At 42.2% G+C, this 72089-nt stretch overlaps 1 protein-coding gene across 3 annotated transcripts; it reads right to left on the reverse strand.

The window, feature by feature from the left end:
• Nucleotides 1–1854: 1854 nt before the first annotated feature.
• slc9a1a (solute carrier family 9 member A1a) lies at nucleotides 1855–51240 on the reverse strand. Of its 3 annotated transcripts, none has more exons than XM_010901047.4 (14): nucleotides 50936–51240; nucleotides 50077–50346; nucleotides 30405–30868; nucleotides 29571–29821; nucleotides 27836–28053; nucleotides 26825–27027; nucleotides 23011–23100; nucleotides 20833–20903; nucleotides 18655–18831; nucleotides 18214–18337; nucleotides 17807–17908; nucleotides 16580–16661; nucleotides 9090–9134; nucleotides 1855–8112 (listed from the first exon to the last, which is right to left on the reverse strand). In XM_010901047.4, exons 1-14 carry the CDS (start codon nucleotides 50949–50951, stop codon nucleotides 7790–7792), a joined length of 2436 nt encoding a protein of 811 aa, XP_010899349.2. In that variant the 5' UTR covers nucleotides 50952–51240; the 3' UTR covers nucleotides 1855–7789. The 3 variants fall into 3 exon arrangements, with proteins under 3 accessions (XP_010899349.2, XP_010899348.2, XP_010899350.2); XM_010901046.4 differs by having other exon boundaries at nucleotides 50932–51240; XM_010901048.5 differs by lacking the exon at nucleotides 9090–9134 and having other exon boundaries at nucleotides 50932–51240.
• Between the last annotated feature and the right edge of the window lie 20849 nt (nucleotides 51241–72089).

Raw genomic sequence — 72089 nt, forward strand, 5'->3', positions numbered from 1 at the left:
TCTAAGACGTAAGTTTTATATATTATCATTACGTTTTGCGTTCTTAAGGACCACAAATGGTTAAGCATGCGTTTTGCCGATCATTTTTAAAGTCCTTCAAAAAATGTTTGGCTAACCATCTCTGGAAACAAACTTAACATGGTTTACCAGATGCTCTTATCCAGGGCGACTTACACAAGGAAGATGGGTTTAGTGCCATAATTAAGGGCACAACAACACATTTTAAACCAGTGACCTTCCAGAAACAGGCCTAATGCTATATCTACTAGAATCATCAATGGCCCCAGAACAACTGGTTGTTTCAGTCCATTCTGCTACTAAACATCAAGAGGGTCGGTTTTTTATCTTTTGTCTTTATTTCAATTAACAACTTTGATAAAAGGGATGGTGCGTCTTCTTTCAGTACATGTATTTAAAAGATAGATTGGGAGATTCTGAATCCCACTCTTCACTCGTGTAGTTTGTGTGATAATTGCCTAATTGTCTTTAATCCACAGCAGTCAATAACCATTGACATTGCAGGAGATCCCTCCAGTTCAGTTAATTAAATGATACTGTTGGAACAGTGTTGTTTTCCATCATGTGTCTTCACTCCGTCTTTATTTAGAATGGAAAACCTATGACATCTTCACAGCTCTTACGCCCGAGGCACAGCTACCGAAGACAGACAGACGCAAGGCGATAATGTGTTTGAGCGATGTGTTTTGACCAACGGCGTAGAACCACCTACAGGACTTCCAGAACTCTCTCATGTCAAGTCATTGAGTCTTCCTATTGGAAAAGAAGCATTTACAGGTCCATTTTGCGCCTTCAGAATTGTGAGGGGTACTCCCAGAACCACCCTAATGCAAAATGTACGCTCACATTAATAAGTTGCTTCAGATAAGTCTGCAAAACTGCATATTTTACATAATTATTATTAATATAATACTGATTTTATTTAACACACATTACTTACTGCAGAAAAATATATATAAATTTTGCATCCTTGGTTCAATCCAAAACATTATTTTCTAGGAACATCAAAAAAGCAATGGCTTTCTTCTTATGCCTAAACTACAATAAAACACAGGCCTACATTAGAGGGTACATGGACCATGGAAAATAAACAGACAAACCATTAAGCTGATTGAATTTGAACACTGCAAAACTATTCCCTCTCAAGTAGTGATTTAATGGTAGCTAGATAGTCATAAAAATAAAATGACTGTCAATAGAATACATTTGAAATGTAAAGCCTGGCCATCAGCAATATTAGGCTTGATTTTGGTTCCACAGCACCATCTTCTGGCTGTTTCTGCCTGATAAGCATTGCTTTTCCTTGGCAGTTCTGCTAAATGTAACAAAACAAACAAACATAGTATGACTTACAAGTTATTGACTTAATGGTCTGGCATATTTAGCAGTCTCAGTGCATTCAAATTGGCTGCAGTGCCAGAAAATGTAATTAAAATCTTGGCAGGGCATTCAATTCAATATGTTTCGCCATTGTATTTTGAGTGTCAAAAACAAATAGGGCACATTAGCTTAGAGTAGGCTGAGTGTCCACAGTGGTATGTTATGCTCCAAAAGTAAAAAAAGACATTACGCTATTTTAACAGATGAAAAAACCCTGAAGAGAAAAGCATCAAAATACACTGTTGACTTTGTCTGATATTATTAGAGGACACATTCAAATAATATTTTAATAGAGAAAAGGGAATTTCACAGAAGTCAGACCAAGCATAAAACAATGCATTTTAAGGTCAACTCGTTTTGGATTTAGTTTCAGCTATACTGTATCTGTAGTATAAACACATTTAAGGCTGATAGCTTCATTCAGACTAAGCCTTTACAGTAATGCAGAGAGTAACATATTGTACATTGCATTTATTATAAATTCAACTTTAATTTGGTAGTTTCATTTCATCATTAGGCATACTGCATCAGTTTTCTAATTACAAGGATGGAATGCTTAAGCTTGGTTAACCAACAAATACAGTGCAATAGTGTTCTTTTCAATATATTTTTGTACAGTAACATGGTTTTGTATAACATCTTATCTATATTTTATTCACTTGTATCGAAAATAACATTTGTATTATTGCAAATTATACATTTGCAAGTTGCTGAAGAACAATTGGCTGACAAATGCAAAAACAAATAGAAATCCATACAACAACAGAGACGGATGGCGGGTAGGCAATACAATCGCCCCGCTGTAGAGAACAGTCTGCTGTGGAGCAACGGAATTCATGAAGAAAATACGTTGTCCTTGTCTGCTTTAAGCCAAAAGTCGCCTGCATCCCTGCTTCTCTGTTTTAATGTGGCACTGGCAGATCCACAGTGGCACCTAACCTGACCGACTTGCTATGTTAACCCATTATGCCACAACCATGCGTCCAGTGTTACACTTGCCCATGAAGAGCATGTGACTAAAATAAACACACGCTTTGCTCTGGCTATAACATAGTTTATTTGTGTTTAAGGTGTCACTTAAAGGTATTGTTTAAAGTGCTTCATCATTATGGTGTGGCAAACACTAGGCTTTAGCCTCAGAGAAGTAGGGACTGGCCATCTACAGGGTGAAAGGCGAAAAGCAAAATGAAGATACACCTCTCTGTTGTGTTCACCATTTCATAATGTACCAGGCTATAGTATGTTACATTAAGATGATGGGGGATATTCTAATCAGGCCTGGGTTCAAAGACATTTGGAAATGTCAACATATATTTTCACATACAAGTACTGTATATATTCACATGTATGTGTTTGGAAATACTCATACATGTTCTATCATACCCTGCATTTGAAATATATTAGTATAATAATAATAATAATACCCCTGGAAAATAGTAAATAATCAAAAGGAATTGTTTTAGGCTTTGTATTTCAAATAAAATGAATAGTTTTAAGCTTCTTATTTCAAATTCTAAGGATTTTTTGTTTTCACTATCATATAAAATAAATATTTGAACCCATGTCTGATTTTGTTTTTACATACATTTCAAGAATGATTTTATTATTTAGACAAGCAAACCTCTTTGAACATAGACATACTTACACTGTATGCAAATGATAAGCACGACTGTGAGAGGGAGTATAAACTGCTGATTCGTTCTCAGCAAGAGAATCGGGAACAAGAAAGCCGTTTTACAGTACAGTATATGGGCTGCCAATAAAATCCATAATGAGCTTTAACCCTTTAACCCTCTGACATTGCCACTGAAGTCCTCTTAAGATTGTTTTTAAATCCTTGGCTACTTCAGACTAGCTGGATAACAATAGCTGTGCAACAACGCTAGTTTGTGGTTTCTTTTTTTCTTTTTTTTTTTTAAGTGATTGGTATTTAATGTTTGTCTGGTTTCAATCCAGTAAGGTAACTATGATATGGATATTTAGAGTGACCAATGTAAAGCACATGAAGCAATAATATACAATTAAATATCTCTTACAAATATAAAGCAGGAAACCAAATAAAGCATGAAAACCAAATGTAAAGTACAATAACCCAATATAAAGCACATCAACCCAAATAAAACACATTCAATTATTAGAACACATTAAGAAATATAAAGCAAATGAACCTAAATAAAGCACTTGAATAGAACATAAATCTTATGAAACTATAGAATATTTGGAGTGGCTGCAATTCTGACTCCTTGTTCTCCAGACTAAAGATCTCCATGTGTACATGTTGATTCTCAACAATCTTTTTATGTTTCTGAGAAACAGGTTATTCTGGCAAAAATAGATCATTAAATAAAGTAATATTATAGCTAACTCAAAGGCTGTAATATAAGTGATAGTATTTTACATAACAGAATATTGTGTTTACTGTAAGGCAAAACCACAATCTGATGTCTCATGTGGTCAAAACTCTACACTAGATGAAACACATGCATGGAGGCTTCAATAGTAAAGCTTCCTGTTTTACATTTATATGCAAGTATAGGAGCCCAGAGACATGCTCCGAGGTAATCACACACAGAACTCAGACTCAGCCACCTGTGTGGGGTTTTGGGAACATTAGTCCGGGAAAAATAAGTCAGAAAAGAAAATCAATCTTCAGCCATAGCCTACAGTATACATGTTTGTAAACAGAAATAAACACATGAACCAATTTAAAGCACATACAAAGCAATTAGTACCACACATTTGCAAGGTTGAATTTGTCCAACAAATCTCTCTCCTTTTCCTTAAAAGTCTGCAAAGACACTTTCAAATGAGACCAGAGAATATGCAATGACATACCTTCGACAATCCTTTCAGATGTGGATCCTTCTGATTGAAAAAGGAAACACGACTAAACTTTCAAAGATATTAGCGCCACTGAAAATGTAAACCTTCATCTGCTTTGAGCAGGACGTCTCCATGCCGGCAAATATTCAGCAAAGGCAGCTGGAATGTGACAACAATAACACTGTCACACACCAATTCACTTCAGAGTTACTAGACACTTTGTACGACTTGAGATGGAAACAAAAACTGGTGGCAAGAGATTCAAGCACGATTGATCTACTAACCACGGTTTGCTTACAGGCAAAAACATTTGTTTCAGAAATGGATGCACGTGTGGTTTCTAACAAACCGTCCGCACTGCATTTGAGTAAATATAATAGTAGTTCCTCAGATACAGCAGAAAACCATTAACGGTACCTAAGTGATGGTCAATGGAAAGACAAATGGAAAAACTCTGAAGTGGCCACTTTCTCCCCCCAGGACCACCGTATAAAGCTAAAATAAAAAACATCATTCTTGGGCTAGCTTCCCATGAAGCCTGTAAGTGTCATGTTTATACTGAATTCAATTCCAGTCCTTTAAAAAACAAATGAAAAACAAGAGAAAATACACCTGCAAAGCAGGAAATGTCAATCTTTCAGTTAAACCCTTATCTGGTCAAGATGGATTTATCCTTGTCTACTCTCACAGCCGACACTGCCTGTTAATCACAACAAGCTCGGACATTTCAGTGCCTAATTCAATTTGGTTTAACCGAGGTGGTGAGACGCTTTATCTATTTCTATATCCTGGCATCAACCTTCAACTACCCTCTACCGGCCATTTGAAATGACGTGGACTTAACAAGGAGACCTAGCGAAAAAAAGAGAAATGTGGTTGAGGACTGGGTGCGTTTCTTGTCACGGTTTCTTAGTGTCATGGCGTTACATGGGGACCCTGTCCTCATGTTACCCTCTGGAGTCAAACCACTGTGACCTCCCTGCTGACAATCAACATTAGGCTTATTTAATTGCACTGAGAGAACACAACAGGTAAACAGACTAAGCCAGTCATCCTTACCTCGGGACTTCTGTCTGTCTCTCTCTCTAACCCCCTGTCACAACACCCCTCTTTGGGTGTAAAGTGATATCCCAGCGGTGTTAGGGGGACATTTTGCACCGAGGTGACAACTGGCAAACTAGGCCAAGGTCGCCTTCAGTTGAGAAAGCTCAAGACTCCAGCCATATCTGTCAATCACGCTCCACATCTAAAATGGTTACACACAGCGGGGTTGAGGGGCTGCTATGCCATTCAATCAATGTTCGGTGCAGTGCACGTTAGTGTGTATCTATCAATTGAATACAAACTGATTGAACGTCACCTTTGAGACATTCAGTTCAATGAGCAACAGTAATCATCACATTGACAAGCTGGCAGCTTACTCTAGTATTATTCCTACTGATATTAAGGCGTTGTGCAGAAAAGACAAGCAATGCACAATATACATCAAATACAACCATATAGAGTACACGTCCAAGTTCTCAGAGTCTTATACATTATTAACTGAACTAGACTAGGCCTACGTTGTTTAACAAATACAAAATGTGCTGGCTCTTGCTTACAGATGTCAGTTAGCGTACGACTAGTTAGCCGGCGGTTGTCATTAGCAACTGGCTACACACAGTGATAGACAAAATGTGCGTACAGACACAGGCAATAACGCAGGACATGACAGAATTTGAATATCTTACAATTTGCTGTTGGATGGTTGCTTACCTTGAAAGTAGTCTATGGGCCACGAGAAACTGTACTACATGCTTCAATACATGCTTCAGTTCTCTTTAATCAGGCATTACAAACTTCAGCTGACTTTAGCCACTGCTATCTAAAAATCAATGGTAGTAATGCGAGCGTGAGGATTTTAGTGCTTTTGTTTTGATGGTCAAATCACCTTTAGGTAACATTAAATATGTATAGAGTTGAATTTGGGGTGATTCAGAGATTTTTCGTACGTTACTGGTAGCTCGTGATTATCCCGCTGGAGACCCCTGAGCTAGTGTAATGCCCGTGTGGGTTATAGTTAGCAAACGAGCTATTACATCTGACTGCACTGAAAACACTACAGCGAAACATTTGCTTTAAAGGGACTCATTAAGTTAAACATCATATTCAATATATTGCTATACACATTTCACACATATAATGCATAGAATTGCTAGTTTGGTCATCATGCCTGTTCTTGGCCTTTGAGATGGAAAGAACATTATGTCGCTATGATGTCTTCACCCAGACATCATAGCGATGCCTAAAACACCAAATTGTTATGGAATATTGTATAATTGTATAAATGTGAGCACTAAAATCCTATGGGGAACACACCATTGGCAACAAGGTATTTTAAGAGTCCAAACACTTGATGTGAATGAGGTGCAACAGAGTTAAAGGGCAGTAGAGAACTATAATATGCGAGGACATAACAGTATATGGAGAAAACTCCATGATAAGGAACCTCCTGAATTTTCTGTGATAGTTTTAACCTGGTTTACATAACGGAGTTCAGTGTGTTCAAGATAATATACTCTTCTAAATAAATAATGAGCATGGATAAACTATGAAACTGGCACAATTACCAGGTAACCCTGTAATGGACATAATGTGGGTGACGACGTGTGAGTGTGAGAAGACAAAAGGAAAAGTGTAAAAACAGATTTGTATATTATTTTAAGACATTTCTTCTGCCCCCTCTCCTGCATGTCCAGTCAAATATATAGGATTTCAATATATTGGGAAATGCTGCCGCTACAGGGAGGGGCCTCGTTTTCTACAACACTCCCTCGTCACGCATTGTCGCTGAAACGGACAGTCAGTTCAGTCCATGAAAGTCACCTAGTCGATGCAGTATGCACATCGCAGCAACGACGCAGACTTCCTGCGTTCGCCAGGCTGATGTCTCTGAACGTGTGCCCTTGACACATACTCCAGCCTTCTGGTCTCCATAGGCCTGGTTTTGCAGAAAGTAGTCTATTGAGTTCAGCACAGTGAAATATTTCTGACCGGGAGTTTACGGAACGGAATGACAAACGCAGATAAAAGGTGAAGAAAAAGAACAGTGGCATTAACCCTGAAATTAAAAAGCTCAAAAGTTGGTACGACTGTCATATTGCACCCGAGTGAAAATGGCCGTACTCTAGCTAAAGTGTCTGACACAGAAATAAGGCAAACTTTCTAGACCATAGACTGACAATAAAACATTTAAACACAACAGGAACATTACCAAAACAAAATGCAGAACATAGTGACTAAAACAGTCCAAAACTTTGGTAATGCATAGTTCTGTTCTTATGTCGTTTAGGCCAGTTCCCCCTGAACCCTACATCCCACGAATAGCAGACTGCTTTCCTATCAATAAAAAAACAGGGGAAAAAAAGAGCAATGAAGACTATTTAAAAAAATGGCTATTATGTCTCCTCCAACACATCCTTTTGGTTCATAACAGACAACTTTCCCCTGTAGTGACCCTACCAGCGGGATGCGCTGCCGTGACCAGGCCCCTCCCTGTTTATGCACAAAGGGAGGAGCTAGCAGCTTTTCAGGGAAGAAACGGTTCATCCTCCTCGTCCTCATTACTGGGGCCGGGGTCACTGAGACACCTCAGCAATCCCGGGTTTTTGTTCTCCCCCTCCTCCTCCTCCTCCTCCTCTTCTCCCTTTCCCCCTTTCCCCGCTGATGGAGGCTTCATCATCCGCCCCTGCTCCTCCTTCCGGTCATCCGTGTTCTTCTGGCTCGACCCTCCCTTCTTGGAGAACTCGTCCACCAGGTTGACGGAGTCCGGGGACTGGGGAGAGGCTAGCTCCACCTGGATAGTGGGGACGTTGCCTGGCGGTGCCTTGATGGTGTAGAAGGCGTTAGGGTCTGCCACGGGCACACAAGGAAAGGGTTACGGTAGATTACGTCAAAGGGGAGGCCAACCCAAATACACGTTCAGTAGGCAAACGTGGAACCGTGCAGATAGAAAAGTCATTAAAAGGGCTACCTTGAGGCCCACACACAAAGTTCATGTTGGTTGTAGATAATATATTCCCATCTGAACATTCCACAATGTTACAGCCTCCTAAACATGGCTCGGGTGAGATGTGTCGTTTTTATCATCCTGTTTAGTAAAACTACTTGTTAGTGCTCAGCTGGCCGAGAACAACAGCTCTCAAAATGTGACTCCACGACTAGGGTTGGCCAACCCTAAATGAACCAAACATTGGAAAACAAATATAGAATATGCAATGAAAAAGCCCCACCAACACATTCACAACATCTGCACATAAATTCAAGCGCGCATTGGATGACGACTATGCAAAAAAATCAAGCATAATGTAAATGTAAGCAAGCAGCTTTTAAAGGCCGACGTTTGGAAATAGATGAAAAACCGATGCATTAAACTGTATGATGAATGCTCACAGCTGATCGAAGAGTCACCATACTATATCATTAACATTTATCAATGAGAAATGTATCTAGAGAAGTCTACTTTGATGAACACTTCAGCATCCTCGCAAAAAATTACTGAAAGAACATTGTAATATCCCCTACTCTGGATACTATAGTGGCATCTGGCGAGGGGAAGTCATTTCTCAATGCAATCACTGAACCTCCAAATGTACACCTGTTATGCGATTACAAATTTAGGAATCAGAATAAACGCATTTGTTTGTGTCGGCCTTTAAAGCATTACGTAAGGACGGTTTTCCAGACACAGATTCAGCCCTAGACCTGGACTAGAAAGGGGTTTCTAGCACAGGACTAATCTGAGTCTGGGAGACTGGCCATAAGTACAGACCAATCACGCAGCTGTGATCATTGGCCACCATAGCCCATCACCTCTCTATACTACATACCTGAACTGACTTTAGCCCCTTTGTTCTCAGCTTTGAAATCACAGCCTAAAACAGAACCAAGTGCAATATGCTCTCTTAAAAAAATGCAAACATATTTCCACTGGCAATGTGAATAACAAAAAGCAGAACAGTGTTAATCAGGGGTAGGGAACTTCAGTCCTGCAGGGTTACGACACTGAGAAATGACACCCACCATGTGTCCCACGTCTGGACTATTCCCTGATTAGGAGAGGATTATGAAACCAGGAGTGTTTAGGCCCTCCAAGATAAGAGTTGAATAGCCCTAAACTACACGCAAAAAACATTAAACTATTCAGGATGTTCAGCTTTCCCGTTCAAGGCACATATCTAGTCTCCAAAACGATAGAGAAAGTGATAGTGAAGTTTGAAAAGATTCAGTGCTTGTTTTAATGAGAGGATTGCACAAACATTTGTCGCATGATTGAACATTAATTGGCCCATTATAAATAATTAAGCTCATGATCTGGGCCTCTGCGATGGATCTAAAGGTGAATGGTGCCAAAACATTTGTGATATGCATCTTAAGAAATTTAGTGTAACTAAAATCTAAAATCTTCAATACATCAATACAAAACCTCAATAAGAATTCCACTGTCAAAAATGACTAGTGTTATTACAACAATTTTGGTCTTGAATCTGCATCAAAATGGATTTGGTTTGGTTTTGATTTTGTCCATTTGCCCACTTAACATGAGATAACATTTGCAGGAAATTAATGTCAAAACACTCAAAGGTTATGTACATGCAGAAACTTGAACAACTGGCCAGTTTTAACTATGTTTTAATTGGGCAAATAGATGTGGGATTATAAAGGGAACGTGCATTTCACAATCCGACATGATGGTATGTACTGGGGATTAAAATGTGATTTTAATGGAAACGTGCATTTCACAATCAGACATGATGGTATGTACTGGGGATTAAAATGTGATTTTAATGGAAACGTGCATTTCACAATCAGACATGATGGTATGTACTGGGGATTCAAATGTGATTTTGGAGTCATTTTTGCTCACCAAAACTTAAAAGATTAAAAGACTTAATCCTATAAACATCTTTAATGTCCTGAGTATGAACTTTTGAGCACCATTTGAAATGTATTTTAGGCTATGGATGAGAATGTCCAACCTGCAATTAAATTATTAGTTTAGTTCAAAATAAAAATCAATTTCTTTACTGCTGCATTTTAACGCTGTTTTGTATTGCTCAGAAGCTAAATACAAAAACAAAATGCAGCAGATACAGGTGGGATAAAATTTACCGATGTGGTGATTTGCTCTCAGGTACATACAGTAATGATGAAAATTACAAAGCCTACCACAAAAACAAATGCTGTCTGAATACAGCATTTAATATGAATTGGTGCCTTCTCCATCCCCAGGACATTACATGCATAAATATGCATGAAAAGTATTGGTTTAATACATAATATTATCAAACAAAGTGTCCTGCACTTTGTCCTAATTGCAATTTGAAGATACATCATGTAAAACCTTAATAAAACCTACCCAGAATACTGAACAAATAGGATTTTAGCCCATCCCCACTCTCTAACACTACACTCCACCAGGAAATATAATGATTTGAAACCTTCAGAAATCTTATTTTTGTATTAGTGTGACTATATCCAATTTAGACAAAAAATTATCATAATTGGAAATTCATCATATGTCAGCTAAAATAAAAACAATTGTCATGGCCCCAGGCTCTGTCATGGCCCCAGGCTCTGTCATGGCCCCAGGCTCTGTCATGGCCCCAGGCTCTGTCATGGCCCCAGGCTCTGTCATGGCCCCAGGCTCTGTCATGGCCCCAGGCTCTGTCATGGCCCCAGGCTCTGTCATGTTCCCAGGCTCTGTCATGGCCCCAGGCTCTGTCATGGCCCCAGGCTCTGTCATGGCCCCAGGCTCTGTCATGTCCCCAGGCTCTGTCATGTCCCCAGGCTCTGTCATGTCCCCAGGCTCTGTCATGTTCCCAGGCTCTGTCATGTCCCCAGGCTCTGTCATGTCCCCAGGCTCTGTCATGGCCCCAGGCTCTGTCATGTCCCCAGGCTCTGTCATGTCCCCAGGCTCTGTCATGTCCCCAGGCTCTGTCATGTCCCCAGGCTCTGTCATGTCCCCAGGCTCTGTCATGTCCCCAGGCTCTGTCATGTCCCCAGGCTCTGTCATGTCCCCAGGCTCTGTCATGTTCCCAGGCTCTGTCATGTTCCCAGGCTTGCACTCTGTTTTATAAAAATCGGGGACATTCCACAAGTCGCATGAGCAACAGCAAGTAGAGTCTTCTGGAGGCCATGGGAAGATCAAAAGTTGGTTCTCACACTTCTTTTCTGTATTTTATTATTACAATATAAGTATGACTGAGAATGTCAATCTCAACGTTCAGTCAATTTCTTTCATAAAGGTTATTATGTTTTCTTTTAAAAGATAGTTTTGGTAAACCACTTGAAGGTACTAAGTGTTCTAATGATACCATCATTGATGCCATGTGGCTACATTTCATGTATTTGCAAATGTTATGCTAAAAACTCTGTCCTGTTACTTTCATCCCTATTATATACGGGGGGGGGGGACAAGTATTTGATACACCGCCAATCTTGCAGGTTTTCCTACTTACAAAGCATGTAGAGGTCTGTAATTTTTATCATAGGTACTCTTCAACTGTGAGAGACGGAATCTAAAATCCAGAAAATCACATTGTATAATTTTTAAATAATTAATTTGCATTTTATTGCATGACATAAGTATTTGATCACCTATCAACCAGTAAGAATTCCAGCTCTCACAGACCGTTTAGTTTTTCTTTAAGAAGCCCTCCTGTTCTCCACTCATTACCTGTATTAACTGCACCTGTTTGAACTTGTTACCTGTGTAAAAAACACCTGTCCACACATTCAATCAAACAGACTTCAAGTTCTCCACAATGGCCAAGACCAGAGAGCTGTGTAAGGACATCAGGGATAAAATTGTAGACCTGGACAAGGCTGGGATGGGCTATAGGACAATAGGCAAGCAGCTTGGTTAGAAGGCAACAACTGTTGGCGCAATTATTAGAAAATGGAAGAAGTTCAAGATCACGGTCAATCTCCCTCGGTCTGGGGCTCCATGCAAGATCTCACCTCGCATCAATAATCATGAGGAAGTTGAGGGATCAGCCCAGAACTACACGGCAGGACCTGGTCAATGACCTGAAGAGAGCTGGGACCACAGTCTCAAAGAAAACCATTAGTAACACACTACGCCCTCATGGATTAAAATCCTGCAGCGCACGCAAGGTCCCCCTGCTCAAGCCAGCGCATGTCCAGGCCTGTCTGAAGTTTGCCAATGACCATCTGGATGATCCAGAGGAGGAATGGGAGAAGGTCATGTGGTTTGATGGGAGAAGGTCATGTGGTTTGATGAGACAAAAATACAACCGCAATAACAGCATCCCAACCGTGAAGCATGGAGGTGGAAACATCATTCTTTGGGGATGTTTTTCTGCAAAGGGGACAGGACGACTGCACCGTATTGAGGGGAGGATGGATGGGGCCATGTATTGCGAGATCTTGGCCAACAACCTCCTTCCCTTAGTAAGAGCATTGAAGATGGGTCGTGGCTGGGTCTTCCAGCATGACAACGACCTGAAACACACAGCCAGGGCAACTAAGGAGTGGCTCTGTAAGAAGCATCTCAAGGTCCTGGAGTGGCCTAGCCAGTATCCAGACCTGAACCCAATAGAAAATCTTTGGAGGGAGCTGAAAGTCTGTATTGCCCAGCAACAGCCCAGAAACCTGAAGGATCTGGAGAAGGTCTGTATGGAGGAGTGGGCCAAAATCACTGCAGTGTGTGCAAACCTGGTCAAGAACTACAGGAAACGTATGATATCTGTAATTAAGAAATATATAAAGCACAAATAATAGCAAAAATATACACTGATCAGCCATATGTCCACCTGCCTAATATTGTGACCTGTCCCGTCGAGGCACAAACTCCACTAGACCTCTGAAAGTGTGTTGTGGAATCTGGCACCAAGACGTTAGCAGACCCTTTAGTCATGTAATTTGCGAGTTGGGGGCTCCATGGATCAGATCTGTTTGTCCAGCTCATCCCACAAGATGCTAGATTGGATTGAGATCTGGGGAATTTGGCCAAGTCAACACTTTGAACTCATTATTGTGTTCCTCAAACCATTCCTGAACCATTTATGCTTTGTAGCAGGAAACATTATCCTGTCTACGCCATCAGGGAATACTGTTGCCATGAAAGGGTGCACATGGTCTGCAACAATACTTATGTAGGTGGAACGAGTCAAAGTAACATCCACATAAATGGCAGGACCCAAGGTTTCCCAGCAGAACATTGCCCAAAGCATCACACTGCCTCCGCTGGCTTGCCTCCTTCCCATAGTGCATCCTGGTGCAATGTGTTCTCAAGGAAAATGACGCGCGCACACACACACCCGTCCATCCAGGTGATGTAAAAGGAAACACGATTCATCAGACAAGGCCACCTTCTTCCACTGCTCCGTGGTCCAGTTCTGATGCTCACGTGCCCATTGTAGGTGCTTTCGGCAGTGGACAGCGGTCAGCGTGGTCACCCTGACGGGTCTATGGCTACACAGCCCCATACACAACAAAATGCGATGCACTGTGTGTTCTGACACCTTTATATCAGTACCAGCATTAACTTTTTGTGTAACTTGAGCTACAGTAGTTCGTCCAGTGGATCGAACCACACAGGGCCAGCCTTCGCTCCCAACATTCATCAGTGAGCCTTGACAGCCCATGACCCTCTCGCTGGTTCACTGCTTTTCCTTCCTTGGACCACTTTTGATATGTACTGACCAATGCAGACCGGGAACACCCCACAAGGGCTGCAGTTTTGGAAATGCTCTGACCCAGTCGACCAACCATCACAATTTGGTCGCTTAGATCCTTACTCTTGCCCACTTTTCCTGCTTTCACTTTTCTTCTAACACATCAACTTTGAGGACAGAATGTTCACTTGCTGCCTAATATATCCCACCCACTGACAGGTGCCATGATAACGAGATTATCAGTGTTATTCACTTCACCTATCAGTGGTTATAATGTTATGGCTGATTGGTGTACATAAAAACTAGCAGTAATTCCAGAGAATGTTAAAATGGGAATATGGACAGTATTAATAGGAATCTTAAATATTATAAGTGTAGCAGTGCCTAGAAATTGATACATAAAAATGTGCTAATGTACATAGAAAGTGACCAGAGCATTTGAAGTGTTCATGTGATCAATGGATCAATGTTGCTTATGGCCTGGGGGGAAAAAACTCTGTGAGAGTCTGGAAGTGCGCGCCCTGATGATCCGATATCGTCTACCAGACGGCAGCAATGTGAACAGAACATAACCTGGGTAGTCTTTTACGATGTTCCGTGCTTCACTAAAGCATTGTGTAAGGTAGATGCCCTGCATGGAAGGGAGATGGCAGCCGATGATGACTTACGATCAGCAGCGGACTAGCTGCCGTAACAGGCAGTAATGCAGCCTGAGAGGATGCTGTCAATGGGGAGTTATTAAAGACATGCCAATCTTCTTTCATTTTATTCAGAAAGGCATCTTGAGGGGGGGGGGGGGGCACTATAATTTCCTTACTCTTGTGTTGAGAGAGAAGTTGTTGTCCTGTGACCATGTTGGAGATGAGACCCAGGATGGTTGTGTCAGACCGCAAATTTAAGGATGACGTTGGAGCTGTGTGACCACGCAGTCATGTGTGAACAGGGTGTACAGGAGGGGATTGAGGGGCTCCGAGGCTCAAGGTCAGTGCAGAGGAGGTGAGGCTGCCCATTGTCACCACCTGGGGTCTGCTCATCAGGAAGTCCAGGACCCAGTTGCTTGGAAACAAGCAATTGTGGGTGCGTTTACTGGCTCAAAATGACCAGTATGACTTTCTTCTGAAACTCATCAGTCTATTCTCTGAGAAATGAAGGCTATTCCATGTGAGAAATTGCCAAGAAACTGAAGATCTTGTACAATACTGTGTACTACTCCCCTCACAGAACAGCACAAACTGTCTCTAAGCAGAATAGAAAGAGGAGTGGGAGGCCCTGGTGTACAACTGATCAAGCGGACAAATACATTAGTGTCTAGTTCGAGAAACAGACACCTCACAGGTCATCAACTGTCAGCTCCATTAAATAGCACCCTCAAAACACCAGTCACAATGTCAACAGTGCAGAGGCAACTCTGGAATGCTGGTCTTCTAGGCAGAGTTAAAAAGAAAAAGCCATGTCTCAGACTGGCGTATAAAAAGCAAAGATTAAGATGGACAAAAGAACAAAGACACTGGACTGAGGAAGATTCAAAAAAGTGTTATTGACAGACAAGGGTTTGAGGTGTTCAGATCACAAAGAAAAACATTTGGGAGACTCAGAACATATGAAAAGATGCTGGAGAAGTGCTTGATGCCATCTGTCAAGCATTGTGGAGGCAATGTGATGGTGTGGGTGTGCTTTGGAGGTGGAAAAAGTGGGCCATTTGTACAGGGAAAAAGGGATCTTGAAGAAAGAAGGCTTTCACTCCATTTTGCAATGCCATGCCATACCCTGTGGACAGTGCTTGCTTGGAGACAATTTCCTTCTACAACAGGACAATGACCCAAAGCACAGCTCCAAACTATGCAATAATTATTTATGGAAGAAGCAGTCACACTCACATACACACACACTTACAAAAGCATGCACACACAATTATTACAGTTTTTATGTTGCTATTTAGACGAACATATTTTTGCCAAATATAATGACCTCTGTTTTATCTTGGTTAATTTGAAGGAAGTTGACTGACAGACTGATATCTCACACACACAAGCACTGATTCCTGTTACCCAGTGTTCATTCCTGTTACCCAATGTTCATTCCTGTTGCTTACTTGTTTTTTATTATGTTTGGTCCATCATTTAAAAAGTTTTAAGATAAATCACATGATAGATTTTGGAAATATTGAGTTTTGGGCATCCCCTTAAATAAAAAACATGGTATGGTGTTTTAAAAAAAGAATTTTCCCTGGATATGTTGTGACTTTTTAGCTACAGATATATTTTTAACATGTAACCATTTCTGTAAAACACTGTCTTAATTGAGGGAAAAACAAAGAAACCAGTCGGCATGACTTCGCCTTAAATTTATTTCAAATTAGTATAGGTATAAGCTGTAAAAAAATTATTTCCCCCAGGTATCACTTTTTTCACATTGCTAAGCATTCATTTTTTTGAATGAGGTAATTATTTTCTCACTCAAACCAAGTAATACTTCGACTTTCTCTCTTAACACATGATACAGTAGTTTCCACTACAAAAAAATCTAGCGGGTCAGTTATTCTCATGTGCCTTTTAAAAACATATCGTAAGTTTGAACTGGCCTTAGGAGTATACTGTAAGTATCCACGTCTGTGCCCTCCCCTTCCAGAAAGGCATAAAAACGGTTTGGTCTGTCTGTAAGAGAATTCCCAGGCTCACCTGAAGCCAGTCTGGCTCTGCGCATGGTGGGGGAGTCTGATGGGGCAGCGGGGACCGTCAGGTAGTTACTCATTTGTGTCATCTGTTCAGCCACACACACAAACAAACAAACAAACATGTTCAGTCCAGTGCTTCCAACACAAGCCATGTACAAGGGTTTAATCTTTGACTGCCACATCACTTAGACTATTATGCTACTGTTACTAAATCAAGTTATTTCAGGTGAAAGCACTGGACTACACAGCCCTTTTCAACTGTAGCCTGTTCAGGTCAGATAAAATACTTCACTGTCTTTTTTCAAATGCATATTGTCAGCAATATACATTGTACATATATTAAAGCAAAACACCCAAACACGAGACAGGCCCACACAAATCCATAACATTGACCACCTTTAAACCTAAACAAAATGCCTCTTAAAAAATAAAATGTTTGCAGGGCTGTTAAAGTTTGACAGGTTGTAAATTGGGTTTACTGGACTGTAACGACCACAAAAACTTCCTGTCTAAATTTGCTTTAAATCAAAACCTAACCTTGTTTCCACAACAATAGAAACAATCCATTTGTCTCCACAGATCCCAGTCCATGGTGCACATCCTAATCAAAAAGGTTAATTTAATCACAACTTTGGCTCCACTTTTATAATTACAGTCTGATTAAATGAAAATTGGCCCTGCACATGAAAATAAAATCTAGTGAACTGATTTTGAGTAATTTAATTGAGTGGGTGGAGGTGGGGTCGATTTAAAGAACACTTCAATTACAAAATCCATAATAGTAAAAAGAGAACACAGGGACTATTTACCACCGTGTATAGGGCTATAGTTTTGTGCTAAAAATTGCTGTCTGTCTTGGGAACACTTGGCCAGGTATCTGAATTGATTTTGAGGTTAAAGCTTTTAACTTTGTATTTAGCCTTCACTGAAACAGGTAGTCACATACAGAAAATATAACTTTTCTTCCATAAGAGACCTGTGATAACCAAGTGTGTTAATTTGTTGTTTAACACATTATAAGTCTGGAATTTCAATCATTTATGGTATTTGTAATAATCACCAGTCAATCAAAAGCAGTTGTTTCAGCCTTATTCAAAAAGCTCAGCGTTTGGCCACATTAAGCCTAAACCCAAGCGGTTTCAGACAGGTTAGACCGGTCAAGAACGGGAGGGTGCCATGGAGGACACCAGGTTTTAGTCAGATTCAACCAGCCAGGCAGGTCTGGCCTTACCTTCTTCTCTAGCTCAATCATCCTCTGTTTTTTCAGCATGTACTCGCTCCATCCATCCTCGTAAGGATCAGCCACCAGAGTGTGTCTGTTGTAGGAGCGCAGCTGGAGGGAAAAACACACCTGAGTCAGTGAACTCACACAGATACATCAATAACACACCCTAAACAACGGCAACCTGTATGGACAGGCTGCTTACCGAACCGTAGTCATGGTTTCTTGTGCTTGCTTCCAAAAATAATAGTTAAGACACAACTGCTATATTCCATAGACCAGAAGTAATTTAAGTTATTTGAAAACCTGTGATACCAAAAAATATAATCTCTAGACAAAAAAGGTGACCAGCATTTGGGCTTTTTCCAGAGGAAAGCCCAAACCAGGCATATCTTTACAGACGGATCCATGCTCACCCTCTGGCGCGTCTTCTGCAGGTTACTCCTGAGGATTTTCCTGATCTCTTCCTCGCGGTTCTTGGTAAACTGAGGCAGGGCCCGATCTGCGGCCATAGGAGGCTGCTTCTTGGGCTGGATGTTCCTGGGGGAAAGGGGAAGGGGAGTTCAAACAGGTTCATGTGGTTCTATGGGTGACTGGGTCTGTAAGGGTAACTGTTACATGTACCCACACGCTTCTTGGCAAGTGACGTGAACTGATTCAGCCGCTGCTTTCACACAATATTACCATGCCAGTTATTCACAGGAGGCCATTGCTCATTCGGTCTCTTGAATTTCAAAACCTTCCGCTCTGACAGGGCAGTTTAAACGGATTGAGGGTAGTTTAAACAGTGTTTCAAAGCGACTAATGAGCCTGTAACGGGGTGAGCCTGAGAAGACGGTTGATGATGGATCACTCACTGCATGGACACCTGCAGGGGCATGGCGGCGGGCATCTTGACGCCTCCGCCACTCTCCACCAGCTCGATAGCCTGCTTGAACTCCATTTTGTGGTAGAAGGCAATGAGTTGCGGCTCCTTGTAGCGCTCGCCCGCTATCAGGCACTTCTTAATGTACTTCTTGTTGAAGCGGTTCAGCCTGCAGAGAAAGGACAGATGGAGAGACAAGACGAAAGATGAAGTGAGTCGAATTTTGAGCCCTTTCGTCTTGACTGCCTCACGACACTATATTAGACAGCCCTTAATCGTTTTGTGAAAACCTAGGTAGAAAGACACTTTCGAAATGAGAGATTACAACAAATACAGGACAGGGCTCTACAGTGTGAGTATTTCGTTCACATTTGCCCCTAAAAATAGGCTAATTGTTTATGAAGTCCCACATTCCACATGCGGCATGCGCAAACCACAGTAAAGTTTTCTGTTATGACGCAGTGAGAGAAATGTGAACAACAATGGAAAAAAGTGTCAGTATAGGCTGTAAGTTAATGTGCAGTCCATGCAAAAAAAGAGACGAGGAGAAAGAGGAATCCGGCGAGGGGGTTTCGCGAGGTTCAACTAATGAAGCCTCTTTACAAGGTTTACCTAAGGGCGGCTAATGTTAAAAAGATGGCTAACGTCACGGATCCTGAGAACAACGTTAGCGAAGCAGCTGAGAACAACGTTAGCGAAGCAGCTGAGAACATAGACTGTAAAAAAAATGGACGACGCCCTTTCGCTCTTTTCCATTGGTGAAAACTGAAGCCGCCAGTGTCCCGATACGGCGCTGACATCTTGGACTTGCGTCTGCGCAGATAGCGATCTTGGGACCAGTTCTGCGCAGTAGCGAGCAGGAAGTAAAGCCGTAAAATCAACGGCCCCACCCCTGTGCCCCGCCCTCACTCTCCCTCGCAGAATGCGCATACCGTAATCAATCGCAAGTCCAAGTACAGTACAACCTTTGCTTGTTAAACCTAGACGATATATTATAGCCTAACTTACATCATGTTTAACCTTAATTTAGAATAGGCCTAATACAAAATTAATTGGTAACTTCTAGCTAACGATCACCTGCTAGCTATTAACATGGCTATTAACGAGGCTTGTTGTCTTTTAGCTAACGTTAGCTAGCCCATTACATTTATTTACTAATTAAATAGCTCATAAATGTAACTTACCGAAAAAAATTCAAAGATCGATTGGAAATGCCAGATCGGTTAGCACAATGTACTGCAGAACAACCCATTATGTCCGTGTGAAATTATATCAATTATAGAAATTTAGAGATTAAATGTAAAGTTCCAATCTCCTCAATCTTCCGAAGATTCAGTGGCTCCTCGGCTCAGATAGCTGTCAATCACAGCTGTCAATCACAGCTGTGAATCACGACGTTACACCACCGTTTTTAGAGCATTAAATAACTAACTAAAAACCAACTTATTTTAAAAACAAACTCTTGAATTTACATTAGCGTGATACAAACTACAGTAAATGACAGAAACCAGCTTCGGAAAAAAGATATTTGAAGGGTAATTTAATTGTTTAGTTGGTCTCGCGTCCCATTGTATAACATGGGGAGGGCGGGGTTTATGACCTATACTGGGACCACTCACCAGGGGGAGATTGAGACGTTTTGGCTTCACTTTTCAGGGCTTGTGCGGCACGCTTGGCTGACATCAACATTAGCGAATCAGCTGAGAACAACGTTAGCGAATCAGCTGAGAACAACGTTAGCGAAGCAGCTGAGAACAACGTTAGCGAAGCAGCTGAGAACAACGTTAGCGAAGCAGCTGAGAACAACGTTAGCGAAGCTACCGTGACCCCGCTGTCACTTCAACATCCACTGAAGCCGGCGGAGGGAGAACACAGACAGATATTCTTCGCGTCTAGTAGGAATGGGTCACTGTGGGATTTTGGTGGTATGTGCCCCTCAGTACACGTACTAAGTAATACAATTGTCTGTTAATAAACACTGCGTTATTTGAAAATGTTTCACAGTCCCCAACAGGACAAGTTCAACTAAACTGATCGTACTGGTTTAAAAAGTTGTTGGCTAAATAATCTGTATTATAGCTCGTTTAGCCTAAACCCAAGCTGTTTCAGAGACGGGTTAGAACGGTCAGAAATTAGTAAAGAATTCAGAGGCCCCTCCACAGTTGCATACTTGTCCTTCCAGTGGTGATGTCCATAGTGTCCACAGATGTCCTCAATGCCAGTCAGCAGGTGATCCAGGAACTAGAAGGAAACACGAAGTCAATATTAATCTACATGAAACAATAAGAGGAAAAACCCACTGAGCAAAATCTGAAAGATTGTGCTGGTAGGGTATTACACATGGTTCATAGAAAATGAGAGAGCCAAATAAGCCATTTTCATTTAGCTCTATGGCACATAAATAGCCTAGTATATTGTCTGCACCAAATTAGCAGTAATTCATGCTTTTAGATTCTATCTGGCTATGACTAGACATTTCTCAACAGAGACTTCCACTTAAAATACGACATGGCCACGATTGGTCTGATAGAGAAAGCATTATGTCTAGACGCTGTCCATCACGTTTACAGACAGAGGCAGGGAAATATGCAGTGACACATGACATTGTTCAATCTGCGGTCAATTTGGTTCCTGAAATTGATAATGGGCCCTGCCAGACAGTTTTGCGCAGTGACAGTTTGTCCAACACAGAGTTGCTATGGGAACAAGCAGTCGTACAGTGCCACTGAACTTATTTCAGCCAAAAGACCTCACATTTTAAGGAAGCCAAAGTACTCACAGAACAAAACATGTTGGAACACACAGTAGCTGGGACTTCATAATTAAAGCCTCAAACCAGGTGAGAAACAGTAAACACCAGCGTTAGACCCAGGGCCCAGTTTGTTGCTTTACTTTAGAAATAATCTCTGTAAACTTTCTCCAATTTCCCCTTTGTACCAAATGAAGCCCGAAATAACCATTCATTCAAAAAAAACTAACTGATCTACCAAAGCCCAAGGCGCCGATATCTCATCCACCCCCGGGGGCGCTCTAGGAGTCATTGTACCGCTCACTGTTTACTTTAATCCCTGCCGTTTATAGTGGCGGAGAAGCCATCGGCCGGAGACCAGACCCTCTGGCCGCGAGCATCGGTGACTCATCCCTCCCCTGTGTATCGGAGAATCAACAGAGCCCCACGGAGAGACGCTGTGCGTACGTGGCTGTTGTATGGGGGTATCATTAGCAACAGGAGCTACAGAGGTAGCTTCAGGGCATTCAGGATGCTGAGCAGCAACTGGGGTCTCTTTCAGAAGGTATAGATATCTCTTGAGACTCTGCTTACCTACCAAAACCTCAGACGCGGCATGCTAACTGAAGTATGGCTCTGTAAGCAGGCAGGTAAGTGGCCAAGTAGGTGAAAACGGGTTCATGACGACATAAGGAGTCTAGACCTTGTGTGGCCTGCGGATTTACAACGATCTGACAGATTCAAAGCAATAAAGCACAGTTGTTGGTTTTTTCTTTCAGGATTTGCTCAGACCTTTACTGAATACACCATGAGACACTGCAAAAGATTCGGACAACACCGTCAAAGACATTTGCTTGAGATGCGCATTCATAATCGCTCGGGTTCGTGACAGGAAAGCACATGCATAGTGTATGCCATTTTATTAATCTCCCGATTTTTTCTGACAATCCTTTAAAAAACAGAAGATAATCATTAAGAGTGACTTTACAGGACAGATATAAACAAAACCCCAGAGAAAGCCAGGATCAGATTTTATTGCCAACCTGGCAACACGGGTGGATGACTCAGTAGAGACAGTGGAAAGTGACAGGCGGGTCCCCCGGGAGCCATGAACCAACGGGAGCAGTTTAATTAGAGTCTGGTCAGTGTGAAAGCCAGGGAACACTTTTCCCCATTGGCTTTACATTATTAAAACGCCAGCAAGCCAATATCAACAGGACAAAAAAAACATCAGCAAAGGATCATTCCATAGAAGTCCAGTAGGGGGAAGCGGCAAACAATGTTTAACGTTCAGCGTGCAGCGGCAGTCCTACACCTCTGGACGGAGGTGAAATGGATATCCCTCATTGGAAATCCCCAAATGTATCGAATTCACAGAGGGAGCTGGTTTGACAAGCAGGCTAAACAACATCAGCATTGCCCCGTCCTCCATTACACAAGCCAGGCCTGTGGGCATGTCTGAGAGCAGTGCTCATCTAGGAAGTGTCAGGCCACTTAAATCGTGACAGACTAGCATTCCTACAGAAAGAAGGCTTATGAACGAGCCCTGAGAGACGAATGGAAGTGACCACACCGCTCAGGCGACAGCGGGGGGGCGGGGGGGGGCTGATAGGGCTTCACCTGGGTGTGGATCTCCTCGTTGATGGAGCGCTTGGCCTCCTGCTTCTTCTTCACAGCCAGAAGATCCACCAGGGGTTTGATGGTCATGCCCTGTGAGAGAGACAGACACACACACACACACACACACACACACACACACACACACACACACACACACACACACACACACACACACACACACACACACACACACACACACACACACACACACACACACACACACACACACACACACACACACACACACACACACACACACACACACACACACACACACACACACACACACACACACACACACACACACAGAGAGAGAGAGAGAGAGAGAGAGAGAGAGAGAGAGAGGGGGAGGGGGAGAGAGGGACAGACAGACAGACACAGAGAGGGACAGACAGACAGACACAGAGAGGGACAGACACAGAGAGGGACAGACAGTGTAAGAAGAGCAACAGGTAGAGAAACAGAAAAAGGGAGAGAAAAAGTGTGAAACAGAGGGACAGAGTAATGGAGGGAGAGACAGAGGGACAGAAACAGACAGAGGGACAGAAACAGACAGAGGGACAGAAAGATAATGAAAAAGGGAAAAACAGATGTAGAGAGACAAAAGAGACAGAGTTACTACAGATAAATACTACAGTACAGGAGAAACGGAAGGCTGTATGAGCTGATATCAGGGTTGGGTCAATTGCATTTGAATTCGACAACCAAACCTCATCAAAGTGGACCTCATTGAACATTATTTCAATGTTAATTTTGGGGTGACTTCCTGATGTGACTGGAATCAAAATGGAAGGAACCTCAAACCTGGGTGAAGCACAGTATCAACCAATGACTGGTCGCCTCTTGATTAGAGACAGCAGCTTATGTGGGAATCCAATAAATCCAATGTCCTCTCATCAGTCAGACATCAAAGGGATACACGGTGACTTCCATGTCCTTCATTCATACGGCTACAAGCAGGGCAACATACCAAGTAGTAAATTCCCTGATTTTGTCTTTCATGTTCAAAAACATACAGTATATACAAGGTAGACTGTTAAAACTAACGCAAGAGAACAATCAAGACTGTGGAAAGGAGTGAGCGCGAAGAGCGCCAATGCAGCGTAACTTTTCAGATCGGTAAGGTTTATTTTACGCTACCCTTTCAGGATCATCCATTGAATTCATAGATCTATTGGGCCCATTTAACTTGGTTTTTGTTAAGTATAATAATGACAGAATTGCCAAACAACTGCTGGATAACCATAGACAGGGTGGTTGAACTGATGTTGAATTTCACCTCTTGCCAAACAAAACCTAACCACAGTCTTCAGTAAATAAAGTGGCATTAAACGCTATCATGACAGGTTAAACTTGAATAGTCTATTTGTAATATTGTCGAAGGGTTTATTAATGTCCTTGAATTGTGCTAGGATACAACCCTGCCTCCACCCCACGATCCATGGGGTCTCACAAATAGCTTTCTTTACAGGAGCTAGGAAAAAGCTTATTCAAGTTATACAATTCGTGCATTTGTTAAAACGAGTAAAATGAACCAAAGATAAAACAGTTATGCTCTTATTCATGCTTTATAATAATTGAAACTAATCTTGCATTTTCTGCAAGTGGCTTTAAGTGCTTCTGTTCACCATTATGAAAAATGTGAACTGGCAAAGAAGCGTTTTTCTTTCCCACAAAGTGAAAAAAATAAATAAAAAATTATATATATATATATATATATATATTTCTCTCTCTCAGACCAAAGGTCAAACAGTCAGAAAGCAACCTAAAGGAAATACCAATGTCCCAACAATTTTAAATACACATTAACAAAATAATGTGTAAGGCTACATTTTAAGGTAAAGTTATATCATTCGTCTGATGAATGTTATATATTTCATGTAGCTACGGGAGAATAAAATGCGCCGCCTTAGCAATTAAAATCCTTCTATAGTGCTAGAAAAAAAGTCCTGATCCTGGTTTACTTCTTCAATACAAATGTGTTTTATCTAAAGAGTAGACTGCTTAAGGCTGTTAAACAAGTTAACATGTCAATAACACATTGCGTTATTCCCCCCAATTTACCTCTCAGTGCAAACACCACAAACACCCCTTCTACGGATTAAAAAACAGACGATTTCATCGTCTATCAACATTGTTTGGACAGGTCATTCCGACGATGGGTAAATCCAGACAACACCCAGCCATAAATATAGGTTGGTGGTTTGCATACCAAGGCCCTTTCAGCAAGTTCTAAGACATGCCGGATCAATGTTTTGCCAGTGTGGGTGTGAGGAAACCCTACAATCAGTGACCCTGTGTGTGTGTGTGTGTGTGTGTGTGTGTCTGTGGGGGGGGGGGGGGGGTAGCGTATTATTCTCACAAGCTATTTAGTCTGCCAGTGTGGTTGGCTGTAAAACCCTAATAGGTAGATGGATACCAAAAGATGGTAGCCTCTAAATAATACTTCTGCTACCACCATGTTAACACACTCAAACACAATCCAAACACATGCATATACAGAATTATGGGGTGCTAGCACACTTACTTGTACATGCGAACACACACGCACACCCACCCTTACTTGTACATGCGAACACACACGCACACCCACCCTTACTTGTACATGCTAACACACACGCACACCCACCCTTACTTGTACATGCTAACACACACGCACACCCACCCTTACTTGTACATGCTAACACACACGCACACACACCCTTACTTGTACATGCTAACACACACGCACACACACCCTTACTTGTACATGCTAACACACACGCACACACACCCTTACTTGTACATGCTAACACACACGCACACACACCCTTACTTGTACATGCTAACACACACGCACACACACCCTTACTTGTACATGCTAACACACACGCACACACATCCTTACTTGTACATGCTAACACACACGCACACACACCCTTACTTGTACATGCTAACACACACGCACACACACCCTTACTTGTACATGCTAACACACACGCACACACACCCTTACTTGTACATGCTAACACACACGCACACACACCCTTACTTGTACACGCTAACGCACAAGCACACGCGCGCACACGTACATGCTAACACACACGTACACACACACGCTTACACACACAAACACACGTACACACACACGCTAACACACACACACACACGCTAACACAAGAGTAAATTATGAATAAGTCATATTCCACCCTAAATTTAAGGAAGAAATAACATAGGCTTTATTTTAGTTGTTGCTATTTTGGAGATACTTTGCCAGATGAAGCGTGTCTTAGAACATCAACATGAGTCAACAACTTCCCGTTTTCAAAATCAGACTGGGGAACGTTTGGCACACAAAGCCTGCAAATGGACTGTGCATGTTACTGTGCGTTCAAACTTCAAAGTGGTGGCTGCAGAAAGATTTTGTCATGCCAGGACAGCATTTGTTAAAACAAACCATGAACAACATTGACCGCTTCAGGCCTTAAAATATCTTAGGAGAAAAGCCACCATTATGAAACACAAACACTGTAATAAAGACAACTTCCTTCTAAAAACCGAAGAAATAAAAACGGAGTGTCTGCTCAATGAAAACAAACATTTGGCTTTCCGTAACTTGTACCTACAATGTGAATGTATGTGAAGGAGAGGATTGTTAGCCAGGTGACAGGTTCTATTATGCCGCCTTGGCGTGGTAAACATGGCTGGCATGACAACTACTGTTGGCATGACGACTAAAGCCACTAGTATGACAACTGTGGTTCACAAAGTCATAGCAAGGTGTAGCGACAGCACAAATCTGAGTTGGTAATATGTCGGAGGACCGGCCATTTACCTGTACGAACACGGTGAAGAAGATTTCTGTGATGATGGCCGTGAGGAACATGGTTCTCATGGGGAAGTGGTCCTTGTCCAGCAGGTAGCCCAGGGAGAAGGCAATGGCCCCTCGCAGGCCACCGTAGGCCACAATAAACTGGTCCTTGGTGGTCAGCTTGACGATACGGAACTTGTTGATGATGAAGGTCAGGCCCACCACCCCTGTGGGAGGAAGGGGAGATAATGGTCAACTTTCACACCCTTTCATTTGACTGCCTCTCAAGGTCTGTTCCCTCTGACTGCAAAGCCATCAGGAGCCTCATTAAAAAGAGAGAGAAGTAGAGCATGCACCCAGACACTAATGGGACCGTGCGCAGCAGATAAGACCCTTGGAGAAAGTGGAGATAAATAGAAACATCACTTAACTAGGTAGGACTTAAAACTCTGGCAAGCAAAGTCGGACAGAGCATTCTGAGGGGAGTTGTGTTTCGTCAGAACCCACAGTGCAGTAATGGTGTGCTCATATATTATCTTCAGGGTTGTATAACTGACAAGGCTGTGGTGACATCAGGGTTTACACAATGTAACAGTTGAAATCACAAAGGGAACTTCTTCTGTTGCCTTATTTCCTGACCAACTTATTTAGAGATACTGAAATAGGTAGTGACTTATTTCAGTGTCTCGAATACTTAGTTATCATAGGAAGACTCAACAAATCAGCATCACAATCTACATTAAGCACTTGATGAACTACACAACACAGGAACTGTCATGTCATTGTCATGTCAACGTAGTCACCTGATTTAACCACCAGAAGAGACACATTAACCATTAGAAGGAAATTACATACTGTTTACAAGACAGCCATAATGTTTAGACCAGCAGAGGAGCTGGTGGCCATTTGGAGTGAAGTCGGGGGTCATTTCCATCTCAGCTAGTTGAATCACAAACAAGTCCGAAAACCAACATAGGTAACTTTGGTTAACCGGGTCGGCCCGGCTCAATTATGCTTAATACGGGTCAGACTCACCGATAACTCGAGACACCAGACAGAGGATGACGGTGACCGAGACAAAGGTCCAGTTCCAGGCATGCGGCCCGGCCACCGTGGCCACGCCCAGGAAGATGAAGATGAGCGTCTCGCTCACGCTGCTCCACATCTTCAGGAAGTACTTGATGGTGGTGTGGGATTTGTGAGATATGTTGGCCTCCACGTAGGGACGTGTCACCGCCCCGCATGCTATCAGACTAATGAAACAAACACAGTGAGGGACTAGATACTTTAAGCGCGGGGGAGGGACTAGAAACTTTATTACTGACCATTATTTAATGTGGATTCCAGAACCAACAGCCTCAAAGGAATGGGGGAAGGGAGTGCATTGATACAGCAGATAAGGGGCTGCTAATTTATAATTATGTTCAGGCCCCCAGACCATTTGTTTCAACAAAAATCTGCCCATAACTGACCTAGCCATCTAACCCTGCAAAATAATATCAAGCGCTTAAGTCGTCTAGCTTATTCATTCTATGACACAAAGCAAGTCTTTTTTGGTTGTCATGTTGCTAATGTTCGCTAACGCTAGTCAGCTATGACTGCAACAAAACAGCAGCCATATAAGCTTGGCCTCAATCCTCTTTTCAACAATTGCCCAAAAAAATTCCATGACAGACAAAAACGTGTCTTCTCATGACTCTTATAGGGGAGAGAAATCCTTTGAAAACCACAGGAACGTGGATAGAACTGATGCAATGGTAACTGGCGTAAGGAATTATGAAACAAGGGATTCATATTAAAAGTGGCGTTCTACAGCTCATCCAATGTGCCCGAGAGGACCTACAGATCCCCACTGGTGATGTCTACATTCCCTACCCTGAGAGGCATGGCAACCACCTTTCTATTCCTAGAGACAGGCTACCGTCGTCAGTGACTGCGGAGACTCACAGGGGCTGCAGCCACATAGTCAGCTTACATAAGACTCTGCGTTTGTTCATCATTCCACCTAATTTCACTCCGGGGGCGAGATGGCTGGTGTTAAGCTTTTAAATGGAAAAAACGATGGCAATTAAAAGGACTTGGCAACGGTTAATATTTCCCCCTTGTAAATATACAGCTCTGGAAAAAATGAAGAGACCACTGCACCTTGTTCTTTCCTTTCCAAAGAAGTCGAAAAGGAAGGTTTTGAGTTAGGAACGGAAAGCGTTCAATTTGCAAGATCCTCTGTTAACAACCCGAGGCATGGACAGAGGGCCATAAGCTCTCGGAATGACAGGGCTTCACACTGATCGGTATGTGCCCGCTCTGGTTTGTATGCCAGACTGACGTTTCTATAGCCAGTGACCTGTCACGACATACTGGAGGAGAGCGCACTAAAGACACAGTGAAATCTCTTATCTCCCCCGGGGCTGTGGAATAGAGTAAAACTCTTCGTGATTTTCCTTCAAGGAATGTAGCTAGAAGTAAACATTTCTTTTGGGCGTGCTTTCGTTGAGCCCGTTAGTTGGATTTTGACATTGTTATAGGGCGTTCCTTCTTCCTGTGCTTGCCGGCTGTAGCGTGGAGGCCTACCTGAACACAACCACAGCCTCGCTAGACCGGTTAAACAGGTTTAGAAAAACATGAACCCCACCTACAACATAAGCACCAAACCACCATTCAGCTTTGGGCTAAGACAAAACTCTCACAGAAACATTATCTGGGATTAAGAAACTCATTGAACACTTGGGCCTAGTGTGTTTGTGTATTTAAGGGTGTGTCCACTACTCACGCCATGATGCCAGACAGGTGGAACATCTCAGCCGACAGGTAGGCCATGTAGCTGTAGACGAACACGAAGAGGGGCTCGATGACGCGGGTGTGCGAGGTGAACCGAGAGGTGAAGGCCGCCAGGATGCCGTAGATGGCGCCCACAGCCACGCCCCCCAGCGAAACAATCAGGAAGCAGATGACGCCGAGGAACGCGTCCATAAGAGTCACCTCGCCGGCGCCCGAGTACTCCTCAAACAGGTGGTATAAGACCTGGAGAGAAAAGAGTTTGTGATGGCGTGATAGCCCAATTGAAGTATGTGACAAAAAGGTTTCAGTGTTGAAAGTCCAAAAGGAAGGTTTTGAGTGAGGAACAGAAGGGTTAAATTGAAGAAACCACTGCAGATTGAACGCTTCTGTTCCTCACTCAAAACTTTCCTTTTCGACTTTTTTGAAAAGGAACGAAAAAGGTGCAGTGGTCTCTTCATTTATTCCGGAGCTGTATTTAGCATGGTTACTAAGGGAAAAGATGAACAGTTTAATGATAATGTTTTTTATATTCTATAATGAAAAACCCATAAGAAAATTGTTCAGCTTCCAGAGGAAAGAGATGTCATGACAGAAGTTAATTGAAAATAGATGTTGCCTCTGGTGAGAGGTCAATGGGGTTGGAAATCAATATCCACTGACAGAGAGGTACAGTGGCATTTTCCTTGAAGACCTAGGTACTGCAAATGGGTGAAATGTTTAAACTATTCTGTTTGTCCTGCCAGATCTGGGTTGCCACAATTCCTGTAACTTTTCAAGAGGGAATTTAATTAATTGTCAGCCCTGCCCAACCTGGTGTATCACTCACCACAGTGACGGCATCGTTGAGCAGCGACTCTCCGAACACCAAGATGTGCAGGAGCTCGTTGATATGGATCTCCTCGAACACAGCCAGGACGGCAACGGGGTCCACGGCCGAGATGATGCTTCCGAACAGAAGGCAAGGGAGCAGCTCCACCTGGCTCAGGTGGGTGCCCTCAATCTGGCACACGGCGAACAACAGGCCCCCCACGAAAAAGGCGTTCCATAGGGTGCCAATCACAGCGAACATCAGGATGGTGCCGATGTTCTCCATGAAGGGCCGGATGGGCAGGAAGTAGCCCGCGTCCAGGATGATGGGGGGGAGGAGACAGAGGAAGAAGAGCTTGGAGTCCAGCACGGGGGGCACCTCTTCGCCGGCCAGCTTGATGAGGCCGCCGACCAGGAGGCCCACCACAATGAGCAAGCATGACTCTGGCACGATGCCAGACAGCCGCGGGATCAGGTGGAATCCTGAGGGAGGGAGAGGGGGAGATTGTTAGGGGAGGATCTACACCCTACATTAAGTCTCAATACCGGGCTATTCAGAAAAAGCCAAAGGATGTTCTTTGTTTTTGCCGGATCGCGTAAGCGGAGCCGGCCAAGAAGAGCAAATGTCTCTTACTGAGCGAGTGACTGACTGACTGACTGACTGACTGACTGACTACCCCTTGTAAATGAACTTAGTGGTTGGTGACGTGGCCTGTCAGGCGACCGGCATTCGATCCTCACCATGGACTTAAATTAGGCATTACGGTTCTCTCAGGATACAGTAAATCTTTGCTGACTACAAGCTTCAGAAGCTGCATTACAATAAGCCTAAAGGAAAACGGTTTATGGTTATATTGCGATGGACAAAATGCACCGACAACGAACATATTGCTCTCGGCTTGGACTACCATAACAGTTCACAAACCGTACTTCACATAACGTAGTGGTTAGCTATTCAACTGTCATTGTTTTCTAAAGAAATTAACCAGCCATGGAGTGATCGGAGTCATTGTTTTCATTACTGTATGGCTGGTAGCTAGCCATCTACAGTAATTTATTTTTAATTGAACGCGTTGAATGTAGTGTAGCGACCCTGTTTACCCTATTGTTAGTTTGGATGTTAGCTAATGTAGAGAACCTGTTGAGATCCTTGGAGTTTCGAATGATTGGTTTTGCAAAGAGTAAACAGACACCACATCTCTTCACAAATATCACATGCACCCACACCCGCTGTTTAGCGTAAAAGACAGTCAGTCACATAAGAACCCGCGGACCGACTACAGCTTGAGCAACAACATTCACCCCTTTAAATCACGGGCTGGCTGAACTAGGCTTCTCTGGTTCCATTCCTTGTTTATAAAAATTAAGAGACCACTGCACCTTTTTCTTTCTAAAAAAAGTCCAAAAGGAAGGTTTTGAGTGAGGAACAGAAGGGTTAAAATTAAGAGACCACTGCAAATTGAACGCTTCTGTTCCTCACTCAAAACTTTACTTTTCTACTTTTTTGGAAAGGAAAGAAAAAGGTGTCGTGGTCTCATAATTTTTTCTGGAGCTGTATGTGTGTGCGCGTGTGTATGTGTGTGTGTGCGTGCGTGCACACACACACACACAGTTGTGCTCAAAAGTTTGCATTCCCTTAGAGAATTTGTAATATACAGTAGGTACCATTTGTAAAGAAAACATGAGTGAGCAGGCAAAACACGTCTTTTATTTCTTATGGGATTCACATTCAACTGTAGGCCCCAAACTCTTCCAGGTGGTATAGCTGCCCATTCGTCTTGGCAAAATGCCTCCAGGTCACGCAAAGTCTTTGGACGTCTTGCAAGAACTGCATGTTTAAGTTCTCCCCAGAGTGGCTTGAAGACATTAAGGTCAGGAGACTGATGGCCACTTCAGAACCTTCACTTTTTTCTGCTGTAACCACTGGAGGGTCAACTTGGTCTTGTGCTTAGGGTCATTGCCGTGCTGGAAAGTCCAAGAACATCCCGTTAACAGCTTTCATGCAGAAGAATGCAAATTGTCTGCCAGTATTTTCTGATAACATGCTGCATTCAGCTTGCCATACATTTTCACAAGATTCCCATCATTCCCATGCCTTTAGAGCTCACACACACCGAAAACATCAGTGAGCCACCACCATGCTTCAGTTTGGGATGGTATTCTGTTCACTATAGGCCTTTTGACCCCTCTCCAAACATAGCGATTATGGTTGTGACCATAAAGCTCTATTTTGGTCTCGTCACTCCAAATTACAGCATGCCAGAAACTGAGGCGTGTCAAGGTGTTGTCAAGCATATTGTAACTGGGATTTTTTGTGGCACTGGGGCAGTAAAGGCTTATTTCAGGCAACTTGGCCATGCAGCTCATTTTTGTATTGTTGTATTGTGCTCCTTGAAACAACCACAACGTATTTTTCCAAAGCAGAGTGTGGGGTTTTCTTTGTATCCCAAACATTTCTTCAGGCAGTTTTGGCTGAAATCTTTCTTGGTCTACCTGACCATGGCTTGGTATCAAGAGATCCCTACATTTTCCACTTCTTAATAAGTGATTGAACAGTACTGACTGGCATTTCCAAGGCTTTGGATATATTTTCTATCCTTTTCTATCTTTATAAAGTTCCATTACCGGCTCAGTGCATCCATGTGAGAGCTAACAAACTCATTGACTATTTATACACAAACACTAATTGCAATTAATCGCCATTTTCACCTGTATGTGTTACCTTGTGTGTCTGTAACAAGGGTATGTAAACTTTTGATCAGGGACATTTGGGTGATTTCTGCAATCATTATGATTTAAAAAGGAGCCAAACAACTGTGTGACAATAAATGGCTATCCATTTAAATAAAATCATTTTTTTTTTTTGCATGATCCGCCATATTTTCAAAATCAATGCCAAAATGTAAAACTTTTAACTATGCAAACTTATGAACACAACTGTATCTCTCGCTCTCTCATATATACATACACACACAGACACATGCACTCCAGTACACAAGCTCACCAATTTAACATATATTTGTTTATGTCACCAACCTTTGGATTACAGACGCTCAGAGAAAATACCCCTGCTTGTGTTCAGGTCCAGTGTTATGGAATATCCCAGTATAAAGCTATGCCAATTTGGACACTTAGATCAACTGATAAGATGCATTGCTTTTGTTCATTGTTCAGACTATTAACACCATCTAAGCGGAATCTCAAATGTACCAGTAACCTAAAACATTAATATCACTGAAGATAAGAATAATTGTAAAGCGTATCAATTACCTGAGTCACTGCAAATGTTTGCATTGAAAGCAACACCAAAGGCCTATTTTGTTTAAGTGAGCCACTAGTAAGTTCCAGAAAATGCATTTTAGAGTCAAACAATTTGAAAATAGATTTAGCCCTAGTTCAATCATTGCTCTGTAACCGCAGCAGACAAAACTGTCTGTTTATCTTTGGAAGTGCAGCGGTCGTGTGCAATCTGAACACATTGTCAGCACTTCATTTGACAGCCTTGGCTGCTCTTTCAACACAGCGGGGTTGAAGAAAGCCTTAGTTTCATGCAGGTTTCCCACTGTTGCTATGCGTAGCAATATATTTTGAATGGCATGCAAATGTCTGCAGTGCCCCCACGTCCACTGTGCATCGTACGCTCTGCAGAAAGGCTAATCGGTCGTGACCTGCCCTCCGTCGAGGTCCTACGTGACTCCAGCACAAAAAAAACTGCCACCTGAACAGTTTGTTCCCTCACGCTGCAGGTTTCAGCAGCCAGTCCATATGTTCCAAACTGCTAACATCACAGCTGCTCATATCAATTCTGTATCTAGACAAACACACTGCAACTGAAATTCTGTGCATCAACTGTAAATGCATTTACAGAATTACCTCTCATATACCATTATCATTTGCTCATCACCCACCTTATGTAGAATTCAACTTTGTATACATGTTGTCTCCCCTTAGACCAAGTCAAATTCTGGGTATTGGTAAAGGAGTGTTAGCACATCAATAAGGCACATGGCTAGCAACCCAGATTAGAACGAGGTCAAATGTCAGTCATTTTCAGACTAGGAAGTTGAAACTCTAGGGCATAGCTGTTTAAATATACTGCCACAGGAGGCAGATTTGAAATGTTATTTTAATATGGGATTGCACTTACTAAAACAGTTCACAGCAACAATTATAAATCTCACAAAGCCCTATTATCAAATTAAATGCTACCAAAAGTTGGATACTTTAACATGTACATGGATACTCAAATTATCAGAATTTGTACTTACAATACAGCTAATGAAATTCATACATTTCTACTTTACTGTCAGTTTTGTATTGATTATTTTTGTTTTTCTCCATTTACACATGAGAAATGTTTATACATCTCAATAGGGCAGTATCATATGCGGTTGGATTTTCAAGACAATCTCATAGATAAAAAAATAAACATGCGCATCATATTTATTTATCAGTATATCTCAGTTCACAGGCTTTTCCAGATATGTTTCAGCTTAGATCTGAAGAGAACTGGTGCCTAACAATCTGCATTACACTGACCCTTAATCTAAAAACTCAAACCACAGAAGGGTTATTTGCTGATCATGACTGATACATTTGAGAAGTGTAGGCAAGTTAAGTAGTTTGGTGTAGGCTGAAATCAGACAAAATAACACATCTTTTTAAACCAGCCTGCATCTTGTGCACATACTGTAGGCTATTCTTAAAAGACCTACAAAAATAGATCATGATTTTTAGCAGCCATAGCCTGTCAGCAGACTAAGCAACAAACAACAAAGTGCAGCAAAGTACTGTCGATGTTGATCAAGTAAAGGTTATAATACCCATAACTGTGCCTACTGGGTTCAACTTACTGCAGTTTGAGGAAAAGCACTCCTTGGTGTATCAGACAGTACAACATCTGCAGTGAAAGACCGGATGGCCAGGCAGACAGGCACTGCCCTATCCAGCAGCTACCACTGGCTGTAACTTGTGGCATTTGATTAACCACAGTATTGGCTAGCCCATCATTGTAGATATTACAGAGCTATACAGACTTATCAGGATTCCACAATTACAGGAGTTATAAGGACACATTAGGCCCAATCTACATTAGCGAAGACACAATTAATTATAATATTCCCTTTTTTCAATTTCCTACATTAGAATTGTCTCTTGTTGTGTTTATGGTACAATGAACCTGGTAGTTAAACTTCAAAGTGAAAGCTACCTAGAGTTACATTGGTTCCTTTTAGGCCAAAATTCAATCTAAAACCAACAAGGAAGGCTGCAGTGTCTAGAGAGCTGAGGAGGACCATTGTACGAAGCGAACTTGACACATCAAGCCAGCCCCCTCTTGATTTTATTCTGTTCCACTCACTGTAAATGTGTAGTCTGAACTGTGTTAGCGTCTGAGTGGAATAACACCACATCATTCTTATCTTTTGCAATGCTAGCTCAAAGTACCAGTGCGTGCACATAAGCCACATTAATAGACAAGAACATGTCTAAATACAATGGATATGAAGAGATAACAAGCTTGATACCTGGCCCGAACCATGAACAAACATTGAAGTACAAGAGAAAATGATATTTCTTAACCAGGAAGGAGCAAAGAAATAAGGAACAGAACACAAGGGTCTACTTTGCAATTTACAATGTCACATGCCACTCGCCCACGTTCACATGAATTTCCGTCAAGTGGAAACAAACAAATTCCTAGCAATGGAATCATGTGACTCCATTCAGAGAGAAACAACATGCAGACAATAGGCCACATCCACTCAACTAGGCCTCAGCAGGCTCGGAGGAAAAGGGAAACATTTTCAGGGATCCATATCTTTAACAGAGCTCCCTTTCCCCCTGAACAAAGCATGTGGAGACCCCATTCAGCTTTTCTTTTGCACCTGCTATATGAATGGTACACAATGTTGCTAACAAACCTTTGTTTTAGTTACCTTTCATAATCCCTTTTCTTTGGAGTTATTTCGAGTAGGCTGTCGCAAACAGATACCACAGCTCAAGGCAACATAGCTGGCTTGCCTCAACATAAGACCGGTTCAGACTGTCTTGCAGAGACCCAGAAGTCTCGGCTAAATGAACACGTTTTGAAGCCGTTAGTGGAAACTGCCTGACAAGGTCGGGGAAAATCTCTCTTTCCATCACATCTACCACTCATCTATGTGACCAGCCTACTCACATTATTTTCAAACACAACCTTTATTCCTTTAGTCAGGAACACAACCCAGATACAGAATTCACACAGGACAAGATCAGCGAGATACTCATGTAGTGGTACATGAAACCACAAAGAGGACTGAATTAATGAAGTATTTCACCATACATTATATTTAAACTGCCATCGCATTCAACTTTGACTAGGGATCACGTCAGAGGAGCCTCAAGGTCCCCCTGTGCAGGTTCACTCCCTCTCCTCCAAATAGTATTGGTAAAGTCCATGGCAATACCGAAGATCTTATATTCAGTTGGAATGGCCAGGTGGCCTGTGGCGAGGCACGTTGGCCCGTCTGCGAAGATAGAGCAAGCACTTCAGCAGCACCACCATCTGCTCTAGCTGGCACAGGGTCCCACCGGGGCGAGGACAGAAGATCAAACAGGCAGGCTGGCAGGTAAGCCATCCTTCACCAACATTCACACCGGCCACATTTCATTATTAACAGATCACACAGTAGGTTAGGTTCATTCCTTAAGGTGTTCAGGGTTAGGAGAGTAAAGTGGTAAAAAGTGTTTACTGTGAAAAACAGCGAGAGAACATCGGCAACGTCAGGGTAGTTGACACCTTGGCCTAGCTTGAACATGCTCAGCAAACTGCAACCACTCAGGTATACTCTTCATCTGATCTTTTTCATCAACTCAGTCAGCTTGTAGGCAACACATTCAGCAACGGACAGAATCTCTTTAATTTGGAGCCACACAAGGCCAACTCTATGGACTTCAGAGCAGCGCCAAAACACAGCTGTTCATTTGACACACCGCTGTGGATGAACAGAGGAAAGTTCATCGAAGAATTACACTGCTTAATGACTCAAAGAAGCCTAATCTTCCCATAAAGAGACCCACAGTGTTTGGGGTACTATTCTCCTTTCAATAGCTCTCATCAGGAAACTGGCAGTATTTCCACAATTTACAGTATGGGCAAACAAAGAAGTTAAGAGAAAACTGACAGCTCTGAGGGGTCTTACTTGTACCCTCCTCCAAATCTTTTTGTTAGGGAAAAGCCTTAACGTCTGACTGATTTGATAGAGAGTGGGCCATAATGATTAGCATAAATTTGCAATTAAACCAGACAGGCATTAGCTATAATCTCAAGCCCAGCAAATAACATTAGGCTTAAGCAGGCCAAGTCTGTTATAAATAAACTAGCGTAATTGTTATAGGCTACAAGCGTAATTGTATTCCTCTGACAGGGTAATTATTCCACCCACCCACTCAATAGAATAGGTTACTTAGCACAAGGCTTCCAGGGAAACCCACTTTCATAGGAACACTGATTCGTGACAAACTACTTTTGAGGGGAGGTCGGAAATCCTGCCAACTTCAGGCATTTGTTTCCAAACCAGGGTGCAAAGCTCAAGAAATCCCACACAGCCATGGAAACAATATTGTAACTTTGTAGTAATAATTGATAACAGCCGAGGCATGCTAATTTCTTGCCCCTCAAGAGACAAGTGCTCTTGATTTTTGAGGGGAGGCAGGAATAATATGCCCTATCAGACAGCCTCGTTATTCAAGCCTATTTAGACTGAAACACAGTGTGTATATAACTCCCGTAAATGTCTACATAGCCTAGGGGGCTTCTGATAGGGGATCCTGCCTTGGTTCAATATAAAGAGATTATAGCAAATAAGTGGCATAGGGCGGCCAATGGTCAAAGCTGCTGCTTTAGATGCATACTGCTTCAACATGAGTTTGAATCCAGCACACAGCTCCTTCAGCAAAAACTCTGCCCCCTATTCTTTCACAATGTCTTAATCTAATAAAGGATACATCCCAGAAGGAACATTTATGTGAAATAAATGGCGATGACAATGCAGTGTTGACCCAGTTTATACAGATTTTGTATTAAACAATTTCAGGATCAATAACAGCTATTGATAGAATGTCAACATGAGCATCTACCAAATGAAGTCAGTAATTATTGAACGGGCCACATGCATAACAATCCTCACGGTCTGTATGTGGGTGTTCAGGCTGCATTTAAAATGTTTGAACAAAGTTCTCTTCCCTGAGTAATTGCCAGTCTCCAGTGGTGGTATTTCAAAAAGAAAGACTATTAATTTTTGGTTTTCTGCAACAAGGCTTTTGCCAGCAGATTATTCAGACAAGGTGGTCTTGGGCAACTCCTTTTACTTGAGTTCTATTCTGGAGTAACTGGTTCAGTAGGGCTTGGTGTCATTTAGGGATGGAAAAAAATAGTATTACTATTAATTTTTTAGGACTTTCAAGGAAATAAAAGGGGTAATACTTTTTTTATTTGGGTAATATAAAAATGTGTAATTACTCCAATCCTATAAATGGTTGAATGGTCTTTTTAGGCGGGACGAACGCAGCATTCTAGAATGCTATATCAGTTCTAGAAAGCAATTTCCGTTACAAAACATTGTCAAAGCCAACCCCATTCGAGCTGCGCCTGCGACTTTGAGATCTAAAGGTATGGGATCACCATAGATATGACACATAGAATTCTATCTGCCGTCTCAATAGCTCAGCCATCTTACCTGGAACTAGTTTTGAAAAGTCAAGCCACTTGACTTGACACGAGTCACTAGTCAAATTGCTCCATTCTGATTTATAGGCATTCTATGACATCACCCCATCTATTGTTCTATTATCCATGTAAACCATGGATAATAGAACATACAAACCATTAGCCCTAGGCACATGCTCTTTTGCATTTGTTCAAAAACAAATCTTAGAAAGTTCGGAGTACATTTTATTGACAGACTCATGGTTTTATTGTATTATTCAAAGTTTTTTGGCAGAATTTGGTATTTGAAAGTATGACTAAACTGTTTGCAAATAGTTATATGATTAAAATAATCTAAACAATCGCAATATTGAATCACAACTACATCAAATTGGGATAATCATGAAAATCATCATAAGTATCGTAATAATATTGTATCGTGAGGTCCCTGGCAATTCCCAGCCCTAGTTTCATTTACACTGCCTACTGCTCATTCCATTTCATATGAGTTTTTTAGGATAGTGATTTTTGAATAGAATCTGATACCACTGATAAAAATTGTGGCCCTGTAAACACATTCCAACTTTACCAGCAACACATCCTTCAAAGCAGTAACCAATTAATGGGATAGTTCAACCTAGATTCATATTTGGGAGAATTTCTGGTTACGTGAAAAATTACTCCATGGGCCTTCAAGGACAACTCAGGGTAAGTGGAATTTCCCACAAATATGAATCTATGTTGAACTATGCCTTTAATAGGATCTAGCTAAGAATAGGCAATACAAATACAAACCTGAAACATTTGTAGATCAAGGACAGACTAATTTATGTTTACAGACTTCCTCTCACATTTAAGTGTTAGAGGCTACTGATAACTGTCACTAAGGCATGACTAGACTAAAGAAAAATCTTGGGGCACTGGAGAATCCTGCCATGTTTATAAGACTAACTTTCAAACAATGACATGATTTGTCTGCTCCACCCCTTCACGAAGGAGACCGGAATAGTACTAGCTTGTCCAGGGTGGTTTATGTTGGGGGGATAGCACTGCACGTGACCAAAGTGAATGAGGAGACTATACTGTAGGTCAATGCAATCTGATCCATGGACCAGCAATACCTTTTCAACTGCGGATCTCAGGCACTCGGTACAATTTTGTAGAAAATAATATTTGAAACTTAAAACATTGCTGCACATGTCTTCTGGCCATTTATGCTAGCAGTACAGTATTATCTTACAAATGGACACTTTAAATGTTGCCATGTGATTTAATCAGTGGATCCCCATGTAAGCATTGACTGAAAGGCCAAATCCATCACATTAAAGTAGATATTTTTATTTCCCTATCCTATCAGTGACAGATTATCATGAGCCACAGGCTCAGAAAAAGAGGAGCTCAAGAGCATATGCAATAACTGTATGTCTCTGTACATACAAAAATGAAAGACTATTGCCAAATCAGGCTTAGTTAACATGGACAATCCTTGGGTCCAAATAATATCCTGGTTACACAGGCCTAGGTTAGTCAAATGCATTTAATTGATGACAAGTTACAGATGACAAGTGTCAATGGGGACACTTGAATTTTTGACCCTATATCACTCGTAACGTTCACTAAATTAGTAATGAGTTCTAAACCCACAAATTAGCATATAGACCCGATTCCAACAAAACAACTTAAGCAGCAACTTCCTGTGCTAGATAAGCCAATGAAATTAGCCCATTTGCTCCCTAACCTACGAATGCGTACCAAACTCACTAAAAATAGCGGAAATAAAGCCTCTTCTCAAAACATCTTATCTGGATCCAGACATATTAAACTATTACAGGACAATATCAAACCTCCCGTTCCTCTAAAAAAATCATAGAAAAATGTGTTTCCCAAACAACTAAATGCCTTCCATAAGACAAATAACATATGAAATGCTCCAGTCCGGTTTCAGACCCCGTCATAGCACTGAGACTGCACTTGTGAAGGAAAACAAATGACCTTCTAATTGTCTGACTACGTTGCTTCTTGATCTTAGTGCTGCCTTTGACACTATTGATCACTCCCTTCTCTTATAGAGACTGGAAACATGGACACATTCTAGCATGGTTGAAATATTATCTGAAAGGTATCAGTTCATGTGTGTGGATGACATGTTCTCTGACAAATCAAAGGTATGTTTTGGTGTTCCTCAAGGCTCGGTTTTGGGCCCATGATTGTTTTCACTATATATGCTGCCTCTGTGATTCCGGATGACTTCACCCAATGTTCATTTTCACTGTTATACTGATGACACACAGTTGTATATTTCGATATTTTCGATTGGAGAAGCCCTAAAATAAGCTACTTTGAAAGCATGCGTTTCAGAGAATTTCTTGCATTTAAACTCTAGAAAAACAGAAATGCTTGTTTTATGACCCAAGAAACATTTGTTGGCAGACCTTACAATGAACCTTGACAGCCATATTATGGTCGTATCCCAAAAAACACGGCATTACCCCCAACCCTGATCTCACCTTTGATGAACATATAAAATCTCTCAATAGCTGCTATTTTCCATCTTCGGAACTTTGCATAAATCAGAAACATTACATAAAAAAACGGATGCAGAAAAACTAATCCATGCTTTTATCAATTCTAGATTAGATTACTGCAATGCTCTTCTCTCCGGTTGCCCAGAGGTGTGAAGGTGACCGGAAAGGCTTGATACTGTCCACCCTTGCGGTCTTGCCAGATGGGCTCTCATCGCCACAGGGATGCCCTCCCTCCAATGCCATTTGGGGGCAAAGTCACTGGCTTGTTGTTGTAGTCTCTCCATTGCGCCCATTGTGCAATTGAGGTGAACTCTGCTGGCAATACTCAGCCTTCATTTCAGGGTGGTTGGTTGGTGTCCCTTTGTTTGATGCTTGGCAATGTGGGTGGATTGATTTCCTGCCTGTTAGGCCCTGTCTGGGGCCTCCCCCGGATAGGTCCAGTGTCACTGGACCCCCGTCTCAGCCCCAACGTTTTAAGCTGCTATATTATTGTGCCGGGGGGAGTAGTGTCAGTTCTCCTTCTCCACCGTAAATCCTTGTAAACCCAAGGAATGCACTCTCAAAATGTTTGTCTCCTGGTCCGTTCAAACTTCAGAGGACATGTCTTGGCGCACACCTCCTGAGTAGCAGGCTCTAAAGACTTGTTGCTGCCACTGTCCAAAGTCCACCTGGCTGTGCTGCAGATCAAGACGATACCAGCTGCCAGCATTGTTGTTGTTTGCTCCTTGGGGTTTCAGGCTGGGTGTTTTGTAAAAGCACTTAGAGACAACCGCTGATTTAAAAAGGGTTTTATAAATTAATTTGATTGATTGACGGGAAAACCTATAAAGTGATTTAAGAAAATGTTTGTGGCAAAGGAGTATTATTTAATGATGTAGGCTACCTGGTATCTGTCCCTGACTCCCACACAGTCATTAGAAATGAGCTCAACCCTGATGACCTCTGTGACTAATAAGGCAACCACGGCATCTTTTAACGTCACTTTGACAAATGATTCTGATATGTGTTGAGAACACCTAACCGTAACAGTGCTCGACTTGTTTGTAGAGCTAAATGCGCCATCTCTCATAAAGGACAATGTTAGTTGTCCTCAACAACCTCTTTGGGAGTCTCCTTAGTGGCACAACAAAGGTAAGACACGTCCAAGAGTGCTAAAGGGCACTGCGCCACTACAAACTGGTTCAATTCCAATCTAGCGACTCTATGGTGGGTCAGTGCTGAGTTCTACAATGAAACAGGTTTTTTCTCCAATACAACAGTTCAGCAGAATTCCTGTTTAAGCAAGCATTTTGACAAGAAGCAGTACAGCTTGGCAAAACATATTTTAATGTTCATATTCCCTGATTGTTGCCTTTCCAGAGCCAAATAAAAAGGTTCTACTGACAAACTAATGAATATATTAACATTTAATACAAATGTTAACAGTGTAATACAATGAAATAAACAATATTCCATGAATGCAGTTAAAAAAAAAATGTAACCTTGAAACTTCAAGTAGAAGGTCATGCATGGAACAGGCTTCAAAGCCTTCAGTCATCATCTCTGATGTAAGCCTAGTCACATTTTCCAGACAATCTACCAACAATGGAGCAATAAAGGTTTATTGATTTGTGACATAGTCTCCATTGAACACTGTTGCAGTATGATAAGCAGGGCTCCCAGAACCAGGCCCTCATGAATCTCAACATAGGTTTAATCTAGATGAGGGCCTCTTAAACTATAAGAAGGGCCTTGATCTTTCAGTGAACCATTTGTTGTGAAAACAAAATCAAAATGAGACATTTGAACCACTTAATGTGTAAACGTTGGAAAAGAAACAAAGAAGGCTTGACTTTCAGCACCGCACACGGGCCTGTTGAAGTTTTAGAAGATCATAATTTCACAGTTAGTGCCAGGAAGTTGTCCTCTGGTGTGTCATTTAGAGCTGACAAAGCTAACATGTTAATAATACGGTAACAAAAAACATGTTTATTGGTGTACAATCAAATCACATCTTTTTTTTATTGACAGCATGGAAATGTTGTACTCTGACACAACATCTCTTAGATTGGGGACTAGGTATTGGTTCTCAGATAGTTAGTCATTTTGAGTAGGCCTATGTCCATTTAGGTGGAGATGAACATTTATTTATTTAAGTCAGGCTAATGCATTCACATTTACGTTGGGGAAAAACATGTGCCTGTAGTTACAGGCCACATTAAACTACAACCCTTTTCCAAAAAAGACGTGTAATCCATTTAAACACTACATTCAATATGAAAGAGTACAAAGGCCACATATCAAATCTTGAAGCTGAAAAACATTATTGCTCCTTGAAAAAAATATATGCCCACTTTGAATTTGATGCCAGCTACAAGTTTCAAAAAAGTTGGGACAGGGGCAACAATAGACTGGAAAAGTTGTGTAATATATAAAAAAAAAAGAACCTGGCAGAACATCTCAACTAATTAAGTTAATTGGCAATAGGTCAGTAACACGATTGGGTATAAAAAGAACATCCAAGAAAGGATGTGTTTTCCGAAATAAAGATGGGGAGAGGGTTCACCACTCTGTGAAAGACCGAACAGGCCAATAGTAAAACCATTTAGGAATTACTTTTCTCAACATAAAATTGCAAAGAGGGATCTATTCATCTATGGTACATAACATCATCAAAAGAGTCAGAGAATCCCGAGAAATCACTGCATGGGTTCAGGAACACTTCCCGAAAACCATTGTCTCTGTGAACACAGTTGGTCGTTGCATCCACAAATGCAAGTTAAATCTCTACTGTGCACAGAAGAAACCATGTAAAAACAATATCCAGAAATGTTTCCTTGTTCTCTGGGCATAAGGTCATTTAAGATGGACTGAGGGGGACTTCAAAACTGTCCTGTGATCTGACAAATTAGTATAGGAGATCAAGGATGCCGCATCATCCGGGATAAAAAGGAAAGGGACCATCCGGCTTGTTATCAGTGCACAGTTCAAAAGCACCCCCATACCATCACGGATTCTGGCATTAGTGCACATGTCATGGGTGACTTGCACATCTGTGAAGGCCCCATTAATGCTGAACAATACATACAATAATATATACCATATATAAAGGTTTTGGAGCAATATACACTCACCTAAAGGATTATTAGGAACACCTGTTAAATTTCTCATTAATGCAATTAACAAATCAACATGGCAATTGCTTCAATGAACTCTCCTGAACTCCAAACTGAATGTCAGAATGGGAAGAAAGGTGATTTAAGCAATTTTGAGCATGGCATGGTTGTTGGTGCCAGACGGGACGGTCTGAGTATTTCACAATCTGCTCAGTTACGGGGATTTTCCCGCACAACCATTTCTAGGGTTTACAAAGAATGGTGTGAAAAGGGAAAAACATCTAGTATGCGGCAGTCCTGTGGGCGAAAATGCCTTGTTGATGCTAGAGGTCAGAGGAGAATGGGCTGACTGATTCAAGCTGATAGAAGAGCAACTTTGACTGAAATAACCACTCGTTACAACCGAGGTATGCAGCAAAGCATTTGTGAAGCCACAACATGCACAACCTTGAGGCGGATGGGCTACAACAGCAGAAGACCCCACCGGGTACCACTCATCTCCACTACAAATAGGAAAAAGAGGCTACAATTTGCACGAGATCACCAAAATTGGACAGTTGAAGACTGGAAGAATGTTGCCTGGTCTGATGAGTCTCGATTTCTGTTGAGACATTCAGATGGTAGAGTCAGAATTTGACGTAAACAGAATGAGAACATGGATCCATAATGCCTTGTTACCACTGTGCAGGCTGCTGGTGGTGGTGTAATGGTGTGGGGGATGTTTTCTTGGCACACTTTAGGCCCCTTAGTGCCAATTGGGCATGGTTTAAATGCCACAGCCTACCTGAGCATTGTTTCTGACCATGTCCATCCCTTTATGATTACCATGTACCCCTCCTCTTATGGCTACTTCCAGCAGGATAATGCACCATTATTACGATAAGATATAGACCCTAAAAAGCTAAATGTTTTGGCGAAAATTCTGTCATCTTGGTTTAGACTGGTCTGATTAAGGACTGTGGATAAGTAACAACTTCATTACATTACTCTGGCCAGCATGGGTATTCAACATGAAGCACTTCATCCATGAGAAATTCTCAGATTACACAAACCTGCGAGCATGGTAGAGGAACAGCTCGTGCTATGCACAAGCTTATACACCCTCCCAACGCAAAGCACTATTTAGCCTATACACTATTTAGCCTATACACTACACACTATTTAGCCTATACATTATACACTATTTAGCCTATACATTATACACTATTTAGCCTATACATTATACACTATTTAGCCTATACATTATACACTATTTAGCCTATACATTATGCACTATTTAGCCTATACATTATACACTATTTAGCCTATACCTTATACACTATTTAGCCTATACCTTATACACTATACACTATTTAGCCTACATATGACAGATGTTTCTGAGATGAAGTTGGGCTGAATGGACACAATTTCATCTTTTGATTCAGTGAGCTCTGCAAAGCCATGGGCCTTACAGTACATTTAGCCTAGCTTATGCTATAAAACAACACATGATTGATAAAACTGCTCAGATCAACACAGAAGCAGCAACTTTAAAAACACATCGGACATCACCCAAAACAACACACTGGCTAGACTTTGGTCAGAAGCCATTTCTCTTTTTACTGTCTTTCTCTGTAAACTACGTCACTGTGAGTTCCATTCGCAAAACCCACAACTCCAGTACATGAAGAACTTCACTGGAGCAAGCGTTTCACCCACCTTGGAAGAAAATATCTGCAAACATCAATCCAAATCCAATAATTCCACATATTGCCTATTTTCACTCATAGTGCAAATATAGCCTATTACTGGATCCAGTAAGTACTGCTGGTTGCAAGCTAAAAAGACACCCTTGACAACGATACTTAGTAGACCAGGACAGTACAATGAAATAAAATGACCATTAGTCTACTCCACCCTAATTTACAGTACATCAGTCTGCTAAGCTACGGTATACTCCAGTGTGTCTCAAACCCAGGTTCGTGGACTGGCAAACAAAAGACGTTAATTTTATAAGATCACAAAAGAAAAGCCCTAGCCTAACAGTGGGCGTGGTGAAAGGGGGTATCTTAAAAACATCTTATGTAATTCCATTGAAAACAAGCAGCTTGTGGTTATGAGCCTAGTACTGTACATTGTCCACAGACAGTGTACAAACATCATCAGTGACATCCAGTACCCTTGGGAAACTCCCCCTTCTACATACATGGCATCAATGGGATGGCCTGTGTCCATCAATAATGAAAAGGCTAGAAACATTCCTCAGCTACTCTTGCTGCAGTTGTTTCTTGGCTTGAAAGTTGGTGCAGAGCCACAGCAGAACCCGATATAACTTAAGTTCTTTATAATACAATGTTTCCGAACCTCAATACTGAACAATCTTGCAATTTACATGAGATGAGGAAATGGTGGATGTTTTTGACAGGGGGTCATTTAAGGAGCTAGCTAATTGAACATCAGGCCCTATTATTTTCTCATCAACAAATGCGGTCCATGGCATTATTCATTATAACATAAGGTATTATTAAAAATGTGTTAAACAGTAGCATCAATAGCATTTTCCTCCCACTGGTTTTTTTATTCTATTTTTTATACAGAAAAAAACGATTGCATGTTCCAATAAATATTGTTCAGTTCCATCATACAAAATAATTGTTAAAATTGTTGAATTCCATTTCCTTGTCAATGCTTTTTAAAACACGCCCCGCATTTTTCGCATCAGAGGTTTTACAGGGCCCTAATTGATGTACGTATTGCATCAAAGGTGCAAGGGACAACAACATAACCTAATGCATTCTGAGCAAAGGTTTGGAAGACTGAGCTAACAGACTGCTGCTCAAGGAAGCAGATGGTTCAGGCCTACCCCATGATAAATATTGACCACTGGGAACACCATTAATCCATAATGGGTCTGAATAGGACTTGGGCTCCTGCTAAATACACATAATGCAGTGATGTTCCAGTTTGCATTGCCATAAAGACTGTTACAAATGGAAGTGACAAACATGATGGTGTGACAAACATTGCAAAGAGGTAATTTAACCTACCTAGTCATCCTAACCCTAACCACAGTGTCACAGTTGGGGTTGGCCTAATTGATCTGCAAAGCCATGCAGGCCTACTCATGTAATCTAGTCTTCAGCCTATATCTGAAGATAAAAGCTTAATTGCTGGCTTTTATTAGGCCCATACTATCAGTATCTTTGTATGTGCTTTTATGCATTTTATGTGAAAATTGGATGTGAGCCAAAGTGGACTATGAACTATGGGTATCTTATAACCAATTGTTTGAATAACCCTAAATCAGACTATAGAGAGTGTACTAACATTCCGTCTGTCAAGCAAGTCTATAGGACTTCTGATGATGATGTAAGCCAGAATGGTTTCAGCACTCCAGTATCAGAACTCCCCAGCCCTCCAGGATCAGAACTCCCTAGCCCTCCAGGATCAGAACTCCCTAGCCCTCCAGGATCAGAACTCCCTAGACCTGCGGGAAATCTGGTAATGCTAGGCAGCAGGCACACTTGCTAGATCATTTAATTTGGTAGCATGAGAGCCAATCCCACACCACCATAATCATATTTTTCCTAAGGCTATATCGACACTTGGAAAGAGCTTTTGATTAAGAGAATAATGGATATTTCTTTTAGGGCCTTCTTGTGATTAAGGTCTAGTCCAGGAGAAAAGGTCCTAAGCAAGTCACAGCTAGTTGGACAGCCGCAAAAGGCATTTGAGGCGAAAGAGGACAATCGTTTTATGGTTGAAAAAAAGGATTCTCTGAGCAGGACACAGAATGGACATTGGGACTGAGCAGTGTAGCTGACGCAGCAGATTATAACCACATGGGTTTCAGCATTGAAGATAATCAGATGCTGAAGGTCACCACTGCTGTGCTCTCTTTGCACTTGTCTACCCCTGTCCTTCCCCGTCTCTCTATATATTTCAATACCACTTTCATCCTTCCTCATACACCCGTTTTACAATCTCCCTCTCTCAGCTTCTCCCTACACTTCCACAAACTCCTAACCTCCATCCCTCTCCTCTCTTGGCATATATTCATGCCTCTTTCTCTCCTCCCTTCCCTCAACAGCAGTAAGATGGCAGCCACAGGCGGACACTCTGGCTAATTAAGATGATGAAGGTGAAAGGAACGCTGCTGGTTCTTAGTACAGTAGGGGGCATTTGGAGCAAGAGACAAAGCGACAGACTGAGCGAAAAAGACAGGGAACAAGGAAGGAAAGCCATCACAGAAAGGGTGACGAACTTGAGAAGCAAAGCATGGAGGCTAATAAATAGGCTAAATAGGATAAGGAAAGTAAACTGAAGCAATGGCTGACAGGATTACGGGTTGGATCATAAAGAGGATGGGGAGTGGATGGGGTTATTCACACACTGTTGAGCCAGTGACAGTAAGATCACTGGTTCGTATCCCAGAGTGAAACATTTAAAAAAACTTAACTGGTCCGTCAAGTCACTCTAGACGTCGGCTCAATCACTTAATGCAAGAAAAGGGGAACAGGATGGAAGGTGGCATGAAGAGCACTGCAAGTCTTCAGTGCTTTCATTGCCAAACACACTCAGTGTCAGAAAAACAATGCACGCCACAGGAAGTGTAGTTAAAAAAGTTTCCTAGATAAAAAAACTGCAATGTTACATGTTTATGTAGCATATGACAAAATTGCAGCAAAATCCTTGCTTAGTGATGCATCACCAACCACAACATCACTCTGTGGTAGATGCCAAGGGGTAATAATTGTGCCTTCCCCATAAAGACATCATTTAAAGGGGCACTGTGTAGAATCTTTCCTTTAAACAATAACATTACTTCTCTTCCTTGTCCTCCCTTACCGAGACCCAAATAGTATTAGCAAGTCCAGGGTGGTTTAGGATCTGGATAGTACTGCACGTGTAGTGAGCGAGTAGCCCTATAATGAGATTACAATCCATGCAACCTGAAAGACGGACTGGGAAATGCATTGAACTGGGGAATCTCTGGCACAAAATGTAATAGAAAAATATTACTCAAAACATTAACTGCAGATGAGCACTGGTAATTTCTGCTTGTGTGTATGCTAGTAGTGCAGTACACATCTTACATATTGCCCCTTTAAGTGTATGATCATCATTCTGAAAAGGACCATCTTTTGATTACAAGCCCAACCTGAATAACCTAAACTTAAGTGGACTGCTCATATAAAAGTAGATAATCTATATATGACATGGCATAGGCTAATTATTGCAAGAAAACTGTAACAAAACATATACACACATATTGCTGGGAGGCAATTGTGATCAATGACAGAATAAAGCAAACATTATGTTAATGTAACCTTTTCAGAAGGCCCTTTAAGAGTTGTGTTCTAGACAAGGTAATGCATGATTAGTAGGTATGATAATGAGACTCACCTAATTTCATCAAGGAGGCCAGCAGCACCCATAACGAAATCTCGAAAGGCATTTGAATGTGACCGTAATCTAAGGACAGGACAGGAAAGGCCTTTTTGGGGAACGTGTAATTGTCTATCCCTCGGTGGTCGTCGTTACGTTCGTGTCCTCCAGCGCCATCCGGAGCACTGATGTCCGGCGAGCTGGCAGCTCCAAGAGGAAACACTGTGCCCTCCAAAAACATCAATACCACCAAAAGTAGAAATCCACGCTCCATAAAACCTCTGGAGCCTGTGGGAGAGTGTGAAGTTGCACCAACAAGCATTTTGAAATCGGTTTTTACAACTTCTCAGAAAGTTCGCTGGAATCAAAGTTTTCGAGGAAGAAACATACACTTTATTTAATACGAACTTGTTTTCCAAAGTCCACGCAACATCTCCATCAGAAGCTTTAATATCTAGAAAGACAGCTGGTTGAGACTGGTGTAGCAGTTCCAGGTAGCAAGCTCCCTTAAAATATTCGTGAAAGCAGGAAGCGTTTAAGATGCACAAGCTAGCTATCCTTACCAGACCTTACCATACAGAAACTGCAACGCGTAAACGTTAGTTGTTTTTTTATGGCTGCGGTGTTAGTCGGGTACATATCCTTTTCTAAATCGCACATCTATTAATTGACAAGTTGGTCCAAAATCTTGTTTCAGGTATTGACGGTGTAATCCCTTCGGCAAAATATGTTATTGCTCAATGCCGGCCAGTAATCAACTCATACAATTGATAGTTTACAATTCCAGGTTTACAAAACGACAAATCCCTTAGAAATGACAGCGGTTAGGCAAATTTTGGTCCAACATTGACCTTGAGTAAAACGGTTTGTTACCTACAACTGTCAGGTTGCATTTGCGGGAGATCTGAGATACTTCAACTTCATGCATTCACATCCGCGTATGCAGCGTAGCGTAGCGCCCCGTACCCTGTCCCGACAGGACGAGACCTTCTTAGAACTCAGTCAAATGAGGATGTGTGACTGAGTGTGCGTCGCTCCATCAATCCTTTTAGTAGTGCTGACCATGACTCTGATGTTTCCGATGTTGTCATACCGACAGTGTACTCCTGCAGCGTGATGTTAGCAAGCTAAATAAATACAACCTTCAAAAACGAAGCGCACACCCTTTGCGAAGGTTTGTGGAGGGAGGGGAGAAAAGGGTAGAGAGGGCTGGGGTTCCTTCTATTTTCGACCACTAGTGACATCTGTTGGAAAGGAGGCGCGCAAGAGGACGTGGGGAATGCCGTAGATGTTTGTGTAAGCCGTTTATTTCCCAGACATGCCATGGTCATATCCCATGATCATATGCCAGTAGAAACATAGCACCCTGCATCTCACTGCTGACTTGCCCCTGAAGCTAAGCAAGATAGGAGAGCACATGCTATTCCCTCAGGTCTAAAGAAAAGTTCCAAGGCCCCAGGGCAGTGAAGGGAACAGTGCCTGCAGTAGGATGACATGTTTCAGATGGGATGATAAACGTCTTATTGTAAGAAGGGTGTTAAACTTGGTGTCGTGGCTTATCACCCCCAACCCCCTACTGGTTTATTCATACCCGCTCTTTCTCTAACACTGAGTACTATATGTGCTAAATGTAGGCAATAATGTATGTAAGTCACTCTAGATAACAGTGGCAGAAAAAATATAAAAATATTAATTTTAATGTAACCTCCAAAACACAGTTGTGAAACCTCTCTTTTACACTTTGATTTGATCTATTCCAGAGCTAACACACCAGATTCTGCTTCTCAATCATCAAACACCTGAATAGATGAATCAGACTAGCTACTATTCAAGAGCTACAACAAAATTGTGAAACATCTTGGTAGTCCTCAGTGAGTGAGAGCTAAAAGAAAAACTTCTGATGTAATCCATGTTGCTTTTTCATTTGAAAAAGTATTTAATAAGTTAGGCTATGTCTGAACTATGACAGATGGGAACATGCAGTGTACTTACAGAACACGCTATGCCTATTTACAGACATGTATTCCTACCCAATATACTCCTTCCCCACATACCCACATACCCACACACCTAAACCCAACTGCATACACACCCCAGCCCTCTTACCCCAATGCCCTAAGCAAGGCCAGCCCTAGGTATAAGCAACAAAAGTGGTGGCTTAGGGGCCCCGACCGCTAGGGGGCCCCAACCACTAGGGGGCCCCAGACTGCTAGTCAGCACTGGACCGCTAGGGGATAGGGGCCCCCCAAATAAAATGTTGCTTAGGGCCCCAAAAGACTAGGGCTGGCACTGGCTCTAACCCCAACACCCACATGCCAATAACCTTACAGTAAATTTTAATCAGGCCCTTATACCATCATGATCACTGAATCATCCCCACCTTACAATCGTCACATGTTTACTAATTTAAGTCGCTGTCGATAAGACTTCTAAGTCTGCTACATTACTAAATAGTAAATAATGTTATGTTATGTGTATGTTAACCACCAGCAGGGACTGAGGAAAATATATACTATATGGCTTTATATTCTGTGGCATTAAAATGACCCTTCACTGGAATTAAAGAGGCTAGCCCAAACCCTGAAACACAGTCCCAGACCATTATCCCTCCTCCACCAAACTTTACAGTAGGCACTATGCATTCTGGTAAGTAGCGTTCTCCTGGCATCCGTTAAACCCAGATTCATCCATCAGACTGCCAGATAGTGAAGCGTGATTCATCACGCCAGAGTACACATTTCCACTGTTCCAGAGTCCAGTGGCGGCGTGCTTTACACCACTGCATCCTACGCTTGTCATTGCACATGTTTATGTGAGGCTTGCATACAGCTGCTTGGGCATGGAAACCTATACCATACCCAGGATGAAGTAAAAAAAGTTTTACAATTATAGATTACATTCCAAAGCTTAGCTTTCAAATAGTTTTTTTATTTGTGGTTTTATGTTTTATAATTTCTCTATATAATATCTCATACTTTTAGAAAACCGATCATTCTAAAATGGTTCTTTGCAAAGGGATGGGGTTCTATTAAGAACCATTTTCATCTTTTGGAAGTCAAGGGTACTTTGATAGGCAAAGAGATTTAAGTAAAATCTTTTCTATCCAAAGAAACATTTATTAAAGAAAGGGTTCTTAAATTACTATTTGGAAGGAAATAAAAATGTATTGGAAGACAAGTAGGGTTGGAAATAAACCTTCTAAATTTGTCTTTCAATTGAGTTTATCAACAATGCTGAGCATTAGTGAGAAATGTATTATCTTTTACTCTTCCTAGAAGAGAATATGTTTTCCATTTACATTAGTATTAACTTCATTTTATTTACAGTGCTGCTATTTTGGGCAATTTTTTTTGTAGTATGTTCAGTGAAATTATGAATCCGATGTAACTGAAATTGGCCTGGATTAGAACCCATGTAGATTATACTGTGTAGTTTGCACTGGTGTCAGGTCACTGGACCATACAGGCCATGGGGCTGGGATTACCTCTTCCAAATGAAACATACATGTACAGACTTAACACAAACTATTGAACTTTTGAACTTGGTCTGCATAAGAAACCCATTATATCTACCATCAGTCAATGAGGACCTGCCGAAGGAACACAAAGGGAACATAAAGGGCTTAAATGGTGAGGATTTATGTGCTTTAACGGTTGAAGACAACTTGAAATTAATTCCTCTCCCATTCATCCTTTGAGCAGCTCTTCACAGCTGGAGGATTTGACTTGCTGTCAGTCACCACCTTTGTTGGTGGGAATAGAACCCAAATGTTAAGCTTAAGAGCCGCTGCATTTACCAAAAAATAGAACTGGAATACCCAAGACCACAGTCCTCCGACTTATCAAGCAATGCAGATGTAACAGCTAGAACATGATTCTGAATCACTTCTGTCCCACTCCTTATGTTTCATTCAATAGCCTTTGTACTAGGTTTCAGGTTTTACTGACAGTGGGCTTAGAATAGAAAATCAATTTCACAGATCATTCAGACAGATACTATGTAGAACCTGGGTGCATTCAGCACAATAAGATTTTGGAAAACATAGATATGCCATGAAAGAGGCTAGAAAATAATATTGTTGAACATCTGCAAAAAAGGAATCATGTGAACTATGTAATGGAATTGTATCTACATAGTTCTAGAGCATTTTATAACTGAACATGGCCTTTTCTGAACACAGCCTTTTCTAGTTTGTTGAAGAGCAAACCTCAATGTACTAGATCTTCTGTTTCTTGGCAATTTCTTGCATGGAATAGTCTTCATTTCTCAGAACAATAATAGAATGATGAGTTTTAGAAGAAAGTTCTTTGTTTCTGGCCATTTTGAGCCTGTAATCAAACCCAAAATTGCTGATGCTCTAGATGCCCAATTAATCAAAATAAGGCCAGTTTTATTGCTTCTTAAATAAGCACGGCAGTTTCAGCTGTGCTAACATAATTGCAAAATGTAATGATCAGCTAGCCTTTTAAAATGATCAACTTGGATTAGCAGACACAATGTGCCATTGGAACACAGGTGTGATAACTGCTGGTAATATGTCTCTTTGTACATATCCCATTGAAAATTCGCAGTTACCTGCTACAATAGTAGTTATAGTAGTTAGCAATGTCTATGCTGTATTTCAGATAATTTCTATGTTATATTGAAGAACTATGAATTTGCTTTACTTTCAAAAACAAGAAACATTTCTAAGCGAACCCAAACTTTTGAACGGTAGCATACGTTTGATATACTTTTTTATTCTGGCTCCAGTGGAAATGTTAGTTGTCCATTGGGTGTTGTCAAAATGAAAGCTGTTGCACAAAAAACAAATTTGAAAAACTATGCTTACTTAATCATCGACTGCTCCATTATGTGAAAGGAGCCAATTAAATATCCTACAGTGGGACTATCCACATATACTTTTTGACTAATGATCAGATGCTCGTGTCACTGCCCTCAATACTGGATTCTTTGTCTACAGAGTAGAATGGCTGGTCGTGAAGCTGCCGCCTATTTCACTCTTTGGATGGGAGGATACACATCATTATCTGAATCGTCTATACCAACCGCATGAATATGCCTAGATTGTCTCCATATCAACAGGAATGTTCCAGGTATATACAGGTACATTATAGTATGGTGCTTAAAATGCCTGGGTTATGGGTTCGATTCCTGTAGAGAGATGAGTTGACCTGAGTTTTGACTGCAGTTTACTGTAGCTATACAGTTTGGAAGTGGCTTGATGTGGTGGGCTTAGTCTCTTTGGAACAGATGGCCGAGTCACAGCACAGGGAAAGAAAGAGTTCACCAGGCAGGGTTTTTTCGCCATTGCCTGACCGGTACTACCCTTTGCTATTGAGATCGAGAGTTGTCTCGCTCATTTCATCTCTTCGCATCATGTGGGATGAGATGAACACGCCAGTGGGTGTGTTAAACAAATAATTGGGCAACAGAGTTTACTCAATTTAAGGAATAAAGAGATAGAACATTTGTGTGGGGTTCAAATGGAAAATGAAAGCGCTTTAACTGGGGACTGAGATTGCTCCTGTAACTTTGCAACAACCAGGAACAACAACCCACAAAATAATCTGAGTTTTGCTTCCTTAAATCTACAACCGAAACGTGCAATGAGGTAAACACGTGGTCCTACAGAATCCGAGGCCTTGTATGACGTAATTCTCTGAAAACGATACAAGACTCGGCACAAGGTTTTGGCGGTAATTGCTCTAGGTACTCGATACACGCTTCAGAGCTTTGGTCTCATCCGTAACATCACTGGCTCTGCGCCGGGCGTCTTGTTTTATGATTTGATGATTAGGAGACCAAGAGAGGTGTCTAAACGAGCTAGCCCTGCTAGTCCTGAGGGCTGTAGCCTCCCTGCCGGGGGCTGCTGGCCGGCCACCCCGATGAGTGGTGATCAGAGGTGTCCCGGTTGCTTCAGCGACACTGTGCCGTTGAAGCCCGGGAGCACCCCTGCCAAGCCGGCGCAGTCCTGCAGCCCTGGTCCTGCCCCGGGGACAGAGTGCTTATCGGTTTGAAGGATTCCCTTAATTTTTTTGAGCAGTGTATATTGTTTCAGAACATGATAAGACAGCTTTTATTAAGTTAGTATACATTTCTGTAACTTTGAAGACAAGCAAGCCTAGAAAAAAACATGTTATACTCAACAAACCAGGGAGAACCATTACTAGCACAGCTTTCCTTGTGGAAATGACTATAAACTGACAGAGCCTGGAAGGGAACCCAGAGAAAGCTAGAACGCTCTTCTCACTGCTTCCACCCCACTCTTCCGCCTTGCGAAGCACACATGCAACAAAAGGTCAAATGCTGCTAGACATCTGACAAAACAACGTCTCCTCTACCTTCCCCACTTTCCTGTCAAATAAAGCATTAGATTCCACTACAAAGTACTTCATAGAGTTTTAGACAAGCATCACTCTAACTTTCCCTAACCTTACCCTCATTCCCCTAACCTGCCCTCATTCCCCTAACCTGATAATTCCTCTAACATTATCTGCTCTGTTATTTATCCTAATAAACTATTACTTCTATTGAAGTCATTTTAAAAATGTTGTTTTATAATATTTCCTGTTTACTGAGGTTTTTTCTGATTTAGTTTTAATCCTTTACACAATATTCTTTTTTAATTTTTTTTTTTGGGGGGGTGACACTGTAGATGGGGGGTTGTGAGTACATTGAAAATGTTCCATCTTCCTTTTTCTATTAGAATAGGGCTATGCTTTAGGTGGTGACACCATTTCACAACCAGCCTACTATATACAACCTGTTTGTGTTTGGTTACCTTTAGGGTAGTGTGTCATTAAGTTTATTTCTTCTCTGCAGTATTTCAACCCCTACAGCTCAGCTTGCTGCTATGCTTGTACCAGACCACCAGTGTCTGGCTTGTAATTACAGTGGTGGAAAATTGTATAGTCATTGAGAGCTGTTTTCTTAAAATAAACTCCCCACAACAATTAGGGTAATTATATATATATATATATATATATATATATATATATATATATGTATATATATATAATATCGGCAACAGGAGGTCCATGGGCCGGTAAACGAACCACATGTTATTCTATTTCTTTCCAGCCCCCCATGTTTTCGGTCCATCCTACCAGAGCCTTTATGCATGCCTTCTCATTATATATTATAGCTTCATGACTTATTTCAGATTAATTCTTATCAACTGCTTGATGTTGCTTTTCATGCCCTTAGTGACATTGACTCAGGGAACCAGGAGTTCCTCTTCACGCCCTTGGTGACATTGGCTCAGGGAACCAGGTGTTCCTCTTCATGCCCTTGGTGACATTGGCTCAGGGAACCAGGTGTTCCTCTTCATGCCCTTGGTGACATTGGCTCAGGGAACCAGGTGTTCCTCTTCATGCTCTTGGTGACATTGGCTCAGCGAACCAGGTGTTCCTCTTCATGCCCTTGGTGACATTGGCTCAGGGGAACCAGGTGTTCCTCTTCATGCCCTTGGTGACATTGACTCAGGGAACCAGGTGTGCCTTCCGGAAGTCGATTTGGTCGTAGGCTGCCCGAGGAATAATAACTCTTACTATGGTTTTCTCTTACTATACTCGCTCGGGTCCATTTTCTAAGATTCGTTACTGTACCATACACTCAAGTTTTTTACAACAATATAAGTATACCCTGCTTTTTCTTCAGTCACGGGCGGACGTAAGTCGCATAGGTTGTAAGTCGACAACTACCTGTAATAATTTAACACATAAATGCTACAGTTTTCCCATTGGCTTGAGACAAAGCATACAATAAGCAATACCCAGCATCTGAAAATGTATACATTTACTGTAAGTCACTCTGGAAAAAGTATCTGCTATATTACTAAAATGTAAACCTGGCTGAAAATGAAAAATTCATATGTTAGTTATTTGGCACTGCTTTATGATGTTGAATTATAAGCAAACTGAAACACTTATTTTAGCAATTTGTAACATGTTGATGTTTTACTAATCTATAAAATGCTCTATGGTAACATTTAATGTATGGTAAATGTGGATTAGTGCCTTCCTCAAGGGCACAACAACAGATTTTTCACCATCAATTCTTAGATTTGGACCAGTAACATTTCTGTTACTGGCCCACCTCAGTAACTACTAGACTGTCTGCCCATACAAAATGGATGACATAGGACACAATGGGTTGACATAGGACACAGTGGGATAACATAGCAAAAACAGGTGGGGATGCTATTGGCTCATGATTACTACTGGGTTAAATAAAAGCTCTTTATTTGTATTTAACGCTGTGGCTCAAATCTTCATTCATACATTCGGTTAATTATACTTTCCATCATTAGTTATTGAGAGCAAAGCCAACAAATTCTCATGTCAGGTCTATATATGTACACATAAATGGATGTATTTAGTTTCTTCTCTATGTTGTGGCTAAGGCTGTAACTTCAAACTACTTGAAACACTTTTAGGAAATAAAAAAGACATGTCGTTGTGGTCAGTGGAAAGCAACCAAATAACCCAGGACGCTTAAGTTAAACACATGTTTGGTTTATCTTGTGTATTTTTCAGTTAGTGCAGATATGTACAGTATGCGTTTCAAAGGGCATGTGAACCCGAAGGCCTCTGGGCTCAGTGATCAAATCAACAGGGCTCAATGCCTACATTCATCGCTAGAAGACAACTTGGATCCCAATCTGAATGTCACATACCAAATAAACATTAAAAAAACACATGAGTATTCAGTGTCTTTTTGGCATACATGTTGCTTGCTTGTGCCTTCCTTTTTCAAACCAAACCTAATAAACGTAACAAAATCATTAACAAATTGCTTTAATGTTGCAACAGAAATGCCTTCGCTAAAAGTTAATTCCCTCCATTTTCATCACAGAGAAGTGCAAATGCCATTTTGAAATGAAATGTGCATATGTATATCAAAATAGAAATTGTTTTCCATTATTACCATGTCTTTTTTTATGTCATCACCAGTGAAGCATTAACTAATTTTGACAAATGATATCTGTGAAGAGTCAATGTTTGGTCTGTCTCTTCATGGAGTAAACAGGCTCTGTGTTGTCTCTTTCCAACCACATAATGTGTAAAAAAACAAGTCAATTACACCCAAGCAACACTTCAACCTGCAGGTGAGGGCTGGTGTGATTTCAATGGAATTAAATCGGTTGGGACGGACCATATTCAGACAAATTATGTATATGTTTATGATTCAGACCATATTGTTGTGGCTAGAGCCATTGTTTGTAGGCCAGACCTCATACCGTGTATTTAGACTCAATATAATTTTCCAGATTCTCAGCAGTACTCATTAAGTACCAAACAGACAAATAGTCTATTCCCAACCTAAAACATTTAAATCAAGTCGGGAACCAAAACAATCATACTAACCCAAGCCTTACCTACTCAGTATGTTGTGTTGTAGAGCCTGATGAACAGAATCAATGATGACAGTATTGTACTTATTCTGTTGGCTGCCTCTGTCCCCTGGAGGGTGGTCAGATGAGACCATGCTCAGAAATCTATCGTCAACAGCACTCATTTAATTTTATCCAGGTTACGTCATCTAACCTTTTCATTAGTGGCAAACCACAGGATCCCATGCAAATTGATAGTCTGGTTAAACCGGACTGATGTCTGGGCTCATGTGATACAATAGTAAACAGTGTTCAGAATGGGTTAACCAGGTTTAGCCGACTGGTACCATCTTATCCTATCTAAAACATGTAGCCTAGTAATCATCAGTATTGAGAATAGTGACTAGGTGTACTGCACCCAGTATTTTCCTTTTATTTTGCAGTAGCTTGGTGGCAGTTTAATTTCACATTAAGGTAGGAGTTTAATAGTTTTTGTTATATTTTCATTCTGCGGATGCAAGCACATGCCAAACCAAACTCTTTACATACAGTTAAGGCAAAAGGTATTCATACCCATGCCAAATCTTTTGCCATAGTGAATTTTTAATTGACCAATAGGTTTCTTCTGGCTGGAAATGACATAAACAAGTGACAAAAAACATGGTAAGATATTGTGCTGGAGATACAAATGAATACCGGAACTATTTCAGTTTTTTCACATTTTTACGGAAAATGCCATGTCCAACATTATTCATACCCCTTGAAATTGTTGCAAATATTTGAGGAAATGCAAGTTTGTATACCATTTAAAAATGGTCTTGTAATTTCCAACATGAGAGAGCATTCTAATCACCTATGAATTTAGAACAGCTGAACAGCAGTAGTTCTTTAGTCAGTTACTAGTCAACTGTAAGTCATGGCTAAAAACAGAAATAGTTACGTTATTCATGTGTCTCCAGCACAATGTCTTACCGAGATTTGTCACTTGTTTATGTCATTTCCAGCCAGAAGAATCCTCTTGGTCTAATAAAAATTCCCTATGGCTCAACATTTGGCATGGGTATGAATATTCTGGGCTTAACTGTAAGTATATGTGCACATTCCTACTATTTTCCTAATTCTCACTTGAAAATTTGGGTAAATTTAAAATGTATGTACCCAAAGTAATCTATTATTTGAATTTGTAATTACATTTCAGATTAACCTTTGACCAATAAAAAGAAAAGTACTATAGACATAGGGAACCTTTTAAAGTATCTTTAGTTCACTAAACTAAATTTTAAAAATTTTTTATTGTTAGCTTCAGTTTTGTTGAACTGCTTTCATTGTAAAGTAATTGGCAGCTTGTTAAATAATATTTTCAAAGTAGCTTAAATTGGAAAATGACCTCATATTTCCACATTTAGACTGTCTCCTGATGTAAGTACAGTGCTCACTGACAAGTCCTGATAACATGTCTAATGGAGTGCCATGCCACCATAATATTGTGACAGCAAATTAACATCTAGACCGCATGTTGATTTGCAGAGACACTCAAATGACACTCTACGCTGTAGTGCATTTAGAAGTAATGTATTTAAATAGTTATTAAGGTGCCAGTCCTAGTCTGTCTGCAGTCATGTCAACCTGGCTAGGAGAATTCTTCCACTCAAGTTCATTTTCACTAAGAACTTTGAATTAATTGGAAGTTATTTTGCCCAAACAGTAAAAGAGGCCACAGGTCTATTTCTAACATAGTCAGGTCCTATCAAACGTTTGTGTGGGGAAAACATCTAAACTCCTGTATTATTAATAGCATGATAGTCCTATAATGTAGCTCCATCATTAACTCAAAATTCAAAGTGGGTATATATTTTCCAACAGTAATATTTCTGTTTCAACATTTGATCAGTTTTTTTTGCACAATTTTCAATTGAATATAGGGTTTCAATTATTTTTGTCACAGCTGAGGAGGAAGGACACAGGCACAGGGAAAACATACTTTTAATGTTTTTCGTTCCAAACTTAACTAAAAATAACAAAAGGCGTGTACACCCATGAACTGCCGCGCAAACACATCACTAACTACAAACAATGACAACAACTAAGGGGCAAACAGGACAACTTAAATAGGATCCCCAATCAGAGGCAATAGGGAGCAGCTGCCGCTGGCTGGGGATAAATAAACAGTAGTACACATAGAGATGCCTAGAGGCACCTCAGCCAGGACCTGACAATAATAAATAATTGCATTCTGTTTTCTTTACATTTTATACAGTATCCCAACTTTTTTGGAAACAGGGTTGTATAAAGAGGTAGATAGAGGTAGCTAACCCTAACCCTAACCTACCCAAAAAGTATGAGCTTGGATTTTAACTTAACACTACAAAACAGCCTTGAGAGATGACATGTGCCCTGTAAAGGTAATCACTGAGTTATGTTTGGCACTCTATTGTTTAACCTCTGCTTCTAATCAAAGTATGGATAGTATATAGAAATAGAAATCCTGTGCATCTAATTCATAATCAAAGGGCTTGTTCTGTAGTATCATCTTACATTGCCTTAGGCCTAGAGGCTTAGGTTCCAACTCTATATGGAACTTTTTTCTAGCCACAACGATTTCTTTTCTTGTTGTTGCTTGCACTTTGGTGTTTTAGTCCGGGTATCTATACATTTACACTTTAAGACTTAAAAAGGTCTTCATAAAATAAATAAATAATAAATAAATGTGATTGATTGGTTTGATGGAGGGGAAATTTCCCCATTGCCTTGCAATCTCCAGAAAATGAACTGTTTATCTGTTTGTGGTAATGCTCTATTTATTGAGGATACACTGGTTTGAAGAAATATATGCTTAACCAACTAAGCAATATGTTAGGCTCATTCAGGCTGCAGCAATGGAAAGAGAACAAATCTAAAATTCTTGATTTTCACAAAGGAATATTGCACAGGTTCCCATATTGGGTCCTCTATTGTTCATGTTGTATACAGAATGAATGATATCTGTAATTTTCCTTTTTAGGGGGCTGCTCCCTCTGTTAGCATTTGCACACTTACTTCCAATATGTAAAAAAATAATTGTGGATATTTGTGAATCAAAGTGTCAATCAAATCTAAGCTTGGAAGATGCTTTTCCTTGACTCTGTGGTCCAACTCATACCAAACCATCTCAATTGGGTTGAGGTTAGGTGATTGTGGAGGCCAAATCACAGACAGGTCCACCAGCAACCCACACCGTCACAACTCTTCTTCTGTGCTTTACGGTGGGAACCATATATGCAGAGACAATCTGTTCACCCAAACTTCTCACAAAGACACAGCAGTTGGAACCAAAATGAAGGCCTGATTAATGCAGTCTCCACTGGACAGTTGATTTTTGAGATGTGTCTTGTTACTTGAATTCTGTGAGGCATTTATTTTGGGCGGCAATCTGAGGTGTACATTTCTGAGGCCGGTAACACTAATGAAGGTTTCCTCTGGGTCTTCCCTTCCTGTCGTGGTTCTCATGAGAGCCAGTTTCATCATAGCGCTTGATGGTTTCTGCAACTACTCTTGAAGAAACTTTCAATGTTCTTGACATTTTCCGGATAGACTGAACTTCATGTTCGAAAGTAATGATGCAAAGGCATTTCTCTATGCTTATTTGAGCTGTTCTTGCCACAATATGGAGCACTACAGTACAGGCATAATGATGCTCTGCTGTTTTCAAGCCTTGTCACAACACAAATGATTGGCTCAAACTCATTGAGGAAAGAAGTTTCACAAATTAACTTTAAGCATTGCAGTTACCTTACTCATGAAGCTGGTTGATAGAATGAGTGCAAAGCTGTCATCAATGGCTACTTTGAAAAATCTACAAAATTAAATGTATTTTGATCTGTTTAACCATTTTTGGTTGTCACGTGATTCCTTATGTGTTATTTCAATGTTTTGATGTCTTCACTATTATACCACAGTGTGAAAATTTGTCAAATTAAAGAGATTCCCTTGAATGAGTCAGTGACTCTAAACGTTTGACTTCTACTGTATTTTCTGTGCATTTGGAAAGGATTAAGACCCTTCAATTTTCCCACATTTTGTTATATTTCAGCATAAAATCCACTAATTACTCAAGCAAAATTATTTTTCGATTTTGCTAATTTAATAAAAAAAATTAACTGAAATATCATATTTATATAAGTATGTATATTCTGACCCTTTGCTACGACCCTCGAAATTGATCTCAGGTTCATCCTGTTTCAATTGGTCATCCTTGAGATGTTTTTACAAGTTTAAGTTTGTCCAGTTAGTAAATTCAATTGATTGGACATGATTTGGAAAGGCACACACCTGTTAATATATAAGGTCCCAGAGTTATCATGTCAGATCAAAAACCGTTGGGTGGAAGGAATTATCCATAGAGCTGCAAGAAAGGATTGTGTTGAGGCACAGATCTAGGAAAGAGTAGCAGAAACTTTCAGTTCTGAGGGCAAAAATAAATGTGATAGGTACAGACGAACACCCAATCAAAATGGAGAGAAGGCGGTGCTCATGAACACTTCAAATTACATTAAGAAGCACACAATTCTGCTAATTTTTGCGAAAAAGTATGTTTGCCAGTCAAAGTATAGTTGCCAGCCAACTATGTGCTAAATGTAATTTACTTCATTTTGTGTTTATAAAAGTAAAATTAAGAAGTGTTATTTCCCTTGAAGTTGGCTTATTTTTTTTTGGGGGGGGGGGCATTTAAAGATCTTGCCCAGAAACACCTCTGTGAATATGCATTCACAATGCATCTTGTGAGGATCTGCAGAGAAAAACAGGAGAAACTCCTACTGAGTTTGTGCCAAGCTTGTAGCATCCTACCAAAGATGACTCAAGGCTGTATTCGCTGACATAGGTGCTTCAACATGAAATGAATGGTCTGGATGCTTATGTAAATGTGATATTTCTTATGTTTTTTAAACCAGTTTTTACTTTCGTCTTTACAGGGTGTAAATAGATTGATGAGAAAACAATTTTGAATATTGCTGCAACATAAAATGTGACGAAGCTCAACTTATTGATTTCTCTGTATAAATAAATAAAAATACAAATTGTGCGCTATTGTCTTACCCTAACCATTAATGCCTAAACCTAAATTATTCCCAATTTTACGTTTACCCTAAACCAAACAACTTAGCTGGAAACATACCTTTCCCTAGATTTTCAGGTTTTAATATTTTTGTGGGGACCTCACAGTAGGTCTCCACATATACACGAAGTGAAACCTGAGGACAAACACACGAGTCTCAAAATCCAGAACACCAGAAAAAATAAGTTGTATTTGCATTCTTCTACCAGAAGATGGAAGTGTTACAACTCCAAAAATTTGGTACTAGGACACATTATTTTAATAAAAATTAGAGAGTATCCAAAACAATTTTTTTATTTTGGGGCTTTACTTATATGACTTTTATAAGAACCACTACTATATAATATAATATAATATAATATAATATATTTATTACACTTCCTTTAGAGTTTTGAATAGGAAGGTTCCATATCATAATAGAAAATCATTTTATTTGAATATCTCCCAAAACTACAACTAACATCTTAGCATCTGCAGGAGTTTTAACCAGGATAATCTATTATATTGAATATAAGGTGAGTCACCAAACAGATTACATTCTGGTCCTCATAGGTGGAAATTAGGCCAAAGGAGGCAAGATTAGAAGGCACCGTTCTAGTGAATATGCAAATAATATGAACACATGGTGCAGTTCTTTGTTGTTGTTGTTATTTATTGATTTAAAAAAAAAACATGAACAAATCATAAAACAAGGATTTAAATAAAAATCTATATAATAAAAAAATATTTTTGTTGTTATTCAACTCATCTACCTGTTTCTCAAAAGATCCTGTGTCAGCATGTGTATTCTCCATTGAGACCCTGGGTCAGTATGTGTACTCTCTATTGAGACCCTGGGTCAGTATGTGTATTCTCCATTGTGATCCTGGGTCAGTATGTGTATTCTCCATTGAGACCCTGGGTCAGTATGGGCATTCTCTATTGAGATCCTGGGTCAGTATGTGTATTCTCCATTGAGACCCTGGGTCAGTATGGGCATTCTCTATTGAGATCCTGGGTCAGTATGTCTATTCTCCATTGAGATCCTGGGTCAGTATGTGTATTCTCCATTGAGACCCTGGGTCAGTATGTCTATTCTCCATTGAGATCCTGGGTCAGTATGTGTATTCTCCATTGAGACCCTGGGTCAGTATGTGTATTCTCCATTGAGATCCTGGGTCAGTATGTGTATTCTCTATTGAGATCCTGGGTCAGTATGCATACTCTCTATTGAGACCCTGGGTCAGTATGCGTATTCTCCATTGAGACCCTGGGTCAGTATGTGTATTCTCCATTGAGACCCTGGGTCAGTATGTGTATTCTCCATTGAGACCCTGGGTCAGTATGTGTATTCTCCATTGAGACCCTGGGTCAGTCACTTGTCACTTGTCACTTGTTGATTGAGCCTGCTGTCTAATAAACAAAAAGGGTGACCAAACACCCTTTATTGGTGGCATGTCGTCCCTGGCTGGAGTCCCTGGAAATGTCCCCGTTTTTAACTGTGCGTTAAAAAGAGACCATAAAGTGAAATAATATTTTACGTGGCAAAAAAGACCGGGGGCCTCATGTATCAATCTCGCGTAAGTTTCTAACAAAATTCTGCCGTATGTAGAAATTCTACGGTTTGCGTGCGCTCCAAATTATTGAGATTGATCAAACTGCATTAAATTACATTTATATCCACCCACGCATTTATTATTTAATTTGAATAAATAAATTGGTCTAAATCAAAACTGTTTTGATTATTTTGATTAGTTCTATTGCCTTATTATTAACTGTTTGCGATCACCCCCATGCATGTTGAGGGAGGCGTTGTTTCCCAAAAACCTGTTAATATGGACTAATGAGTTGTCCGGAACACTTGTTAATTAATGAGCGATGTTGTTTGCCACTTAAGTAACGATGCTTTCGGGAAACACACCGATAAAATCACGATTCACTTACGTGCATGATACGATCATCTTAGTGCTTTGGGAAACCGGAAAATTAACATTGAAAGATATATTGAATTTATCTGAATCTTGATTTCTGTTAAGGTCTCCTTTGGCCATGGAGTCCCATACGCTCGCCGCTGAGAGCGGTTGGAACAACTTGGGGGAGGCCATCAAGGACGAGCTCGCATCCCGCGGCGAACCTGAGGATCTACACCAGCTCATTGCTCTGACTATTCGATTGGATAACCACCTCCGGGAGCGTCGCAGAGAACATGCTCAGCCCTCGCCCTCCTTCCCACCTGTGAGTACACACTCTTCCCTGCCCGAGAGAGTCGGACGTCCACCGCCTGCCCCCAAGTGGTCCAGGAGCCGAACCTATGCAGCTAGGACGTGCTCGTTTGTCTCTCACCCCCTGCTTGAAGCCACCCTCCGGTGTCGCACCATTTCCTTGCCCCTACAAGCCCTGGTGGATTCGGGAGCTGACGAGAGCTTCATCGACCAGGAAATCGTCAAGCAGCTGGGGATAGGATCTGAGCCCCTAGACCACCCTATTAATATCAGGGGACTTCATGGGTTGCTATTGGCTCGGGTAACTCTTAGGATGGTCCCTCTGAACCTCTTGTTGTCCGGTAATAACCATGAGTCCCTGCGTTTTCACGTCCTAGACTGCCCCCACACCCCGCTGGTGCTGGGGCATCCCTGGTTGAGGACCCACAATCCGCACATCGATTGTGCTGTCGGAAAGGTTACCTTTTGGAGCACCCACTGTTTGGCCCAGAGGAACAGTCCTGGGTCCCGCAGCGACAGATCCTGGATCGTTCCCTCATCATGGATTTCCTGCGTGCCCGTGCGTCCGGTACTGGACCCTGTTTATTCCCCGTTACCAAGATCCACCTTACCCAGCCTCCAAACACCTCCACCTGCCCGCCTGTCAGCCACCTTCTCTGCCTACCCACTGTCCTGTCTGCCTCGCCCTACCTACCCACCTACCTACCTACTTGCCCAGCTCCAACCCCTCCGGCCTGGCCTTGGTCCTTCCATCCCAGCCACCATTAAAACACCCTTTTTTTTTCTCTGATTGTGTCTGGTGTCGTACACTTGGGCCCACCCCTTAACACTTTCCATAAAAAATCCATAAAAAAACGAATAAGTGCTCTATATGTGGTGTACATATAACAGAGACCTTCCTTAACCTAAAACAAGAGTATTCATTAACTTATTAATGGATTTAAGCGTTTCATGTGGCTTTAAATATAGCAGCAATCATGTCTTCATAGAGACACATAATAACTTTCAATGGGAATTTCTCAAACATGCTACCGTGAAATTACTCAATATGTGTTGGACATATAAAGGAGACCTTATTCAACAGATGTGGACTCATTAACTTATTATGGGATTTGAGCGTATATACTGTTGCTTTAAATGTACTTTAGCAGCATTCAAGTTGCCATAGAGATGCATTAAATGTGAATTTCTCCAAAAATGCGACAGTAAATGTCATGGTGCGGTGAGCAGCAGCGCCACCGTGCCATGTTTTCACAAGTTCCCATATCTCACGAACACATCCCGGACTGTCACATGTTTCCAATCTTCCACACCAGGTCCCAATCTAGCTCGTTTGTATGTGTATATATGTTTCCCCTCTGCTCCCCACATTGTGGCTCATTGTTCTTGTCATGTTTGGATGTCGTGTGTGTTGCCGTTATTGTAAGTACTTGTGTCATTTCATATCGTCGTTTTTGCTGCTTTAGTCAGCCCTTTGCTTTGTGTGTTTTGTGCTCGGTGTTTTGTTTATTTCTTATAATTAAAGTATCAACACCGACTACCCCTGCCTGCACCTGGTTCCTTGTCCATGCAACACTGCACTACACCACCCTGATTGTGACAGAATGAGCCACCTAATCTGGAACCCGCAGGCTATGACGGAGGAGGACCACCTATGGAATCGCCGCCTCCTCTCATGCATGCTCGGCACGTTCCTCTACCGAGACATGGAGCGGGAAGCTCCCTTTACGGTGGAGCGTGTCGAGCGTGTAATCGCGGAGGCGTGCAGACAACGGGCCATCACCAGCACGAAGGAGCTGCTGGCCCGGTACCCATTCCGTCTGCGGAGGGACATCTTCCCTTTGTCTGGGAAAGCACTGAAGAGGGCAAGGCGCCCAACGCTCAGCCCGAGGTCCCCCCATGAAAATTTTAGGGGGGGGCTGAGTGGGTGCCCGAGGGAAGCCCCGACGGCGCCCCCTCTATGTCCGGGGCCTCCTCGACCCCGTGCAGGCTGGCCAGGCTGTAGGCTGGCAATTAGGCGCACACCGCTTCCTGCTCCGCGGCCTTCCGCCGCCCCTGTCCCTGCGCCACGGCGCCGATTGCCCCCTGCTGCATTGGAGCAGCAGCCAGTGCCTCCTACCTGCCAGCAGCGGCAGTCAGCGCCCCCTGCTGCATTGGAGCAGCAGCCAGCGCCTCCTACCAGCCAGCAGCGGCAGTCAGCGCCCCCTGCTGCATTGGAGCAGCAGCCAGCGCCTCCTTCCTGCCAGTGGCAGCAGCCTGCACCGCCTGAGGCCGAGGAGGAGTGGCCTGCACCGCCTGAGGCCGAGGAGGAGTGGCCTGCACCGCCTGAGGCCGAGGAGGAGTGGCCTGCACCGCCTGAGGCCGAGGAGGAGTGGCCTGCACCGCCTGAGGCCGAGGAGGAGTGGCCTGCACCGCCTGAGGCCGAGGAGGAGTGGCCTGCACCGCCTGAGGCCGAGGAGGAGTGGCCTGCACCGCCTGAGGCCGAGGAGGAGTGGCCTGCACCGCCTGAGGCCGAGGAGGAGTGGCCTGCACCGCCTGAGCTTGCCGGGGTTTGGCCGCCCCGGCGCCCCTTCCTGTCCCGGCCGCCCCGGCGCCCCTTCCTGTCCCGGCCGCCCCGGCGCCCCTTCCTGTCCCGGCCGCCCCGGCGCCCCTTCCTGTCCCGGCCGCCCCGGCGCCCCTTCCTGTCCCGGCCGCCCCGGCGCCCCTTCCTGTCCCGGCCGCCCCGGCGCCCCTTCCTGTCCCGGCCGCCCCGGCGCCCCTTCCTGTCCCGGCCGCCCCGGCGCCCCTTCCTGTCCCGGCCGCCCCGGCGCCCCTTCCTGTCCCGGCCGCCCCGGCGCCCCTTCCTGTCCCGGCCGCCCCGGCGCCCCTTCCTGTCCCGGCCGCCCCGGCGCCCCTTCCTGTCCCGGCCGCCCCGGCGCCCCTTCCTGTCCCGGCCGCCCCGGCGCCCCTTCCTGTCCCGGCCGCCCCGGCGCCCCTTCCTGTCCCGGCCGCCCCGGCGCCCCTTCCTGTCCCGGCCGCCCCGGCGCCCCTTCCTGTCCCGGCCGCCCCGGCGCCTCCTTCGGCTCTTCCGGCTACCGACCCACCGTCGGCTCTTCCGGCTACCGACCCACCGTCGGCTCTTCCGGCTACCGACCCACCGTCGGCTCTTCCGGCTACCGACCCACCGTCGGCTCTTCCGGCTACCGACCCACCGTCGGCTCTTCCGGCTACCGACCCACCGTCGGCTCTTCCGGCTACCGACCCACCGTCGGCTCTTCCGGCTACCGACCCACCGTCGGCTCTTCCGGCTACCGACCCACCGTCGGCTCTTCCGGCTACCGACCCACCGTCGGCTCTTCCGGCTACCGACCCACCGTCGGCTCTTTCCGGCTACCGACCCACCGTCGGCTCTTTCCGGCTACCGACCCACCGTCGGCTCTTCCGGCCTCTGACCCTCCGTCGGCTCTCCCGGCCTCTGACCCTCCGCCGGCTACCGACCCATCGTCGGCTCTCCCGGCCTCTGACCCTCCGCCGGCTACCGACCCATCGTCGGCTCTCCCGGCCTCTGACCCTCCGCCGGCTACCGACCCATCGTCGGCTCTCCCGGCCTCTGACCCTCCGCCGGCTACCGACCCTCCGTCGGCTCTCCCGGCCTCTGACCCTCCGCCGGCTCCTGATCTTCAGCCGGTTCTGCCTCCCCGGCCTGTCCCGACGGCTCCGCCACCCTGGTTAGTCGCGGCTGTTCCGCCCCCTCGGCGGGTTTGTGCCGATGGGGGTACTGTGCTGCCCCGCCCCCCCTCCCTTGGGCTGGGGTTCGTCTTGGCCCGTCCGGTGGCCGGGCCTTTGGGGGGGGGTACTGTCATGGTGCGGTGAGCAGCAGCGCCACCGTGCCATGTTTTCACAAGTTCCCATATCTCACGAACACATCCCGGACTGTCACATGTTTCCAATCTTCCACACCAGGTCCCAATCTAGCTCGTTTGTATGTGTATATATGTTTCCCCTCTGCTCCCCACATTGTGGCTCATTGTTCTTGTCATGTTTGGATGTCGTGTGTGTTGCCGTTATTGTAAGTACTTGTGTCATTTCATATCGTCGTTTTTGCTGCTTTAGTCAGCCCTTTGCTTTGTGTGTTTTGTGCTCGGTGTTTTGTTTATTTCTTATAATTAGAGTATCAACACCGACTACCCCTGCCTGCACCTGGTTCCTTGTCCATGCAACACTGCACTACACCACCCTGATTGTGACAGTAAAATTGCTCAACATGTGGTGTACACATAAAGGGGACGTATCTTAAGTCAAATCAAGTAGAATCGTTAACTAATTATGGGATCTGAGTATTTACTGTAGCTTTTAATGTAGCAGCATTCATGTCTCCATAGTGATGAATCATGAGGTTCATTGTGAATTTCTCCAAAATGATACAGTAAAATGTCTTTATTTGTGGTGTACACATAGAGGGAACCTACCTTAACTCATATCATATAGAATTGTTAACTAATTATTGGATTTGAGCATATATTGTAGCTTTAAATTTAGCAGCATTCAACTTGCCATAGAGATGCATTAAAGGTGAATTTCTACAAAATGCTACAGTAAAATTGCTCTATATGTTGTGTACACAAGGATCCTACCATAACTGAAATCAATAAGAATTGTTAAATACTTATGGGCATTGAGCCTATAATGTATGTTTAAGTATGACAGCTTTCACTCCTCAATAAAGATGCGCCATTCATTCAATGTGAAATGCTACAGTAATATTTCTATATATGTGGTGAACACATAGAGGGGACCTGCCTTAACTCAATTCAAGTAGAACCGTTTACTAATTATTGGAATTGAGCGCCGGAGAGGAAGGGGAGCCGCTGTGCCACGCAGAGCAGACATTAAAATGTATCTTCTAATTGCAGGCTGACTGAACTAGGCTTGCCTGGTTCTTCACTGTTGGAAGGTAGGGAGCATTAAATCACAATATCTAAACCCATGCAATTTCTGTGAAACAATCACTGTAGTTCGTTAAAAGAAAATAAAGGTCAAGATGTTTATCTGTTGATACATGTGTTTATTGATGATGGCTGTTAAATACTAACTAGAAAATCCCAAAAGAGATGTCCATTAAAATAACATCTAATTGATCAGAAATACAGTGTAGACATCGTTAATATTACTATTGTAGCTGGGAATGGCAGATTATTTCATGGAATATCTATATAAGCGTATAGAGGCCCATTATCAGCAACCATCAGTCCTGTGTTCGAATGACACATTGTGTTTGCTAATCCAGGTTGATCATATAAAAAGTGTAACTGATTACTAGAAAACCCATTTGCCATCATGATAGCACTGCTGAAAATTGTTGTGCTGATTAAAGAAGCCATAAAATGGGTCTTATTTAGAGTAGGTCAGTATCTTCAGTGTC

Source organism: Esox lucius, chromosome 20 (assembly GCF_011004845.1).
Source record: "Esox lucius isolate fEsoLuc1 chromosome 20, fEsoLuc1.pri, whole genome shotgun sequence".
Taxonomy (NCBI): Eukaryota; Metazoa; Chordata; class Actinopteri; order Esociformes; family Esocidae; genus Esox; species Esox lucius.

Excerpts from the sequence above, each read along its gene's own strand:
- slc9a1a (XM_010901046.4), bottom strand. The coding sequence starts at position 50,986 with ATGCATGAAGTTGAAGTATCTCAGATCTCCCGCAAATGCAACCTGACA. Across the intron at positions 30,869-50,076 it reads GGCCTCCTTGATGAAATTAG|GATTCCACCTGATCCCGCGG; the intron begins GTGAGTCTCATT and ends TCCCTCCCTCAG. Across the intron at positions 20,904-23,010 it reads ACGAGGAGATCCACACCCAG|TTCCTGGATCACCTGCTGAC; the intron begins GTGAAGCCCTAT and ends GTTTCCTTCTAG.